This window comes from Taudactylus pleione, unplaced genomic scaffold (assembly GCF_031769625.1).
Source record: "Taudactylus pleione unplaced genomic scaffold, aTauple2 ptg001956l, whole genome shotgun sequence".
In the NCBI taxonomy this organism is placed as follows: Eukaryota; Metazoa; Chordata; class Amphibia; order Anura; family Myobatrachidae; genus Taudactylus; species Taudactylus pleione.
Genome location: NW_028286352.1, coordinates 1,550,935 through 1,611,882, shown reverse-complemented (window position 1 = coordinate 1,611,882; position 60,948 = coordinate 1,550,935). Strand labels below are relative to the sequence as shown.

Sequence of the window (60,948 nt, the reverse complement as noted above, 5' to 3'; positions counted from 1 at the left end):
CCCCCCCCCCCCGCATAATATATTAACATTTCCTATTTCTAATAATGAGATGCTGTATGTATTTTCTAGAAATATAATGTGTTTTCTGAGGATGTATTTTGTAGAAATATAATGTGTTTTAACTTTTCCTCCCTCCAGACAGTTGGTATAATCATGCTAGGGATAAATACCAAACCCCACATGCAGAACTTTGTACAATTGTTGGGATCCAATCTGGCATTTGGGAATTGCTCCATCTTCTTGCCTCTCTCTGCAAACATGTTCATGTAAGTGAGACTGCTCACTTACATGACAAATGTTGCTATGGGGCCCAAAAATGACTAGTTATATCATTGCTAATATATTGCATATTTGCCCACTCTCCAGTAATGTTTGGGAGACTCTTCATTTTGACCCCTGACCCCGCCCACTTCACTACATTGTTGCAAATTGCATCATCATGGCCCCACCCCCACAGCATGGTGTCTTCTCATCATTACTCTAATGGGGTGGGACTATGATAATGAATCACATTGCCACGCCCCCTGCTCTTACCAAAAGTCAGCAAGTATAATGTGTCACTTTTCCATAAATAAACAGATGACTCTTAGATGGGTTTTTATTGTTTTTTTATTTGAAATGTAATTAGTGAACCACTGCTTGAGCAATCCAGGCTGCTATGGGGGCCATTGTCTGTGGGGCCGCTCATTGCTGATCCATCCACATGTGAAGGTCCCTGTTCTGCTCTTCATGTATATGCCCAGCTCTGGGAAGAGCAGGGGGATTCTCCGGAGTGGGTGACAAATTTGTTGGGTCCTCCCAAATTTTTCTACATGGAAAAGCAGTTTCGTGCTACGTCCCTGATCTGTGACATCAGTCATTTTTTGCTATGGGACGCAGGAGACACGGTACTCAGCCTAAGGGACATTGCAGACATTTCTGATGTTAGAAGATAATTCCATCCAAAATATAGAAAATGTAGAATGAATTAAAATAGAATAAATGATACATGAACAATAACATTGTAATTACCTGCGCCCCTGCAATCCCCCAAAGTAGCTTTTAGTCCAATGGCCTTAATAGTCCACAATAGCCTACAGTATAGAAGGAGATATATATGGATAAACAGGCTATAGAGGAGGCCGGTGATCTCTGGGTGCCCTGAGTCCTCCTTCTCCAGGGTGTGGAAATTATTATATATTATCATAGTAACAAACGCTGACACTGATACTCACACTAATCACCATATGATGGACAGATGTCCTCTCCCTCTAGAAGTGGAACGCTGTGAGACGCGGGGATCAGTATCAGCCTGCGACCGCCATGACTACTTTCCTAGGGATCCTCAGCTATTAGTGCCGGGATCCTTGGCTATTAGTGCCGGGATCATTTGGGTCATCTGTCCATCTGTAACACGTAATGATACAACCCGCTCAGCTATTATTCCTGTTACCACTCACCCACAGGCTGCTATGTATCATCTCAGACTTACTTTTATAGCAAATATCATATAACACATAAAGCTAAATGTATAACACATCAGTGGCTATCTATCTGCGCTCTCTCTCTTTTCACATATATATACATATAATATATGCAGAAAAGAAAGAGTACATAGATGCAGACAAGTGTCACAGAGATTATATTCAAATGTAGAACATTCCTTTAGCACCTAGACAAATTACCTGAATAGCCGACCAATCTCTTTCCTGCGCTCTGGTGATCTCGCTGTTGCCTGTAAATGCAGCTCCCTCCTTCCAACTCTCTTAAACCAGGCGTTCCTGTGGCCTGGTGATACTGCCGATGGCCTGCGATGTTACTGCGGCTCTCTTCATCCACCAATTTCACACCAGCCGTTCCAGCGGTCTGTTGGTCTCATTATGGCCTGTGATGTAATGCAGGCGCTCTCCTCCCTCCACTCTCACACCAACCGTTCCTGCGGTCTGGGGGTCTTACTAATGGCCTCAGATGTTATGGCGGCCCCCTCCTTCCTCCACTCACACAAGCCGTTCCTGCGGTCTGGGGGTCTTACTAATGGCCTGTGATGTTATGGCGGCTCCCTCCTTCCTCCACTCACATCAGCCGTTCCTGCAGTCTATGGTCTCATTATGGCCTGTGATGTAATGCAGGCGCTCTCCTCCCTCCACTCTCACACCAGCCGTTCCTGCGGTCTGGGGGTATTACTAATGGCCTGTGATGTTATGGCGGCTCCCTCCTTCCTCTACTCACACCAACCGTTCCTGCGGTCTGGGGGTATTACTAATGGCCTGTGATGTTATGGCGGCTCCCTCCTTCCTCTACTCACACCAACCGTTCCTGCGGTTTGGGGGTCTTACTAATGGCCTGTGATGTTATGGCGGCTCCCTCCTTCCTCCACTCACACCAGCCGTTCCTGCGGTCTGGGGGTCTTACTAATGGTCTGTGATGTTATGGCGGCTCCCTCCTTCCTCTACTCACACCAGCCGTTCCTGCGGTCTGGGGGTCTTACTAATGGCCTCAGATGTTATGGCGGCTCCTTCCTCCTTCCACTCTCACACCAGCCGTTCCTGCAGTCTGGGGGTCTTACTAATGGCCTCAGATGTTATGGTGGCTCCCTCCACTCACACCAGCCGTTCTGGGGGTCTCACCGATAGTCTGTGAGATCCCTGGGGCTCCCTCCTTACACCTGGCATACTCACGCTGCTGCACTTTGATGTTACAGGCAACTGCCAGGCTCACCATTTCTCAGATAGACACTGGAGCACTCTCCATGCACCTTGGTGTATGTCAGAGCTGGGATGTCTCAGTGCCTTTTCCAGATGTTCGGCCACATTGTTTAGGCGTCTCGATGACATGAGATCATGTGGAATAAATTCCTTTATGATTCTTATGAGTCTCACCAGGTCCCTCGTCTCCATGCATATGGGCAGTTTCTTCACTGCCTCCAATAGCAGCTTCTTCATCAGATGTTTCCTTGCCAGGAGTTTATACAGGGACTCTCTAAACTGGGGATCCCCCCAGCTGCTGCCGTCTAGCTGTCTGGTGTTACAGCCCAGGTGGGGTAAGCAGGTCTGGAGACAGGCAGCTGCAGCTGATGCCAGGTGTATGTTGGTGCTCTGCATCTTGGTGAGAAGGGTTATAAGCTGCTCCCTTACTATGGCGCTGATATCTCTGCCGGGGTAGCGCCTGTACCTCTTTATCAGCTCCCTGATTAGCTGCAGAGTGATCAGCTGGACGTCCTCGCTGGGAAAGTTGATGTATCTCAGTATACGGAAGAGGACTTTGTCATTTCCGTGGCAGCTTTTTCTGTCATCCATCTGCACTACTGCCATTAGTGCCCGTATCACTGCGGGCAGAACTATCGCCGTCTCTGCTTTCAATGTGCGCAGGAGCGCCTCCATGATGGTATTAGAGTGCTTCCTGGCCTCTGGCGATGATCTTACGCCATTTATCACGCACTGTAAGGCTGTTAAGTGGATGTGATGATCACGGTTGGTCAGCGCTGCTAGTATGTCATTAATGATGATGGTATATAGTCCTCCAGACATACAAGCGGTGTATTTGACGAGTTCCGCTGTGACTGTGAGACTAAGGAGCCTGTTAGGGAGGTTGCGGGACTTAAATACAGGCCGGAGCATCCTCAGCATGTCCTCCGCGCCTCCCATCGCTTTAACTTTGCTCACTGAGCTTTCCACTGTCACCTCTGCACTATAGGGCCCGTCCGGTGTTATGGGACTAAGAGGCTCGCTGGTGGTAGGTGACATTATGCATGACAGCGTGTGCTGCAGTGACTGTGGAGGGCAGGAGTCCGTCTTCATGGAGGTTTGGATCTCACATACTGTGTAATCCATGTAATGACGGGATAATAGCACTAACACTCTGCTAGCTGCCTGCCAGTCCCTCTCTGCCTGTTCTGCCTGTACCATCAGTCTCACCACTAGGGGCAGGATGTTCTCTGTGAGTAAGGCGGCAGCGTCCTTCCTCACCTCTAGTACATGGACATAGAATGCGCAGATCATGTCTGCACCTGCTGCGTTCTTACTGAGCAGTGCTTGTGTCTCATCCACTAAAGTCATCAGCTTCCCAGATGCCATATTACTGATGATTTCTGGCACACAGGATTTAATAACTGGTGCAAAAATAAGGTCAAGTAGATGGTTCGTCGTAAGCCAAGTCGTAATCCAAAAGGTTATCAGTCATATCCAAGGGTTCAGTTGCCGGGTCAGTCAAATTCAATATCTCAGGAACAAAGTACTGGAGAGCAAATTGCTACCAATATATGGCTCCTCCTGGCTGCCTCCTATATATAGGGCTGAGAGGATTCAATTCATCTCTGTTCATAATAGCCAGCTCCGTCTATGACATAATCTAGCCACACCCACATTACATCACACATGGCTGCCATGAGTAAGGATCTGGTTATAACCGGTTTATGTAACATGGCTTTAGCCAAAGACCTTATAACCTAATATTAATATCTACATTAAGACCAGCAGGGACAAGTGTAGCCAATGTCACACAATATGTGTTATTGGTGCATCACCCAGACTTAGCTCTCACCTGTGTTATGCTGACGCCAGGTCCGCAGGGAGAAATGCCAAGCTTTATATAGAATGGGGGAATGTGCGTGTTACTCTGTGTGTATAATCCCCTCCCATCCTATTCATCACTCCCCTTCCCCATACTACAGAGTGGGAGCTGCCGGTTGGAGCATTAGGGTCACATGATGACCAACACCTGGTCAGGGAACTGTCACTCACACGATAACTGGCTTTTTGGAGTTTTTAGTCTCGTATCTGACTTGAGACTCGCAGCAACTGGGTACGGACTCTCAGAAAGTGGCCGTCAATGCGACTACAGTGAGAGTGTTGTCGCAATGAAAGCACAATAGTATAGTGTACTGGGCATGTTATACACATATATACACACAGTGGTGGCCAAAATTGCAGAAACATTTTGATATTTGAATGTTTATCAACTTTGATTGCTTATAAAAACTGTTTCACGTCACACGGTGCAATGATTCATATATCAAATGAAAGGAAATTTAATGCTGAATTCAACACAATAATCAGAGGTGAAATATTTGCATTACAAGGGAAGTTATGCTACTTTCAGTCAGACAAAGAAGCACAGATGCGTGACGTTCAAGAAGCGGATTGTAATAACAGCTACTACCAGCCAATCGGAATCGTCGCTCTGAGGACCAATCAGCTGTGGTGTATGAGCAGGTACAAGGTCATGTACAAAGGTGGGAAAGGTCAGTTTGGCTGTTTCATGTTGCAGAATAAAGTTGGTTACAGAAGTGCAATTACTGTTGGATGTTTGTGTGTATTGTTTAGTGCTAACGACGGTGTAACAAATAAATACAACAATGTCATCCAGGCAAAGTGGTGACTGGTCACCCAGGAAGAGATCCGGGATTGTGGTGTTACGTGAAAATGTCCCACCAAATGACAGCCTGGCGCTAATAAACTATAATTGAATAATAGACCACAGCTGCAAATACCTATGGGTATGTGTAACCCCAATAAAAGATCACTTGCTGATGATCCCAAACACAGATAATACACTGATGGTGTTGCGCTAATTGGATTTGTAATTACAAATAAATATTTAACGTGGCAGAAATGAATTCAAGACACCAAATCTACCATGAATTTAATAAATACACAATAAGCATATCAGTAATGGTATACAAATGACATATAACAATCACATTAATATTGTAAAAGTTTGTACAGACTATCATATATTACCATGGACCCTCTTGATTCCTAATAGAAACCTGCATAACTGACAGGTTTACTAAAGAAAACATAAAAATTAAAAAAAAAACCTGTATATTTCATGTAAACTGTGACCAATCTTAATCTGACAGTTCTCACCCGATCAAAGTCCACATATGAGAGTCCTAATAACCCCTTTGATTTTACCTCCGGGTTTTGACGAGGGGTAGCGCTGGAATGTTTTCCAAAGGTTTAAACAATACAATGTTATTTAGGAAACACGGACTCCATGCTAATTCGAAGCGCACATATAATCCACCTGTATATCCTGAAGAGGTGTAGCGGTTATTGGTATCTCCTACCGCCTGGCCAATGGACAAGGTTATCCTCTGACGGGGAAATCCTGAGGCTGTAATATGGTCAACACATGACACATGGGTATCTCTCGCCGTCTTGAATCCAGCCAGTGGGCACCGTCACCGCAATGTGTAGCGCTTATGGCTCTCCGTGGAAATAAACGGGTATCCAAAGTCAGCAAAACGATTGTGTCACTTGATGAAAATGGTCTTTCGTATGCAGCAATTGAGAAGTTGGTGGGAATGTGACAACATCAGGAGTATGAAAGTTTTGTTTACGCTATCAGGAAACACAATCTATACAAAACAAAGAAGGCAAAGGCCGGAAAAAGTGCACAACAGCTGTTGATAGGAGAATAAAACAAATTTGCGTCAGGGACAGATGGATGTCATCTGCGGCCATTAGCAGTGACCTGAGTGCAACTAGTGTTTTTGTCAGTGCAAAAACGGTACGGAGAAGACTAACGGAGGTTGGCCTAAAAGGTAGAATTCCCCGAAAAAAGCCATTGCTGAATAAAAAGCAGCGGCAGAAATGAATACAGTAGGCAAAAGAACACATTGCATGGACAGAAGGTCAGTGGAAACGAGTGATATGGAGTGACGAAAATAAGATATCGATATTAGGCAGTGATGGGAGAAAATATCGGGGAAGAGGTACATCCAGATTGCATTCAAGCAACAACAAAGAATCCTCCACGTGTTATGATCTGGGCATGTATGAAGCAGATGCTGTAGGTCGCCTTTATGTCCTAAATGGCACACTGAACAGCAGAAAGTACATTGACACCATCCTACAACCAAAACTTCTACCTTCTATCAGGGATCTTTTTCCAGATAATGCCTCATTATTTTCCCATCAGGATTCAGGGCCTGATTCAGAGCTGCTCGTAAGCGGCTGCTCGTTCGCTCCGAGCGATGTTCGCACATCTGCGCATGCGTATGGGTTTTAGTACGCATGCGCGCCCAAGTCATTGTGGTCGAAAATCGTGTGTTCGCAAAATAGCGAATGCCTGCTAATTTGAGTGACAGAATGAGGCGTTTGTGGGTGGTAACAGGGGAAGGTGCTTGAAAACGGGGAGTGGAGATCCGAATGCAGGCGTTCCAAACTGTCTAAACGGGTGTTTTAAGGGTGTGCATAATTAACAAAGCTGCGTCATTGACCACGTCACTTGGTTGTCTTTTAGCCTGAACTGTTCGCATGATTGCGGTAGGAAAATCCAACCACAAGCACTGCGAGCAGTTCAGACGCCTTTCGATGTACTCGATTAATCAAATAAATAGCGGAGATGACGTATGATGCGAGCGGCCAGGGGGCGTTTTTTCCAAAATAGTGAGCGCATGTTTCGTTTGCTCGCTCAGACATAGAGGCGTCAACAGACCGCAAAGAGCGAGCGCTTAATTTAAATAGCCAGCCCCTTTTTCAGAATGAGCGGCCGCAAATAGCGTCCTGCTCTGAATCAGGCCCTCAGCTCCCTGCCACATTGCATGGATATGAAAACAGTGGTTCACGGAGAATGACATACAGGTGCTGGGATGGCCAGGAAACAGCCCAGACCTGAACCCCATAGAACATTTGTGGTTCCGTTTGAAAAAACTGGTACATCTGAGGCGTCCATCCAATAAAAGACAATTAATTGAGGCTATGATTGTCTCATGGCACCACATAATATAGAAGGAAGAGCTCCAAACACTGGTTGGCTCAATGCCACGTCACTGTGCTGCTGTCTTGTAAAATAAAGGATACCCAACGAAATACTGATAGGACAGTAACATCATAAGTACACAGGGATTTTCACCCTAAGTGTTGTTTTCACTGCACAACTTGCAAATATTTGACCTCTGTGTATTGTGTTGAATTCAGCATTAAATTTCCTTTAATTTGATATATAAATCATTGCACTGCATGAAGTGTAACAGTTTATATAAGCATTCGAAGTTGAAAAACATTAAAATTTTATAAAGTGTCCGCAATTTTGGCCACCACTGTTTGTGTGTGTGTATGTATGTGTATATATGTATATGTGTAAGTGTGCCGCTGTTAGTGATGACTGCATCCCATTGGTCACAACTGTAGCAAGGTTCTACTGTGCTTTTCAAAACCACCGCTTGATAAATCCGGGGTTTCCAGTCTATTCTTTCCATGGCCCTTATACATTGATGGCGCGTTGATGTTTAATTATATTCTATTGTAAAAGAGAAACGCACGAAGCACTCTAAATTGAGGGTGAAATGCGTCATGGACTACTTCCATACTTACCTTCCATTATTCGAGGACTTACTGCAGAAGGTGTTGGACACCGGCTGTCTCCAATGGTGAACCTGACACACACACACACAATGGTGAGCCTGACACACACACACACACACACAAAATGGTGAGCCTGACACACACACAAAATGGTGAGCCTGACACACACACACACAAAATGGTGAGCCTGACACACACAGAATGGTGAGACTGACACACACACACTGGTGAGCCTGACACGCACACACACACACACACACTAAGCGAAACTGAAGGATAAGTCGGAATGAGAGAGCAGCTTGCGCATTGCTGTCTGCGGCCTGTGTTCAGGATCAGAACACCAGCTGGAAGGTGTGCGGGACACTGGCTGCCTCCACTAAGCTCATCTGAGGGAGGGGAGCCACTTCTCACTCACCAAACAGGGCCAAGGGACGGGTCCATACAGGACACTGGTCTCAAACCGGGAAAAAACAGCCGCACTACAGCGGTAAGTCACCGGGGGCAGACACGTGTGTGATTATTGATGTAACGGCTATTGTATATACATCCTGTCATTAAACAATGAAAGGACAGGATTGGAAGTTTCAACTATGGTGCACTAATAGTTAAAATACAACTTTTATTAACAACATTTTAATATGTATATGTAAATAAAAAAGTGAGAGAAGGAAATATTAGATAAATTAAAATACGCAGTGTGTGATGCCTTTACTCAATTTCTAAATATATTAATAAACGATCTTCTGAAAAAGTATATATACGTTATCTCGTGTCTTTCAATATTAACCCTTGTTCAATCTAAATCGCATACATTCCTATATATAGAGAGAGAGAGAGAGATATGAATGCAGATATAATGGTGGAAATATTCCTTAGTACTGTATTTAAATAATTGTAGTTTAATCCCTCATGTAAGATGCCTGTTTTGCTGGGCATACACGGCCAGATAAAATGTCTGTCAGACCGACAGATATTTTATCTGGCCGGCTGCCAGCCGCAAATGTCGCCGGCATACACTTTGAGATTTCTCTCACAGTGTATTCGGCAGACATCTGCGCTCCGCCCCCGGGATAGGAGACATTTCCCTGTTCCTTCCATAGGAAGAAACACAGGAAATGTCTGTCTGTCGGCCGCGGCTGGGCATACACTGCCCGATGCGGCCGACAGTTTACCGGGGAAATATCGCATCAGACGGGCATGCTGGACAAGCCGGCATGCTCGACCGAGCAATATTTAACCCTCTGTCGCCCCCCCACACGCTACAATTATCGGGGCGATCCGCTGATATCAGGCAGATCGCCCCGATAATTGTAGCGTGTATGGCCAGCATTACTTAATAATGATAAAATGTTACAATAAGAATATGTTGCAGTGAACCGTGCAGACCAGCAAATCGATAACCAGATATATCATAGAGGAGTGAGAGTGTGACAGTGTGACTGTCTGTATGTGGCACTGCCTGACTATCAGATTCTGTATATCTCACACTATCATTTGCATATTCAATATACCCAGAAGCAGGGTGTAACCATCTCACTTTAGTGCCCTGTTGTATATCAATAAATGTTATTGAATTGTGGGGATAATCAGGGCTGGCCCTCTGGTTTTGTAGGGCGGCCTCCTGGCCGCTCGCATAGCTGTGGGTGACCGTCCACAGCTATAGCGAGCGGCCAGGGATCGCGACCATCGGGCTTGCGACGAGACCCTTGTGGTATGGTCTCGTTGCCGCAAGCCCTCGAGAGATTTTGGCTCTGACAGAGCCGAAATCTCTCCCACTGACATCACTCGTGATGTCAGTGGGGCCGCCCCCAAACGGAGGCGTTCACATGGGAACGCCTCAGTTTGGGCAGCCACTTCCCCAGCCCTCCCACCAAAGGGGGCGTGCTGTCACTCAACATCGACAGCACGCCCCCTTTGGTGCGAGACCCAGAGCGACGGCTTGCCCGATGCTATCCGTGTCTCGCGCATGCACACTGGCCCACCATCGACCCGGTTGCAAGCACACAGCGCTTGCGACCGGGTCTGAATCAGGCCCTCTCTCCTCAGGACCCCAAACTCTGCATGTTTTTCAAGTCTCCTCACAGAATCAAGTGAAATAATTGTCTCCACCTGTGGATCTCTTAAAATGTGTCAATGGGTAATGAATACACCTGTGCACCTGCTGGGTGACCTGCAAAACGTGACCTGTGTGGGGTCCTGATGACCGAGTTTGAGAACCACTGTACTAATGTATGGGGAGTGTGGAAATTAACGCAGGCGGACTTAACTAGGAGATATCAGTGATATCTCCTGTGCTAAGTGTGTTAATACTAAAATAACAGTAATTAAGGAAAATTTCTACTTCAGTGTCCATAGCGGGTCCACAGGGTTGACCTTGGGGTATAGCTGGATCTGGATCAACGGGCACCACGCAGTTAAAGCTTTCACTGCTCCCAGGATGCACTTGGGTCTGTCCTCCTCTTTACCCCGCCCCCGAGCCACAGGCACCTCAGTTTAAGTTTGTGCCCGGCCGGAGTTGGGTCACCCTGCGGGTGGCGCTGCAGGAGCAGCCCCTAGAAAGCTATTTATTTTTATTTATTTTTTTTAGGAGTCATTTAATTTTTAACTATTTGGCTCTTCAGAGCGGCAGCAATGGACTGTCTATATAGACGTCCATGCTGCCGCTTCTACTCCCCGCTGGCGCCGCAACTGGGGATCGCGGCGGGAGGCCAGAGTCTGTACTAGCCGGACTCTGGGGAACTCCCTGGACTGCTACTGGGGAGAAGGTAAGCCGCGAGTCACTGATTAGTGGCGGATAAGAGACCTTGGGCCTGATTCAGACCCACTCGCGAGCGGCTGTCCGCTCGCAAGTGGGTCGATGTTATGGACTGAGCATGCGCACGACGGAGGGAGCTCCGTCGTGCGCATGCGCCAGACGCGACGAGCGAAGGAAAGTCCTTCGCTCGTTGTGTCCGATCAAAGGGGGCGTGCTGTCAATGTTGATTGACAGCACGCCCCCTTTGGTGGGCGTGCCGGGGGCGTGCCTCCCTGATGGGGGCGTTCCCACGGGAAAGCCTCCCGTCAGAAGCCGGCCCACTGACATCACTAGTGATGTCAGTGGGAGTGATTTTGGCTCTGATAGAGCCAAAATCACTCCGGAGCTTGCGGTTGAAAACCTCAACCGCAGGCTCCGGCTCGCAAATTCGATGGTCGCGATGGTCTCGACCATCGCGACCATCACAATGCACGCTCGTATAGCCTGTGGGTGGTGACCCACAGCTATACGAGCGTCCAGGAGGACGCTCCATGAAAATGGAGCCCGGCCCTCATTCAGAGCGTGCGCTCTGCTCAGAGCGTACGGCTCTGAATGAGGGCCCTTATTTCTTGTTGTTCTTAATGGTGCATACACAAGGTCAGATAAAAAGAACGATATAGACGATAACAATATAGTTTGATCGTTTATATCGTTCTTTTTTTAACCCCTCAAACGATGGTCGATGCGCGGGCACGGATGGTCGATTATCGACCATCGCCCTTGCATGCAGGCCAACCTGGTCGATATAGACTAGGTTAGCCTGGTTACTATAGGGACCTGCGATCGTCACGTTGTTTGGGGGTTGGTGCATGTTGCTGGATGTCCGATATCGAACATCCAGCACATACAGGACAATCAGATAATGATCGTTATCTGATCGTCTTTAAGTCTGACCATGTGTACCCTCCATACAACCGTTATTTTAGTGTTGATGAATAGGCCCCTAAATCTTTGGGGATAAATATTAACCCTATAATATATTTACCCCATTTACATCCATATATTAGTAACATATAATAGCCTAATAAAGTAAAATAATTATTAGTCTATGTCTATCTTCATGAAGGCAAACAGTGTGTGTATAATATATATATATATATATATACACACACACACACATACAGTCAGGTGCATAAATATTGGGACATTGACAGAATTTTCATATTTTGGCCTCTTCACCACCACAATGGCTTTGAAATGAAACGAACAAGATGTGATTTTACTGCAGACTCTCAGATTTAATTTGAGGGTAATTACATCCAAATCAGGTGAACAGTGTAGGAATTACAACGGTTTCTATATGTGCCTCCCAATTTTTACTGGGGGAATTGCATATGGGAGTGGCAGCTGGGGCTGGCATATGTGCTGGGGGGTGGTACATTTTAATTTGGGGGGGGGCACCAACATTTATCTTGCCTCTGGGCACCTGGGATGAGGTTACGCCACTGAATTGATGTTATACCTTTACATTTATTTGTGCAGCCATTAGACTTGTCCTGTTATTTCTTTCATTTGCTCAGTGAGGCTATACTAGGGAAAGTCCACTGCAGAGTGGTAGCGCAGTGGTGAGCAGTTTCTCATATAAGCCCGTTTGGCTCACTGAAGTCTGTCGTTCCTTCCATGAGGACTTGTGCGTAGCACTGCGTTGACTGCATGACTCCGCCATCTCTATCATGTACAGGGAGAGACGTGAAGTAAAAATAAATCTTGAAGATAAAAGCAGCAGGAAACAGACGGGACCCTTGGGTGCCTCCTATGCGGGCGCATGTACCGTTTAGCCGGTTATCCAGCTCTGGAACCTGCTGTACAGTATTACCCTGGCAGCTGCATCGGATTGTTGCTGGAAGACGGACAAGTGCATCTCACCCCGGGATGTAGTTTGGAAGCCGACTGTCTAAATCCTGACCGCCGGCTTCCACATGTTCTATTTCCAATGTGGTACTAATGACAGGCGTCTAAATCTAGATGCTTGTCATTAACCAGACGCCGGGAGTCTGGCGCCCGGCATCGCGATCGAAGTTATGCCGGGTGCCGAGTGCGACAGCCGGGGGGGGGGGGGAGAGGTTAGGTTTAGGGCTCCCGAGGGGGGACTTAGGGTTAGGCTAGGGGAAGGGGGAGTTAAGGTTAGGCACCCTTGGGGGGAGGTTAGGGTTAGGCACCCCCTGGTGTTCTTCTTAGGTTTAGGCGGCTGGGAAAGGGGGATTAGGGTTAGGCCCTTGGGGGGGAGATTAGGGTTAGGTACCCCTAGTTAGGGTTAGGGGGGGGAATTAAGTTAGCGATACTTACCTTAGGGACGATCGGGATTTTCACCCTTACGGGGCTGCCGCTGTCGGGATTTGAACCGATGGACATGCGTCCGACGGTAAGACCTACTACACCCTTCAGCCCAGATATTGATACATCTTGGGAATGCTAATTGTTACCAAATCGAGGCTGTACCAGACCTGGGCTGATCATGGACTGTAGATATTGGCAGTACAATGCTGACAGTTTTATTTGTTTGCTACATAATAATCCCCCAGTAAGCATCTGGTAAAGACCATTGTGCACTCTTGTGTACCGAGCAGGAGAAGCTGACCTGTGTTTTTCCTCCTAATGGTAAAACACGTTCATTTACAGGATTTGTGTATATTTACATTCGGGGGCGTGGGCTGTGGTAACTCCCATGAGGGGCTTAATATCAGTACTGGGGTATGTAGTGTTCACTGTAGCTCCAGTGGCAGACAGGACGCCGGAGCTAGAAAGGGCACTTACGCACTAGAAAAAGGGGCGTGGCCATGGAAAAGGGGGCATGTCTATAAGATGTCACCTTTTCGTCACTCTTGGGGGCGTGTCCCGGCACTTACGGACACGCCGGGCAGCCCCCAAGCACTGCTGACAGGTAGAATAGATGTTGAGTGCATGCGCTCAGCGTCTATTCACCGGCGGTGACCAGGACACAGCACATTTCCCCACCCGCGGGACACTGCGACCTGCGGGTGAAGACGGCACCTGCAGGCTGTATTAGCGTTGCGCTGTGCGGTGAGGGCAGGGTACTTTTAGGCCTCCAGAAGGAGGGCAGGGCAGAGCACCCCGCTAAAACAGCCTAGCGGGACCGCTAGGTATGCAAGACAACCACCCATGCCAGGGCACAGATGCTACTAAAGGTTGGGAAACTGAGAAGCTGAGTCCCCATGTGTAATAACCCCCAGCAGACAATTGAAGAGTGAAATGCAAGTGTTGGGGGTAAATTTACTAAAGTGAGAGTTTTTAGAAGTGAAGATGTTGCCCATAGCAACCAAACAGAATCTAGCTATTATCTTCTAGAAGGTGCTAGTTAAATGTTAAGTAGAATCTGATTGGTTGCTATGGGCAACATCTCCACTTCTAAAAACTTTCACTTTATTAAATATACCCCTTGGTCTGTATGTAATATTTATTGCAGTCATAATGTTGACATCCATAACCTCAAAATCACAATGTCGTTATTATGTCGACACTGTTGAAATGTCGACATTGAACATATTTTCTCTCATTGTAGACATCTGAAATGTCAGCATTCTGCATGGACCATCATCGGAGGGTTAGGAAATGGGAGGCTAGGGGTTAGACACTAGTGGGAGTGTTAGGTGTAGGAAACAGGAAGAGAGGGGGAGAGTTAGGGTTAGGCAGTGGGAGGGAAGGAAGAGGGTTTGGCAGCGGGAGGGGAGGTTTAGGTACTAGAAGGAGGGTTAGGTTTAGGCAGTGGGAGGAGAGGGGGAGGGTTAGGCAGCGGGAAGGGAGGGAGGGAGAGAGTTAGGCACTAGGTGAGGGATAGGGTTAGGCAGCAGGAGGGGAGGGTTAGGCACTAGGTGAACGATAGGGTTAGGCAGTGGGAGGGGAGGGAGAGGCTTAGGCACTAGGTGAAGGATAGGCTTAGGCACTAGGTGAGGGATAGCGTTAGGCACTAGGTGAGGGATAGGGTTAGGCAGCGGGAGGGGAGGGAGAGGCTTAGGCACTAGGGAGAAGGTTAGGTTTAGGCAATGGGAGTGGGAGGGTTAGGTTTAGGCAAAGGGAGGGGAGGGTTATAGGAGGTGTTGTAATTATGTTATAGATAATAGGCAATATGTATTTATTTAGTGTATTTCTTTTATTTACCTTCATGGTGACCTGTGATAGACCCTGGTGTAATATCCAGCTGCAGGTTTAATTATTTGTTTGAGAAGATGCCATGTGAGGGGAGGCTTGCATAGTTATGTATAGCCCATTAGGACTACTAGCAAATGATCCAACAGACAGATGTAGGGAGATGCTCAGATCAGGGAACATATAATAGTTTATGGGAAGGTGATAAAGTTTTGTATGGTAACTCTTTTTACTAATATGTCAATGTTCGCATGACAAGTTAATGTACTGCTCTCCTCACATTCCATGAAGATCTGTGATAAATCACAGACCCTGATCCTATACCAATAACCCCTCCGGCCATGATAAAACTCCATTTAAAAAGAAGTAGTAAATGAGGTACTATTATATATTATAAACACCCCCCCCCCCCGCATAATATATCAACATTTCCTATTTCTAATAATGAGATGCTGTATTATTTGAGGATGTATGTTGTAGAAATATAATGTGTTTTAACTTTTCCTCCCTCCAGACAGTTGGTATAAGCATGCTAGGGATAAATACCAAACCCCACATGCAGAACTTTGTACAATTGTTGGGAGCCAATCTGGCATTTGGGAATTGCTCCATCTTCTTGCCTCTCTCTGCAAATGTTCATGTAAGTGAGACTGCTCATTCATTTTTCCTTTTTTGTTTAGAGAAAATTGTTTGCATAAGATTATCTTTGTATGTCATTCTTGGTAATTGTTTTGGTATATACTTTATTGCGAGTAACTTTATCATTTTAAACTTAATTTAATAAGATTGGTCTCTATGGTCAAGGGTGTAACTACCATTGGTGCAGCTGCTATGGGGCCCTAGGCTGAGAGGGCCTGTCTGCCTTGTCTGTACCATGTTTCTATATGAGCTTTTTTTGTCATTGGGCAGTACACGGGGCCCTAACAAATGTTGCTATGGGGCCCAAAAATAACTAGTTATATCATTGCTAATATATTGCATATTTGCACACTCTCCATTAATGTTTGGGAGACTCTTCATTTTGACCCCTGACCCCGCCCACTTCACTACATTGTTGCAAATTGCATCATCATGGCCCCACCCTCACAGCATGGTGTATTAATTCTCATCATTACTCTAATGGGGTGGGACTATGATAATGAGATACAGTGCCACGCCCCCTGCTCTTATCAAAAGTCAGCAAGTATAATGTGTCACTTTTGTATAAATAAACAGATGACTCTTAGATAGGTTTTTATTGTTTTTTATTTGAAATGTAATTAATGAACCACTGCTTGAGCAATCCAGGCTGCTATGGGGGCCGTTGTCTGTGGGACCGCTCATTGCTAATCCATCCGCATGTGAAGCTCCCTGTTCTGCTCTTCATGAATATGCTAAGCTCTGGGAAGTGCAGGAGGATCCTCCGAAGTGGGTGACAAATTTGTTGGGTCCTCCAAAATTTTGCTACATAGAACGAAATTGCATGCTACACCCCTGGTCTATGACATCAGTCATTTCTGCTATGGGACGCAGGAGACACGGTACTCAGCCTAAGGGACATTGCAGACATTTCTGATGTTAGAAGATAATTCCATCCAAAATATAAAATGTAGAATGAAGTAAAATAGATTAAATTATACATGAACAATAACATTGTAGTTACCTGCACCCCTGCAATCCCCCAAAGTAGCTTTTTGTCCAATGGCCTTAATAGTCCAAAATAGCCTACAGTACAGAAGGAGATATATACGGATAAACAGGCTATAGAGGAGGCCGGTGATCTCTGGGTGCCCTGAGTCCTTCTCCAGTGTGTGGAAATTATTATATATTATAGTAACAAACGCTGACACTGATACTCACACTAATCACCATATGATGGACAGATGTCCTCTCCCTCTAGATGCGGAACCCTGTGATCAGTATCAGCCTGCGAACGCCGTGACTACTGTCCTTGGATCCTCAGCTATTAGTGCCTGGATCCTCAGCTATTAGTGCCGGGATCCTCAGCTATTATCGCCTGGATCATGTGGGTTATCTGTCCATCTGTAACACGTAATAATACAACCAGCTCTTACTACTACAGCTGTTCTTGTTACCACTCACCCACAGGCTGCTATGTATCATCTGAGACCTACTGTTATAGCAAATATCATATAAGATATAAAGCTAAATGTATAACATATCAGTGGCTATCTATCTGCGCTCTCTCTATTTATACAGTATATAAATAAATGGAGCACATTGATTGTAGCTCTTACACTAGGAGGCGCCCTTGTTGCTCTTTCTATAAATAATATATATATATATTATGCACCTCACCCTCCTCCCCTCCTTACATATCCATCCCATCTCCGGACACACTCACTCTGCCCTCTTCATTCTTCCGGTGACTGTTGCCCCTCCTCCTGCGCCTGACTATGGCGTTTCTCTTGTACTGCTCTAATCCTCTGGGACGTCCTCCAAGGTTCTTTGAGACTCTAATTCAGCCTTCACCCTCATCGGTCATCTATTCCGCCAAGCCTACCTGCTCTCCAGGGGTATGGGGGCCCCATAGCAACATTTCCCCGAAGCCCCCACAGGTCTACCTATACAGTGCCCCTGTAGTTGTGCTCATTATGCAGTGCCCATTATACAATGCCCCCTGTAGTTGTGCCCATTATGCAGTTCCCCCTGTAGTTGTGCCCATTATGCAATGCCCCCTGAAGTTGTGCCCATTATGGAATGCCCCCTGTATTAGAGCCCCTTATGCAATGCCCCGGTATTAAAGCCCATTATGTAGTGCCCCCAGTAATGCCCCTAAGTAGTGCCCCTTATGCTGTGGCCCCCCTTCCCTGTGCAGTACTTACCTCTTTTCACGCTGCTCACTGGACAAGCCTCCAGTCCACGACGACACCCGCGCACTGCATCACTGGGAACGCTGGCCTCTGAAGTGATCAGAGGTGTCTTTAGTCTCTGATCGCTTCAGAGACCAGCGTTCCCAGTTGCACCAGCAAGTCTGGCCCGGCCACATATCATGCGCACCCCCTCCACCCTCTATAGTTACGCCACCGCTGCCCTCCTCCTAATGCTCCAGCCTCTGTACTACCCAATTCTCCCTTTAGGCCTATTTATCACAATACATATTTCATATGCGGATGTGATTAGACAAATTCGCCAGGATTTGCAATGCGATATCTGGATACAATGCAAGGACGTACAGTATCACACATTTCATGTAGGGACAGAGTTTACGAGAAAGCTTTGTCCCTGCGAATCCTCTCCCCGCACTCCCCGCCACCAGTGACTGTGAGTTCTCAATAAGCCCTTTCATACATTTAGGTGATACATAAATAATGGGTGTGCAAAGACACTATTTACAATATTTTAGTAAAAATAATATTGATATATATGCCCATTTGCAACAAAACAAATTACCTGAATAGCCGATCAATCTCCTTCCCGCGCTCTGGTGGTCTCGCTGCTGCCTCTGTGTAAATGCAGCTCCCTCCTTCCAACTCTCTCTCACCAAGCGTTCCTGCAGTCTATGGTCTCATTATGGCCTGTGATGTAATGCAGGCGCTCTCCTCCCTCCACTCTCACACCAACTGTTCCTGTGGTCTGGGGGTCCTACTAATGGTCTCAGATGTTATGGTGGCTACCTCCTTCCTCCACTCACACCAGCCGTTCCTGCGGTCTGGGGGTCTTACTAATGGTCTCAGATGTTATGGCGGCTCCCTCCTTCCTCCACTCACACCAGCCGTTCTTGCGGTCTGGGGGTCTTACTAATGGCCTCAGATGTTATGGCGGCTCCCTCCTTCCTCCACTCACACCAGCCGTTCTTGCAGTCTGGGGGTCTTACTAATGGCCTCAGATGTTATGGCGGCTCCCTCCTCCATCCACTCTCACACCAGATGTTCCTGCGGTCTGGGGGTCTTACTAATGGCCTCAGATGTTATGGCGGCTCCCTCCTCCTTCCACTCTCACACCAGCCGTTCCTGCGGTCTGGGGGTCTTACTAATGGCCTCAGATGTTATGGTGGCTCCCTCCACTCACACCAGCCGTTCCTGCGGTCTGGGGGTCTTACTGATGGCCTATGATGTTATGTCGGCTTCCTCCACTCACACCAGCCGTTCCTGCGGTCTGGGGGTCTTACAATTGGCCTGTGATGTTATGGCGGCTCCCTCCTTCCTCCACTAACACCAGCTGTTACTGTGGTCTAGGGGTCTCATTGATGGCCCATGATGTAAAGCAGGCCACCTCCTCCCACCATTCTTACACCAGCCGCTGCCGCGGTCTGGGGGTCTCACCGATAGTCTGTGAGATCCCTGGGGCTCCCTCCTTACACCTGGCATACTCACGCTGCTGCACTTTGATGTTACAGGCAACTGCCAGGCTCACCATTTCTCAGATAGACACTGGAGCACTCTCCATGCACCTCGGTGTATGTCAGGGCTGGGATGTCTCAGTGCCTTTTCCAGATGTTCGGCCACGTTGTTTAGGCGTCTCGATGACATGAGATCATGTGGAATAAATTCCTTTATGATTCTTATGAGTCTCACCAGGTCCCTCGTCTCCATGCATATGGGCAGTTTCTTCACTGCCTCCAATAGCAGCTTCTTCATCAGATGTTTCCTTGCCAGGAGTTTATACAGGGACTCTCTATACTGGGGATCCCCCCAGCTGCTGCCGTCTAGCTGTCTGGTGTTACAGCCCAGGTGGGGTAAGCAGGTCTGGGGACAGGCAGCTGCAGCTGATGCTCTGCATCTTGGTGAGAAGGGTTATAAGCTGCTCCCTTACTATGGCGCTGATATCGCTGCCGGGGTAGCGCCTGTACCTCTTTATCAGCTCCCTGATTAGCTGCAGAGTGATCAGCTGGACGTCCTCGCTGGGAAAGTTGATGTATCTCAGTATACGGAGGATAACTTTGTCATTTCCGTGGCAGCTTTTTCTGTCATCCATCTGCACTACGGCCATTAGTGCCCGTATCACTGCAGGCAGAACTATCGCCGTCTCTGCTTTCAATGTGCGCAGGAGCGCCTCCATGATGGTATTAGAGTGCTCCCTGGCCTCTTTTGGCGATGATCTTACGCCATTTATCACGCACTGTAAGGCTGCTAAGCGGATGTGATAATCACGGTTGGTCAGCGCTACTAGTATGTCATTAATGATGATGGTATATAGTCCTCCAGACATACAGGTGGTGTATTTGAGGAGTTCCGCTGTGACTGTGAGACTAAGGAGCTTGTTAGGGAGGTTGCGGGACTTAAATACAGGCCGGAGCATCCTCAGCATGTCCTCAGCGCCTCCCATCGCTATAACGTTGCTCACTGAGCTTTCCACTGTCACCTCTGCACTACAGGGCCCGTCCAGTGTTATGGGACTAAGGGGCTCGCTGGTGGTAGGTGACATTATGCGTAACAGCGTGTGCTGCAGTGACTGTGGAGGGCAGGAGTCCGTCTTCATGGAGGTTTGGATCTCACATACTGTGTAATCCATGTAATGACGGGATAATAGCACTAACACTCTGCTAGCTGCCTGCCAGTCCCTCTCTGCCTGTTCTGCCTGTACCATCAGTCTCACCACTAGGGGCAGGATGTTCTCTGTGAGTAAGGCGGCAGCGTCCTTCCTCACCTCTAGTACATGGGCATAGAATGCGCAGATCATGTCTGCATCTGCACCTGCTGCGTTCTTACTGAGCAGTGCTTGTGTCTCATCCACTAAAGTCATCAGCTTCCCAGATGTCATATTACTGATGATTTCTGGCACACAGAATTTAATAACTGGTGCAAATAGAAGGTCAAGTAGATGGAGCATTGTTACCGGTTCGTCGTAAGCCAAGTCGTAATCCGAAAGGTTGTCAGTCGTATCCAAGGGTTCAGTTGCCGGGTCAGTCAAATTCAATATCTCAGGAACAAAGTACTGGAGAGCAAGTTGCTACCAATATATGGCTCCTCCTGGCTGCCTCCTATATATAGGGCTGAGAGGATTCAATTCATCTCTGTGCTCATAATAGCCAGCTCCGTCTATGACATCATCTAGCCACACCCACATTACATCACACATGGCTGCCATGAGTAAGGATCTGGTTATAACCAGTTTATGTAACATGGCTTTAGCCAAAGACCTTATAACCTAATATTAATATCTACATTAAGACCAGTAGGGACAAGTGTAGCCAATGTGACACGATATGTATTATTGGTGCATCACCCAGACTTAGCTCTCACCTGTGTTATGCTGACGCCAGGTCCGTAGGGAGAAATGCCAAGCTTTATATAGAATGGGGGAATGTGCGTGTTACTCTGTGTGTATAATCCCCTCCCATCCTATTCATCACTCCCCTTCCCCATACTACAGAGTGGGAGCTGCCGGTTGGAGCATTGGGGTCACATGATGACCAGGACTTGGTCAGGGAACTGTCACTTACACGATAACTGGCTTTTTGGAGTTTTTAGTCTCGTATCTGACTTGTGACGCGCAGCAACTGGGCACGGACTCTCAGAAAGTGGCCGTCAATGCGACTACAGTGAGCGTGTTGTCGCAATGAAAGCACAATAGTATAGTGTACTGGGCATGTTATACACATATATACACACAGTGGTGGCCATAATTGCAGTCACATTTTGAAATTTGAATGTTTATCAACTTTGAATGCTTATAACAACTGTTACACTTCACGCAGTGCAATGATTCATATATCAAATGAAAGGAAATTTAATGCTGAATTCAACACAGTAATCAGAGGTGACACACACACACACACCACCCACAGTTTTGCGAGCAGCCAGGTGATGGTCGCGACCATCGGGCTTGCGACGAGACCCTTGTGGTAGGGTCTCATCCATCACAAGCTTCCAGTTCTAATAGAGCCTGCCCGCCTCCAAAACGGGAAAAGCTGTCAATCACAATTGACAGCTGCCCCGTTTTGGTGCGAGACACGTAGCGACGGAGCGCCCGCCGCTGGCCGGGTCTCGCGCATGCGCAGTGGTGGGCCATCGACCCGCTTGCGAGCGCACAGCGCTCGCGGGTCTGAATCAGGCCCTAAGTCCCATTCACTAACTTACTGGGCTGATATTTGGAGTAGGGATGGCCATCGGTGGAATGGCCATCGATGGTTACCATCAATGGGTCCATCGGTGATTACAATCGATGGCATAAACACCCATCTATGGTGAACCATCCATGGTTTGCACCCCTCGATGGTCACCACTGCTGGGGGCACAGTGGGCCATGGACCAATCAAAACCGGGGGCAGGGCTCAGCAGCCGCCAGGGTGGGGCTAAACTCTGCCCGTCAAGAAGAAAAAAAAAATTCTCCAACTCGTCCATTGATGGCGGAGGACCATTGGCTCTCTGCCATCAATAGCAAAACCATTGGCGATCTTTAGTTAACCATTGATGATTACTATCGATGGTCGATGGCCATTCCTAATTTGGAGTACTCACTAGTACTAGAAATTGTTGCAACAGTAGATCTGACAAATGAGCATTGAGAATTGTGAATTATTTGGATTTTATCAATACATAAACTCTTTATACTATCAAACCTACCCTGCTTGTTAGACAGCTCTCCATTTGTCTTGTAATGTATATGACTATATTGCCCTGTGCTGTGCCAAAACAGGCAAGATACGCTTGGCAAGTGGGTTTGAATTCAACTCTACAATGGGCCGATAGTCTCTATATACATCTAATTATTATCAGTTACATATATAGCGCCAGCATATTAAATTGCATTTTACAATTGGGAACAAACAGTAATAGAACAAATAACAGACAGATAAATAAATAATAAACACATCCTGCTTTGGAATATTACATATATTTTATAAATAAATCACACCCTTTCTAATCGGCTGGCATGAGTAAATTATATCTGGGAATTTAATTATGTTCCATTAAGATGGGTCACACTGCAAAGATATATCTGTAGATGATGGTCGATCATATACATATGAACGACCATTATCTTCCAGTCAGCCGCGGGTCCCACTGACCAGGGGGCGGCTTGAGGGCGGATCCGCCCCCTCCCGGCGGCTGCTTCTGCATGTATACGGGCGATCGGCTGATCACCCATACTCACTTGCCGATAGACAGATATATCTGTCCATCCACTGTGCAGCACAGCCGACGCGACATGTCTGAACAACGTCGTTCACAGACATATCGCTAGTACACACTGGTTGATGGGCAGGGCCGTAGCTAGGGTAGTGCGGCCGGTGCCATCGCACAGGGCACCACATGTCAGGGGGCGCTGTTTGGGCCTGTCAAATTTCAGTTAATTATCATTCTCACTTGTAGCTTCCTCTTATTTCATCCCCAGCATCTCCTGGACTCTCCTATCTCTTCCCTCGCCCTTCCCCCATAAGGCCATTCCCCTTTTTTGGGTGCATTATGTCCCTATGAAAAATGAGGGGGGCGCCAAAGCTTTTTCTGGCACAGGGCACCAAAAAGTCTAGTTACGGCTCTGTTGATGGGTACCCCATATATTGGCCGATCAATTGTCAATATATCTGTCAGTGTGTACCCAGCTTAAGAAAGGAGCTAATACATTATAAGAGTGGGCGGCCCAGAGGGAGAAACAGCAGATTCTCCTTACAGTGCCATAGACAGGCGCGTCGGACCCAGGCAAAAGTGGCGTGGCCTAATTGCACGGCGTGGCCATGCCTCCTTAGGGAAAAAAATAGTGAGCCCCCTCATCCTGGCGCATAGCCAGTGGGGGGCGCGATCAGTGTGATCACTCCCCCCACAGGCATAGGAGACTGCTGCGGCTGCGGTTTAGCAGCTGCGAGCAGTCTTCCAGTGTAGCCCAGCACACAGCAGCATGTACTGGGCTGCTGTGTTGTAAGAGGGAGGGCGCCCCTGGCCATAGATAGAGTTTCAGTACATTACCTAGTTTGCAGGATGGTTGGTTTAAACTAGGGATGAGCGGGTTCGGATTTCTGAAATCCGAACCCTCCCGATCCGAGCCGGGAACCGAGTCAGGCTCGGGTTTTCCCGCCTGGCTCGGATCTGAAATCGAGGCAAAACGTCATTATCCTGCTGTCGGATTCTCGCAGGTTTTGGATTCTATAAAGATCCCATGATTGCTGCCAATTTTCATTCCGGCTGTGGAATGTGCAGAGTTAGGGAGCTGGGAGCTCAGTGTGTTAGACTGTTATAAAAATAAAAAATAATAAAGTATTGCTGGCTGGCTACTGTGAAGAGGGAGCTTGGAGCTGTTGCTGACGCTGACCATAGGGGCTGGCTGTCTACTATTGTCCATATACAATACATAGGGGCTGGCTGGCTATTGTTGTCCATATACAATACATAGGGGCTGGCTGGCTACTGTTGTCCATATACAATACATAGGGGCTGGCTGGCTACTGCTGTCCTTGTCCATATAGGGGCTGGCTGTTGTCCTGTCCATAAGGGGTTGGCTGGCTGTAGTGCTGTGTTGTCCAGGGGGTGTTCTGTCCTTCAGGAGTGCTTTCTTCACCCAACCCCAGTGTGAAAAGCTGGGCTGGCTGGCTACTGTTGTCCATATATACATAGGGGCTGGCTACTGTTGTCCATATATACATAGGGGCTGGCTACTGTTGTCCTTGTCCATATATTGGCTAGCTGTTGTCCTGTCCATAGGGGCTGGCTGGCTGTAGTGCTGTGTTGTCCAGGGAGTGTTCTGTCCTTCAAGAGTGCTCTCTTCACCCACCCCCAGTATGAAAAGCTGGGCTGGCTGGCTGGCTGGCTACTGTTGTCCATATATACATAGGGGCTGGCTACTGTTGTCCTTGTCCATATATTGGCTAGCTGTTGTCCTGTCCATAGGGGCTGGCTGTAGTGCTGTGTTGTCCAGGTGCTACCCTGTCTGCTGTAGGGGTACGCTCTTACAAATAATTTTTACAGGGGGTGTACTGTGTGGTGTACGTTGCCCTTCATCAAAATTATTTTTACAGGGGCTGCCCTGTGTGGTGTAGGGGTACGCTGCCCACTTGTGTCGCTTAGCATAGTCATCCAGCTACCTCGGTGCAACCTTTTGGCCTAAAAACAATATTGTGAGGTGTTCAGAATTGACTGGAAATTAGTGGAAATTATGTTATTGAGGTTAATAATAGCATAGGAACGAAAAAAAAAAAATTCTGTGATTTTAGCTGTTTTTATGCTTTTTTCCAAAAAAATACAGATCCAAAACACAAAACACGGAAGAGTGGTTTTGGCAAAACCAATCCAGATCCAAAACCAAAACACAAAAAGTGTCTGGTGCACACCCCTAGTTTAAACCTGTAGATGTTTTTCTTTAATGCACATGGGAATGCTTATTACACATATAACGTAATGCAAACATTAGGTCTGAAATGGGAAAAATAAATATAGGTTTTCCTTCATTTAGTACATATGACTGGGATGAAAGGTTATGCTGATGTATAAAATGGAACGTGTTGCAGGGCTTTTATATATGACCCTTATAATAAGAGATTGTGAAGCTTTGAATCACTTATGACCTTTACCCATGCAGAAACGTGAGTGATATTGTGCTCATTCCTATTTCTCACACTGTATACAGCTCGCTATCTGCACTGATTGGAGGAAAGGGCCTGATAATTCTTCTTATCTAACTGATAAAATGTATAGGAATCGCTTTTTAGATTTACTCTAGGAAATGAAATATATGGTTGTAAGAGAAGCCATTCAAATGTTTTTCCCTGTGCTTTTTTTAAATATATATATATTGCAGAAAGAGGTATTTATCAAACGAACCAATCCTTTTCTCTCGGACAGCGCTCACATTTTTCATCTCTGGTTTCCATTTGTGATGCTTTATGCTCATTTCAGTGGCATTTTCCAGCTTTCCAATACAGCCGACAGCAAAGCTGAGTTCATACATTTCCTGAGCTTGGGGTGGGTAATACATTAAACACATACTTCCAGACCTTCATCTTGCTATATGAGAGTAACACGATTTATAGTTTATGGCTTAAATGCATTATATTGTGTTTAATTAAATATTTTGATTGCAACAAAACCACTTTGCGTATTGAAAATATTCCAGCAGTCACTACACACAATTATTTGCTGCATACATTTATAGAGCAACATAAGTCAAACCGTATATTTGACCAAAGAATAAGAATGTAAACTCAGACTAATAAAGGAGGAATTGCATATGTCCAACTTACCTACTCTCGTGGAACGTCCAGGAGACGCCTGAATCTCTGGTGGCAAGTCTCATGAAGGCCCCTTGCGGTGTGGTTCAGGTGACTTGATGATGCCAATCAGTGTGAATCACGTCATGAAGCCACCTGGAAAGCCCTCTTTTGTGGCCGTACCACCCACTTTACAGTTCCGGAAACCACTGCTTTAAAGAGCATGCATCAGGGCCACTATGGTGTGATTGTGGCTCCACGCCCTTGCACCACCAATCTTGCTGCCCCCTGGTCCTCTCACATGGCCATCCCCACCCAGAGGGGACAGCCAGAATGCCAGCAAGCATGATCCAGGAGCACCACACCAAAGAAGCTGCGGAAGTGTGCGGTTCCTGTTGAAGGCCCCCTAATACTATTGATGGACATTGGCTGGGTCTCTGTCGACCATTTGGAATGATCTGTTATTGATAAAAGCGTATCAATGCATACCGATAATTGACAGAAGAGATCGATATATTTGGAATAGCTATAGCAGCTACACCTGTTCCCGGAAGGGGGCTGCTGTGGCTCTGTGTTCTGCATGCACAGTGAGTGCATACAGTGCAGAACGGCCCCCGAGTCCACTCATCAAGCGTCATGTGACACATCAAGTCCATGACACCGATGAAGGGAATCACACGGGAGCCGCTCTGCAAGTATAAATGTGTTATTTAATCCCTGTGAAGCACTGCAGACAACTTGTGGCTTTTGGCAAAACCCATGACGTTAATAGGTGTCATCCAGGGCTGGACTGACCATCTGGCAGTTCTGGCAAATGCCAGAAAGACCGATGGTTAGATGGGCCGGTCCGGCCAGTGCCGCCAATGTGGTGCTCAGACTGCAGCAGTATTCCCGGCCACAGCACTCTGTACAATGCAGGGTTGCTGCTATTTCCTATGTGGCTAAAGGACCTCTGTGATGTATCCACCACGTGACCGCTGCAGGAGGCTGGACCGCTCCTGCGTTACCATCCACTAGGGTATAGAGGGGAAATAAATATTTGTGGCGAGCGCAGCGAGCCACCGTGCCCGAAGCTTGCAGAACGCAGTGAGCCCGCGAGGGGACACTTTGGTCCCCCGTTAGCATCCCCGCCCCTCCCCTTTTCAGGCCGGGTCATGTGCGTGTGACGTCACAGGTCCATCAGCCTTGTATGGTCTAGACCTAACCGTACATGCAGTGCTGTGGCTGCCTGACAGATAGAGACCTTCTGCCCCACTGTGCCTGCCATCCGCTGCCGTGCCTACAGTTCAATATCAAATAGAATAGATGTGGCTGGCTGGCGGGCGGCACTAGGCAGTGACTGAGCCAGCCTCCCTCAAGACCCCTCTCATTGTGCCGGGACTGAGAATGAGACGACTCGGTGACGTCATTGCGCGTCTGTCTCTCCTGCCAGCTGCTGCGCAAAGAGGACAACGGAGAGGAGTTAGAGGACAGACCTACGCGGACGCCGGTATCAGTGACAGGCAGCAGGGAGTGGTGAAGGAACAGTTCAGAAGACGGCATGAGGAGCGCAACAGAGGTAAGTTGAGCTGCATGAGTGGGGGATAAACTGTGTGAGGAGTGCCCTGGGGAGAGTTGTGCCAGGGGGAGATGGTGTGCCAGGTGGAGAGCAGTGCCAGGGGAGAGCTGTAGAGGGTGGGCGATGGTGTGTCAGGGTGAGAGCTGTATCAGGGTGAAAGCTGTGTCAGGGGGAGATGGTGTGCCCGGGTGAGAGCTGTGCCAGGAGGAGATGGTGTGCCAGGGGGAGATGGTGTGTCGGGGTGAAACTGTGCCAGGGGAGATGAAGTGCCAGGGAGAGATAGTGTCTCAGGATGAGAGCTGTGTCAGGGGGAATGGTGTGGTGCAAGGGTAAGAGCTGTGCCAGGGGGAGATGGTGTGCCAGAGGGAGATGGTGTGTCAGGGGGAGATGGTGTGTCAGGGGGAGATGGTGTGTCAGGGGGAGATTAAGTGCCAGGAGGAGATTAAGTGCCAGGAGGAGATAGTGTCTCAGGATGAGAGCTGTGTCAGGGGGAATGGTGTGACAGGGAAAGATCGTGTGTCAGGGGGAATGGTGTGCAAGGGTAAGAGCTGTACCAGGGGGAGATGGTGTGCCAGGAGGAGAGCTTTGTGAGGGAGATAGTGTGTCAGGGGGAGAGATGTGTGAGGGAGATGGTGTGTCAGGGGGAGAGATGTGTACGGGAGATAGTGTGTCAGGGGGAGAGATGTGTGAGGGAGATGGTGTGTCAGGGGGAGAGATGTGTGAGGGAGATATTGTGTGAGGGAGATGGTGTGTCAGGGGGAGAGATGTGTGAGAGAGAATGGTGTGTCAGGGGGAGAGATGTGTGAGGGAGATGGTGTGTCAGGGGCAGAGATGTGTGAGGGAGATGGTGTGTCAGGGGCAGAGATGTGTGAGGGAGATGCTGTGTCAGGGGGAGAGTTGTGGGAGAAATAGGCTTCAGGCCCGGTAGCTGGCTTCACTCATCACAGGTTTATATTCCCCCTCTATTACCACGTGGAAAGTAACGAATGATGTTCGACAGTAACTGATGACATCAGGGCACATCTACGGAAGGGGATCTATCCACTACCGCAAGGGTTATGGTGTCGGGGAGAGAGCTGTGTGGGTAAGTATTGGTAAATACCAGTAAATTTTTTTCATTTGTATCACATTCATACTAAACAAAAAATTGTGCTGGTGCTTACCATCGTTGATAAATGGGGACCTAAGTGTTTATACGTGGTGAAAGGTGCGATAAAAAGCATTGTGTGTGTGTATGTATATATATATATATATATATATACACACACGTCATGTGCGGCACTCCTCAGATTTCAAGTAATGTGTGTATATATATATATACATTAGGGGTGAGCGGATTCGGTTCTACTCTGTTCCGTTCGGTTTTAAAAACCGAATCTTATTGGCTATCCACAACTCGTGACAGCTGATACCCAATAAGATTCGGTTTTTAAATCCGAACGGAACCGAGTAGAACCGAATCCGCTCACCCCTAATATACATACATTTAGACATACATCTATCTAATGTGTGTATATATATATATATATATATATAATATCTATAGATATATATACACATGACACAGCTCCTATAAGTTAAATGCAGTTGCGGCACCCCTTTCTGCCCACAGTGCCTACCTGCCTGAGCAGCGAATGCTGCTGTTGACGGCTGGTCCGCTGGGGGCTGAGCGCTGGGCAGAGGCGGGCCGGCGGCTAATCTGGAAGCAGAGCAGCAACTGACCTCAGTCACGGCTCGGCTCCGCAAAGGTCCACGGGAGGTGTGGCCACGGCTGGGCATGCTCAGCATGCCCTCCTGTGGCCATCTTGACTCCTACTGTAGTCAGAATGAGCTTCCGTGCAGAAGCTCATTCTAACTTAGCTCACAGTCAGTCAGTGACCACCTGACTGCTGCGCTGCCCGATCGGAGCTGAGCTCCGATCACGGCAGTAACTAGAGAGGGGGAAAGTAGTGTCGCGGAGGGGGGGCAGTGTCACGGAGAGGGGGGGCAGCATCGCAGAGTGTGTGGTGGGGCAGCTTCAGAGCTCCGGAATGCCCCTAGGCATTCCAGTTGCCCTAGGCATTTGCTTAGAATGCCTATGCCTAGGGCCGGCTCTGACTGTGTGGCATTTCTGTATTCTAAGGGACATTGTTGAATGGCATAATTTTTTATAAGGGGCACTACTGTGAATGGTATGTGTTTATAAGGAGTACTATTGTACTGTGTGGCATAACATGAATGGGATCTGTGTGGCATTAACTGGGATCTACTGTGTGGAGTAACGTGAAAAAGGGGTTCCACTGTGTAACGTAACATGACTAAGGTGCATTACTGTGTGGTGAAATGAGACTAAGGGACACTACTGTGCGGTGCAATGTGACTAATGGGCACTACTGTGTGGCATAATTTGAATTTGGGATACAATTTTGCGGTCACAACCCAGCAAAACCACACCGTTTTTTGTTTTTCGGCGCACACTCTCCCTGCTATGGTTGTGAATGGTGTCACCAATGCTCTATGTACATAGGCCCTCATTCAGAGCCACTCGCAAACAGCAGTACGCTCGTTGCGTTCCGATGTTGACTAACCGCGCATGCGTCGGTGTAACACTGCGCATGTGCGTACGGCAGATTGCGAGTTTTTTTGGTCTCGTTCGTCAAATAGCGTACAGGAAGTGACATGTCAAATGTGATTGACAGAACGGGGCGTTTTTGGGTGTTGACGGGGGTGGAGATGGAAAAACGCAGGCGTGGCAAGGCGTTTTTGGGGCGTACATACATTAGCAGATGCGAGCGTAAAATGTGTTCGGACCGACTCATACGTCACTGGATGATCCTCTTTCCCTTCAAAATGCTCGCACAGCTTAGGGTCTGGATTACTCGACCACATTGGCGATGGCCTTCTCCTCCGTCCCGGGACTCCACGATGTTGTTGCGATTAATCGCGGGTGGTCAGAAAAGCAATTAGTGTTGGATTGAAAACCGGCTTGGTATGTGTTTTGAAATCAGTTTTTGGGGATAGCAGGTGGAAATCATAGCTGCTAATGTCAGGATGACACAATCAATTTGCGTACATTTGTGGGGGTTTATTTTGGCCTCAATTTGGTGGTTAGGGCCTATTGTAACAATAATGTCATCATGTTTTAATTTTCTCACCTTTTTATTTTTGCCTGTTGAATTTGCCTCGTTATGTGATTTTTTAAACGTTCCTTAAAGAGCCCTTTTTGTTTAAAAAATTTTTAATTTTTTTTTGCAAGTTTTTGCCTTTTGGGCCAGGATTAAATGTAACCCATTTGTACAATAATGTCACAATACAATGTCAGATTTTTGGCGTAAATTTATTGGTCAAACCAAAACTAAAATAATAAAAAATTTGGGGACATCTTTTTTTGGCAAAGATCATTTCCAAAATCAAACAAATTGGCCCAACATAACTGTAGACATAAACGTACAACAAAAAATTAAAAACATTTCACAAGAAAGGAGAGGGAAGTTTTGACCAGAAAGGAATATGAGCCAAGCACAGAAGGAGTGTGGGAAAAGTCGCCATTGCTGTCACCGTTTTTTCACCCGTTTGGATGGGGGAGGGAGGGCGCCAGACCGGGTCCGGGATGTCATCGGGCTGGCCTGTCCAGAGGCAGATGTTGTGGCCTCTGGACTAGGCACAGGGCTAGGCACATTTGGAGGATTGGCTGATGTTGTGCCAGAGGTGGAGGATCCTGATGTTCCGGCAGGAAGGGAGGTCGGCTCCACCATGTGCTGGCGAACGAACTGCTCCAGGGCATTGGCGATGCGGATGTTGGCCCTGGTATTTTCCGCCAGGGCCTGACCAATGGTCACGTTGGCCGCAGCATTTTGCTCCAGGGCCTCAGCCACCCGTTGCAGACTGGCGTCCATCCTCTGCAGAATCTCCGTATGGGAATCCGATTTGAAATTGAGTTCTGTGAGGAGGGCCACTGCCTGCGAGGGGGATTGCCCTGGACTGGCTTCTGCAGGGTCCTCAGCCGGATGTACTGGTTCCTCCCCTGCAGAGCCAGCAGAAATTCGGCGGCCAAGGCTCCCCTCTGGAGCAGACTCATCCGCCTGTGTCTCTGTTAGGAAAAATGAGAAAAGACTCACATTAGAATCTACATATTGGCCCACTAACATTTCAGAGTTGGTGACATCAAAAGATTTACCTGGGACAACATGAGGAGCCGCAAAGTCTGGCATGTCCGTATCCATGTTGGACACGCCAAACACCTCCACAGGCTGCACACACCCCTGTGCCAGCTCTTCTAAATCCGTCAACTCCAATGACACAGGGGTGGGACCCCCACCTGTCCCCCTTGCATGCCTAGCCCTGTCTGCAAGTTTTTGCTTTAGGCGATATTTGAAGTCGGCCCATCTGTGGGAAAAAATGGAAGCCATTATCCTTTTGTTTAAAATGGTGTTTGTTTTTAGGGGGGGCAAGTGTTTACTTACCGCCGTTTGACATCCCGGGCTAGACGGACATAATCACCCACCCTATTGACAGCAACGGCTACCTCTTCCCACATTCTCCACTTCTGGCTTATACTCATATTCCTGTCTGCCTGTGGCAGGATGTCCACACACTTCTGAATCAAAACCTCCATCTCCTTTCTTGTGAAATGTGGCTGCCTTTTTTTTTTGGCAGCTTTGGCCGGATTACTGGGCCCAGCAGCCTGTTCCATGTCAGCCTCCTCACCTATTTGTGTAAATATTCAGATTTCTCAAATTCACAACTTGCCCAATCTTATGTTTCAAATTAATCATTGATACAAAATGCATGAAAGACTTACCGCCTGACTCTTGGCCATTGTTTCCCTGGTCTGTAGCCATGTCTGAGGTCCAAACAAGAAATACACCAGAATTTAAATGTGTTTTGGTGACGTATTTATACATGCGTCCTTATTTTGCGGCCGCATCATTGATTGTGCGTTCCTATGATCCCTCCTTAATTTGTGCGGGAAACGAAACACTATTTATGGCTTGGTGTGTCTCGAGTCGAGGTGGCGTTTTTGGATTGTTGGAGGTTACCTTGGTTGGAGTTTCTTGTTTGCGGATAAAGGAGTTGGCGTTTGGAGTTTATTTTGTTTGCTAGATTTGCGTTTTTATTTTCCGTTCTCTTTGTTGGTATATTTTTTTTTGGCCTCGTTTCTTGATTTGGTAAGTTTTGTGAAGTCTAACTTTGGTTCAATTGGTGTCTCATTGTGTTTCTTCTTGTTTTTAATTTTTGGATCCATAATTTCATATCTTTTAGCATTTTTTTAATTTCGGACCCAAAGACCTTTTGATTTGGAATCTTATATATTTGCTCTTGGTAAGTCAATTTTTTATCTTGCATTTGCGAACTAATTAGCGCATTTTTCTCAGTTTGTTTATTAACTTGTATTTGCGAACTAATTAGCGCATTTTTCTCTGTTTGTATAGTGACTTGTATTTGCGAACTAATTAGCGCACTTTTCTCTGTTTGTTTATTAACTTGTATTTGCGAACTAATTAGCGCATTTTTCTCTGTTTGTATAGTGACTTGTATTTGCGAACTAATTAGCGCACTTTTCTCTGTTTGTTTATTAACTTGTATTTGCGAACTAATTAGCGCATTTTTCTCTGTTTGTATAGTGACTTGTATTTGCGAACTAATTAGCGCACTTTTCTCTGTTTGTTTATTAACTTGTATTTGCGAACTAATTACCGCATTTTTAAATGCTTATTAATCCTGTTAAATTTTTGGTGGTTGCCCATTGGCTTTTTTGGCTTACATTTCAACCCATTTTGATGTACTGTGTGCAATGTCGTTTTGCTCTTTGGCCAAATGTGTGTTTCGCATATTTTAAGTTTTGTCTATCACAAAATTTAGAAACATAAATGCACACACTAAAATGCTTCAATTAATTTTTGGGATTAATTTCAGTTTGGCCGTATCATGACAATACCCCGGCATGTAAGCAGCAATGGATGGTATCATCAAGCTAAGTTGTTCTTAATTTTCTTTTGGGGTGGGTCCAAAGCCTTACATTCCAATCTTGCCATTTCAGGTTGATCTTGGGCGGATTGTTCTGGCCATGCTCCCGGAAGCCGACCAACCACAATCTCGTCCCAGGCGTAGGCATCGTAGGCGTGCAAGGCCCCAGATATTTCGAACACGTGTCACCCTTTTTGGATTGCCCGATGATGAGGTTTTAAGACGCTACCGTCTTCCTCCCAAAATCATCATAGACACTCTCTCATTAATAGAGAGTGATCTTGAGCAGCAAATTGACAGTCCAACAGCAATACCACCACTTACGCAATTTATGGCGGTGTTACATTTCTGTGCCTCAGGATCGTTTCAAACAATGGTGGGAATAGTGGCGGGCATCTCACAATCCTCCTTTTCCAGGATCCTGAGGGCAGTGATGGAGGCACTTTTCAAGCACCTCCATCATTTTATTAAAATGCCTTTGGATATGGGTGCCCTTAGTGTGGCCAAGGCCAATTTTTACCAAATAGCTGGCTTCCCACACATCATAGGGGTTGTGGATGGTACTCACATACCACTTCAGCCTCCAGCACGGCTGGAGGCAATATTTCGCAACCGAAAACACTATCACTCCCTGAATGTAATGGTGGTATGTGATGCCTCCCTCCAGATCCTGTCCCTGAATGCAAAATTACCAGGAAGTGCACATGACTCCTTCGTCATCCGGCAATCAAGGATATGGCACAAATTAACCAACCTACAAGCTGGTGATGCGTGGCTTCTGGGTAAGTGTAGACCTTTAGTACATAACAATGTTAAGCTTGATACACAGTGATCCTGATGTTGTCTATTCTTTTTCACAGGAGACAGTGGATACCCTTGCATGCCCTGGCTGCTCACTCCTTATTTGGCTCCCACACCAGGTCCACAAAGTGAGTTTAATACCGCACTTACAGCCACCAGGCAAGTGGTGGAGCGCTGTATCGGCCTTTTAAAAGGCCGATTCAGATGCCTCCACCGCTCTGGTGGCGAGCTCATGTATTTGCCGGATATGGTTTCGAAAATTGTGGTCCTGTGTGGGATCTTTCACAACATCGCCATAAGGAGTGGTGTTCCAATGCAGCCAGAGGATGCCTTACCTGAGGATGGCCCCCCCGAGGTTGGTCGGAGGTCAGTATGTGGGGGGGCCATACGCGATGATGTGGTGGCCCGATATTTTAGGTAATTATTGACCAAACAACAGTGTGTATACCCAATGTGTTACGGTTTTTTAGCGTTCATCTTTTTTGATATTAATTCTTGCACCATCTTCTGTTTGTTTGCATAATCTTTGGCACTCCCACGATGACTACTTCCTGCTACCCTTCAAAAACCTTTATGTGGAAACTTCGGGAATATATTCTGACACCAATATTGCAACGCCATATTTTTGAAATCATGTGGGCATGGACCTTCGTCAACCAGTTCTTGATTTGTTGTGTGTTTGTTTCGTGTTTTTGGTATGTGGTGTATTTCTGATTATCACTGTGTGTTTTGTTTGTGAGTGACCACTTTGTATTTTGATTTCTGTTGTGAATAAATATTTACCTAAGGGGTAACCCAGTAATGAAGCAAGTGGAGCTAAAATGTAATATGTTTTCGGGGTACTAACCAATACCACAAGGAATCCTGTACAATCAGTTGCCTTCGTAAGATTGTCCTAAGCAGTTTGGCCACCAAATAGGAATCTGAAAAATGGTGTAAACTATCATGTTGACCACCACAAAAAAGGAAAATGACATTGGTACTGGGAGGTGTTTCTTGTGCCTGTTTGCATTCAAAATACAACACACAATCTGTAGTGAGATTCTGTGGCAATCCTTGCTTGAAGAGTCTACTTATGTCAGTGTAAAGAATCTTGGATTTACTCCAAACGCATGAGACAGAGCTTGATTTAAAACTGATTTATTATGAAACAATTAGAAAATAAAAAAAAATAAAAACTAATTCCTAAGGAGGACCAACAGATGGTCAAGGCCCTGCATAAGCCCGGTGACCTGCTCCCGCATACGGCCCACACAATTAAATATTTGTTCCCGATGCCTCTGTTCCTCTGTGGGTGACAAAAGTTTGGGGATTAATAAATCGATAATGAAGCAACATTCTAAAAAAACACAAAACAAGCAAACCAAAACTTACAAGCTTGTGGGCCAAAAAAACATTACACGGATAAAACCCAGCACCCCAAAATGTCGTAGGCCAAAAATACAAGGGCCCTAAAAAAAGGCACACAGGTGTGATATGTGTATGGTGACATCAGCAGGAACAGGTAAAGACAACCCCCAAAAATACCCTAAGGCGACAGAAAGCCAAAAAAAATGGGGACGACACATGATTACATACAAACAGTTTGTGGTGTCCAAAATAAAATTTCAAAACATACCATTCTCCAAAACGCCAGAGTCAGAAGCCACTCCCTGGACCACCTCGGAGGTGGCTACTTTCCCCAAACCTAGGGGCAAGGTGTTTGAGGAATCCTGGGAGGGGGTATTTGGAGGAGGGACGGATGGAGGAGAGGGGGAATTGGGCTGGAGGGGAAGTAGGCCTGAAATTTCGGCCACAGGGTCTGGGGAGGAGGGGGTAATTGACGAATTGGGGGTTGGAGAGAGGGGCCGGGACCGGCGTCTTGTCTGGCGATGCCGCCGTAGTGTTTGCTGTGCCCCTAAAAAATGAAAAAAATATTGTGGTTAGTTTCAACAGGAATCCAAAAAAAAAAAAAAATGACTCAATAGGACAGACATGAAAACATGCACATGCAGATATGACTACAATGACTCAATAGGACAGACATGAAAACATGCACATGCAGATATGACTACAATGACTCAATAGGACAGACATGAAAACATGCACATGCAGATATGACTACAATGACTCAATAGGACAGACATGAAAACATGCACATGCAGATATGACTACAATGACTCAATAGGACAGACATGAAAACATGCACACGCAGTTAGGGCCCACAAGATAAACTTGAAAACCACAGTCCAGAACACTTACTTTCGGCAATCTGCATGCGAAAGCATGCCAGCAAGCGGGGCGTCCGCCGGTGCAGGTCCGACCACCTGCGCTCCAGCTGGCCAATATGTCGGCGTGAGCCGAAGGAGCGCAGGCGTCGACGTACCTCCGCATATGCGGAACGCTTTCGCCTATTGGAGATGGGTGGAGGCTGACTGGTGATCCGCCTGTCCATCACCTCCGTCAGCACCAGCAGTTCGCGCCTGGTGAATGCGGCGGATCTCATGATGGCAATGGTGTTTTTTTGGCAAAATATTTTTAATAAAGCACCCCAAAAAAATTTGATTGGCTAATGTATTTGGGAAATTAACAGGACAAATTCTATTGGTTAGTGTATGAGTCATGTGTTCGACAGGGCCACAAATCTCTTGAGAGTTATGATAGGCTTGATGCAGTGACATGCGTAAGCAAATTTAAATAAAGAAATGAACCACAGAAAAATTGTGGGGAGACAAACAAATAGAACAATTGTTTAATTGGGGCTAACATGTCTTTTGAACAATAAAAGCGAAGGTTTCAGCCGTACGTATTCTGCGAGCAAATACAAACACGGACAAGATTAAAGTTTATTGCATTGTGTGTAAAAAAAAAAAACAATTAAGCTAATTGATACATTGATTGACATGATACGATTGAGGGAGGTAGGCAGAAAAAACGAGCAGGTCATCGGAATCTGACAGTCCCACTTCCGGTTTGTACTTGTGCGTGCGTTCCCTTCAAGCCATTTCGGGGATGTACGCTCGCTATTTGGCACGCTCGTTAGTTAGAGGAGGGGTCACCTGAGTTTGGGGCGGATTTTTAGCTGCGTACGAAAATACGAGCGAGTGCTTGAATTTAAATATTTTTTTACGTACGTACGTACGCCCACTTGCGAGTGGCTCTGAATCAGGGCCATAGTGCATAAAATGTGTAGTTATGGCTCTGCTTTGGTGTGCACAGAAGTATCAGCCTCTGTGTTCAGCACTCCTGCCCTAAACAAATCCTACAGTGAACACTGGCCCTTATTCAGCGCCGGACGCTCTGACCAGAGCGATCGCTCTGAATCAGGGCCGTCCTAGTTAAATGTGGAGCGGCCTTTTGGACGCTCGCATAGCTGTGGGTTACCACCCACAGCTTATGCGAGCGTCCATGATGATGGTCAAGACCGGCGCGACCATCGGGCTTGCGACGAGACCCTGCGGTAGGATCTCGCTGACGCAAGCCCTGGAGTGCTTTTGGCTCTATCAGAGCCAAAATCACTCCCACTGACATCACTATTGATGTCAGTGGGGCCGGACCCAGACGGTAGGCGTTCCCATGGGAACGCCTCCTTCTGGCAGCCACGCCCCCGGCACGCCCACCAAAGGGGGCGTGCTGTCATTCACCATCGACAGCATGCCCCCTTTGGTGCGAGACCTGGAGTGACAGCTTGGCTGTCGCTATCCGGGTCTCGCGCATGCGCACGACAGAGCTCCCTCCGTCGTGCGTATGCGCATTTGGGTACCATCGACCTGCTTGCGGAGGTCCTGCGCTCGCGAGCGGGTCTGAATGAGACCCACAATCTAATCCTCTACAACTGCTAGGCTAGGGCTTAGCCAAATGGGAAAATGCCTTCTCTGCCAGCTTTACCTAACAGAACCAACCCAATACCAAATATCTGACTGACACATGTTTGAATCCCCTGCATGATTTGCTCTAGCAATCCGCGATCAACAATCACAGATCTCTATAGTAACTTGGCTGATATCGACCAGGTTGACCTGCATGCACGGGCGAAGGTCGATATTGACCATACGTGCCTGCGCATCGCAGGTCGTTGGCCACCGAAAAATGCACGATATGATCGATATCATTATTGTTCAGATCGTCCATTTTAATCGTACCGTGTGTACGCACCTTTACTGTACTTTCATTATTGACTGAAATATAAAGTGTTTGTACAGAGAACTAGCTGGAGAAATGCTTCATAAAGTATATATCACACTCTGATAAATAATCCAGCTTCTGCTGTAATAATCATTCTGACATTTTGGCATACTGTACTAATCTGTGCCCACCTGCAACCAAATTCCAATGTTTTATAAACTTCTACTACAGTGGGGGTGGGGGGGGGGGGGTCTAAGTAGAGATGGGTAAATCTCCTGTGGTTTATATTTACAATTCATTTCAAGATAATGAGTCTATAGACTCCTCTCTTTGGTAGATTGTGGTGCACATATCTTATTTATTATTGATAAGAAACCATTTATTAAATTGTCTTTGAGCACTGGGCACGTGATCGTTATTGTTCTCAGTTGGTTTAAGTTTCTCGTGAACAGCAATGATCATGAACATCCGTATCTTTTCACAAGACGTTGTGGTTATGTCAGCCTGAGTGGGAATTGGAGACTTAGAAAATAAATAATGGTTTTCCTATGGTCAAGGCAAAATGTGGGTTTTAAAATAGTTGTAATTATATTCATTTGTGTGGAATATAGTAATACAGTTATATAAACCAAAAGCACCATCATATTTGACACAGGAATCTTGAAACTATTAATAACTAAAGGATATCTTGCCAGCGGCATTACAATGAACTGATGCTGTCAAATAATGAAGTGTACAGGCTACATTACAGGGGAAATGACAAGAAAATAATTTTCCAAAGACTCAGCTGCACAGTCTGTGGACCTGATACACGCCATGCGTGTGTGAGTCAATGATAATTCCGAGCCAAGAGTAGAAGTGCCACTGATGATTACAGCATGATACAAAATAGGAACACATACAGCTTTGCTAACCACTGGATGGTAATGAGAACCTGCTAACTACAAAAACGTTTACCTTGAAAGTCCATTGAGAAATTGGATGAAGATTTAAGAACTACAGTATGGAAATCTAACTTTAGGGTGCAGGGGGATCGGTTTGTATTACCGCCGGCCGACAGCGCATGCCCGGCAGGGGTGAAGATCCCGACTGCTGCTAAAGGTAAGTAACCCTAATCTCCCCCCCCCAGCTAACCCTCCCTTAGGGGTGCCTAACCCTAGCCTCCCCCCCAGTGCCTAACCCTAATCCCCCCTCTAAGTGCCTAAACCTAACCCCCTCTTCCCCGCTGCGTAAACCTAAGTCTCCCGGGGATTGCCTAACCCTAACTTCCCTCCGGGGGTGCCTAACCCCCCCTTTCCCTAGCCTAAACCTAACCCTCCCATGGGGGGGCCTAGCCCTAAGTCCTCCCTGGGAGCCCTAACCCTCCCCCCCAGCGGCTGTCCACGCCCGGCTTACCTTCGATCGGGATGCTGGGCGCCGGGCTCCCGGCGTAGGTAAATCACCTCATCGAGTTACTGATTCCTGGAACATTAACATTATTTACTATTTTTTAAATACATTTTAACTCCATGCAGTTTTTGGTGTCCCTATTTGTTTGAGCACCAAGTGACTCAGTCAAGTGCTAGCACTTATCACCAGGGTTATTCCCTTTTCATCAGGTTCCATATGTGCATTTCCATTTTTATTAATTTACTGTCATTCATTACATTCTGTTTTTATGTCATTTTATATGTATTCTTTATTTGCAACCAATGAATAGATTATTTTTTGTTTTCCATTGCATATATGTTTATTTGAGAAATTATAACTATTTATTCCTTTTCTATTTGTTTTACATATGTTCCATCAACAAATTTTGAGAACTCCCACATTTGTCTTTTTTTCCTTTTTTATCTAGTATTTTGAGGAGTCTGCCTATCCCCTTGGTGGTGAGCTGCAATTTAATTTGTATTCCTCAATTTCATTTTTCTGGAGCGCCCGATTTTTGTGAGTCTTTATAAACATCTTGGTCAACATTCTGGTCCTTGGCATTCTGGTTGGGTAGCAGCAGGTATGGTTTACAAGGTTCTCAGTTGCCAGTGGGGAGTTGGTGGAGATGCCCCAGGAACGTCATGTTGTTGCACAGGGTCTCATAAGTGCTCTGATGGTGGTAAGTATATATACTCAGGAGTCACGTCATTACAGCCTCTATATTAAGCTGGCAAACTGGCTGCAGCCTTTCCAGATTATAGTGTCCATCTACCAGTGTCTAGTATTAACGTGTGTGCTCTGTACTGATCACAAGTGTACCGAACGTTTGCATTCTCTGACCATTCCTACTGGCAATTCATTAGTCCCCAAATGTACCAAACCTTTCATCACATTACTCTGACTGCACTTGTTGACAAGATTCTGACTCCCCTGCATCCTTCTCACTAATGCTGACCATGTTTATTTATGCAACTTGGACATTAACTCACTCAATCATTGAGGCTTATTTCACATCCAGCAATTGTGACCCATTACTGAAAGCAAGAACACTTTAAGTAAATTGCTAACACCATTACTGGTAGCTAGCAGAGGCGCATCACATCTGGCAAAGCCACTTAGTTCTAAGGGCGGTGGGGGTGGGGAGGTGGAACAAAGTTAAAGTTGAGCTCGATGAACAGGCAAACTAGACAAGACTTCTATCTGGAGATTGCTGTGAGAGAGATCCAATTGGATCCCTCCCAGCACCCTCTGCGGCACGAGTGTCCTTCTGCACATTCGCAGAAGTATGCCTGAGGGGCTTCTGGGTCACAGACCTGGAAGTCTCTCCATAGCAGAGGACCACTCTTATCGAGAGAGCCTTCCTTTCCGGTGTTCATCATGCATACCAGCATTACCAACGCTGCCATGCATGCAAAGATCGAAGGGATGTTTCGCATCCCGTATATGATGCCTCATGCATCCTGTCCTTTGAAACACCAAGGGGGAGATGTACTAATCTTTGGAGAGAGATAAAGTGGAGAGAGATAATGTACCAACCAATCAGCTCCTAACTGTCACTTTACATGCTGTGCTTGAAAAATGACAGGAGCTGATTGGTTGGTACTTTATCTCTCTCCACTCCATCACTCTCCGCGGCTTAGTACATCTGCCTCCAGTCAAGAAATGCAAAGCAAACATTGCACGTGCAAAGCTTTGTAGGATGAGGTAGGGCCGAAACTAGGAAATCTGTCACCGGGTGCAAGGCAGCAATTTTGTGCCCTCTCCCTTTCCGTACCTGGATTTTGTCCTTGTTCCTCAATAAGGCAGTGCACTAGTCAAATTTCCCTGGTATAGTGACTTACATTATTCCACACACCATAATGCCCATTGCACATTATGCCACACACTGTAATGCCTATTACCAAAGTGCCACTTACATACTTGCCCGACACCATTTTATGCTCCACAGTAAGGCTTCTAATTACTTTAAAATTGCCTGCTCATTGTCAGGGGTGTTATGCTCGTTGCCAGGGGTTCCATGCTCGTTGCCAGGGGTTACATGCTGGTTGCCAGGGGGTTTCATGCTCGTTGCTATGGGGTTTATGCTCATTGCCAGGGGTTACATGCTCATTGCCATGGGGTTTATGCTCATTGCCAAGCAGGGGTTACATGCTTGTTGCCAGTGGGTTTCATGCTCATAGCCTGGGCTTTTGTGCTTCTTGTCAGGGGGTTTCATGCTCGCTGCTATGGGGTTTAGGCTCATTGCTAGGGGTCACATGCTCGTTGCCAGGGGGTTTCATGCTTGTTGCCAGGGGGTTTCATGCTTGTTGCCAGGGGGTTTCATGCTCGTTGCTATGGGGTTTATGCTCGTTGCCAAGGGGTTTCACGGGAGAAGATGCAGCTTTCAGCATCTTCTCCCGGCACTTCCAGGAATGCTGTATGCATTGCGGTGGCCTAAGAGACACTGCATTGCGGTGGCCTAAGAGACACTAGAGGTCCTTACTGGACCTCTAGTGTCTGTCTCCTCCTTGGAGGCGGCCATTTCTACTTCAGGGTCCATAGGGTATCCACAGGATACCTTGGGGTATAGGTGATGACGTCAGGCATCGGGCACCATAGAGTTAAGTTTTCAGCCTCCCAGGATGCACTAGGGTCCCCCTCCTATACCCCGCCCCCGCGCCAAGGCATCTCAGTTTCGTTTGGTGCCCGGCCAGAGTCGGATGCACCTGTTAGAGGGGGGCTAAGAAGAGCCCCTGAAGTTTTTCTACAATGCAGCTGTGGCTGCACAATCTGGATGTACAGCATGGACAGTCAGTACTGACGTCCAAGCTGTCTTCCCTACACCCCCGTCGGTACCAGAACGCCGGTACTGATCCGGGGATGCTGGTAAGCATCTGGGGTCACAGCTAGCGGTGACCCCAGATGTTTGGGACCATGGCCGGATCCAAGGGGGACTATAAGGTAAGCAGCAGGGTCCCGCGGTGGGACCCTGCTGAACATGATCCTAAGTCCCCAGGCAGGGGGCTCCCTGGGGACTGGCTGCAGCGTGGAGCCAGGTACTAACCTGCGCTTCCACTACCCCCCTGGGACAGCGTACCGCGGCAGAGCGGTAGCGCTGCGGCGTCCCAGGGGTTAAAGGCATTCCAGGCGAGCCGCGCCTTCCCTGTCTCACAGCCGAGCGCCTCCCCCGCTGCACACATCCTCTCTGCTCTGGCTTGACTGGTCCTGTGTCAGCGCTCCTCCCCCAGGCCGGCCTCCTCTCTACTCCTCGGTGCCATCTTTGCTGGAAGCATGGTGAGCGCTGCTGGATGCTGAAGATCGGTGGCATCGCGGTCTGGGTCCCCCTGTCATACCTCTCCTCCGTTGGATAAGGTCTGTGTATGCAGCGCTGTGTCCTACCAGCTCTGGCTCTGCGTAGTTTGAGGATCAGCACTGATAGTGCAGGAATTGATTTCTTTGCATTGTATGTGACCTTTGCTAGCGTCTGCTGCCTGTACTTTCATTTTCTTCTGTCAGCATTTCACTGTCCCTGATCTTTCTGCTAAAGCCCTTGCGGTGCGGTGCTTGCAGGGTGGTCTCACACTATATTAACGAGTATCAGTGTGAGGGGGTCACATACTTACCATCATGTCTGAAAGTGACTTTCCTCTCCAGCTTTTATGTACTACATGCAAAGTACCTATAGCGGAGGGGCAATGTCGGATGTGTTATTTATTGACGCGGCCGATTACTGTCCCACGGCTCCGGTACAGGAACCCGCCCTCGGCTTTGTTTCGCCAAAGCGCTTACAACCCACGTGGGCCAGTTAGCTCCGCAGCCTGCGTTCACACAGATGGGATTTGTCCCAGCAGTCAGTGGTGTCGTCACCCATGCAGGGTTTCCCGAGACAATTGATGGTACCACCACAGTCTCCCTGTTTCCCCCTCCTCAGGTCTCCCATGAGCCTGCATGCGTTAATTCGTTAACAAGCTCTGTACAGCATTTGTCAGACGTGTTGCAAGGGGAGTCTGGGTTGCGGCCTCACAAACGTCCGGTGGCGTCTCTGTCTGCTCCTTATGAGGATGATGATGGGACGTCCGATGATGGGGAGATTCTGGATCTTTCTGACCAGGAACCTCCCCGTACTAAAGAGTCGGACGCTAAGTCTAAGGTTTATATACCTGGCCTTATTCGTGCAGTCCGTACTGCATTAGTTATTGAGGATGAGGAGCCTCCGGTATCAAAATCCAAATACGCCTTTTTCAAGGATGTTAAGGGAGATGCCACAGTGTTTCCTCTTTCGGGGCAATTAGTGGACCACCTAGAGGAAGCGTGGAAACATCCAGGCAAATGGTTTCAGCCTCAGAGGCGTTTAGCAGTGGCGTATCCGTTTGCGGACAATTATTTTGCCAAGTGGGAATCTCCTCCACAGGTGATTCCCATGTAACACGCCTGGTCCTTAGTGCCACGTTGCCCATGCCCTCCATGTCGTCCTTAAAAGGATGCCACGGACCGTAAGGTGGAAATCTGCCTAAAGTGCGTTTATTCCCTTGCGGAGGGGGGGGGGGGCAGCTAGGCTGGCTATGGCCATTTGTTGGGTAGCCAGAGCTATGGAGCGCTGGGCAGATACGTTAGAGGCGTACTTCGATTCCGACTGTTCGGCTGAACAATCTGAGTTGATCTCAGGGATTCGGCCACTTACATTAATGAAGCGGCTTTGGATATCAGTACCCTGACCTCACGGATTTCTTTGGCTGCTGTGGCGGCTCGTCGCACGTTATGGTTGCGATCTTGGAAGGCGGACGCTGATTCCAAAAAGGGCCTGGAAGCCTTGCCCTTTAACGGAGAAGTCCTCTTTGGTCCGGATCTGGACAAAATTGTGGCCACGCTGGCGGCGGCCAAATTCGGCATGTCTCCCGTCTGCTGCAGTTCCGTCCAGCTCAGGTACGTCGTCCTTTCGGCCTTACAGGGCCCAGGGTAGGCCAAAAGCACAATCTTTTCCCCGACAGGCTGGCCCCAAAAAATCGGCCAAGCCCCGGAAGCAGGCCTGGAGTACCAGGCGTCCAGCTCCTAAGCCAGATGACAAGCCTGCGGCCTGACGGTCCGGGCTTCCCTTTGGGGGATCCCAAAGTGGGAGGCCGCCTGCTGCAGTTCGCCCAGTGTTGGTCGGTTACCACGACAGACACTTGGGTTCATGAGGTGGTTTCTTACGGGTACGCCCTCTCCTTCCGGCACAGACCCCCGTCTCGATTCTTCACCACGGGTCTGCCATCAGACCGGAACAAAGCCTTGGAACTGCGGAAAGTTTTGCACACTATGCTCCAGGCTGGAGTTATAGTGCCTGTTCCATTCTCCCAGAAGGGCCAGGGTTTCTATTCCATTCTCTTTTTGGTGCAGAAACCCAATGGGTCGTATCGACTGATACTCAACCTCAAAGCTCTCAACAAGTCTTTGCGGGTGCCGAAGTTTCGGATGGAGACCCTGCGGTCCATCATTCTGGCGCTGGAACCTGGGGACTATATGGTGCTGTTGGACATACAGGACGCTTACCTGCATGTCCCTATTCTTTTGCGCCATCAACAGTTCCTCAGGTTTGCAATCCGCAACTACCACTTTCAGTTCCGGGCGTTGCCTTTTGGCCTGGCGACAGCACCACGTGTTTTCATCAAGGCGATGGCGGTCATGGCGGCTTCCCTGCGGCTGCAGGGAGTCCGCATGTTACCGTACTTGGACGACCTTCTCTTGGTGGCAGGATCTCCAGAGCTCCTTCTGCGCCACTTGGACCTGACCATTGCGTTACTGCAACGGCACGGCTGGTTGATAAACTGGCAGAAGTCCACACTGATCCCGTCTCAGCGGATTCTGCACCTCGGAGCCTTATTGGACTCCGGACAGCAGAGGATCTTTGTGACGGGGGAAAAGATCTCTGCCTTGCAGTCGAGGGTGCGCAGTTGTCTGCAGAGCCGCCGGGTGTCTCTGCAGAGCCGCCGGGTGTCTCTGCACTCGGCGATGAGGTTACTGGGCTCCATGGTGTCTGTATTCGACATGGTGGAATATGCCCAGTTTCACTCCAGACCTCTGCAGCACCTGATCCTGTCCAAATGGAATGGTCTGCCTCAGAGTCTCAAATCCCAGTCGATGGTGCTCACTCCGGTGGTTCGCCTGTCCCTAGCCTGGTGGTTGCAGACGACCCATCTCAACAAGGGTCGTCTGTTCTGGGTGGCGAATTGGGTCCTGTTGACAACGACGCCAGTCTTCGGGGCTGGGGAGCAGTTTCGGGTCCGCACTTGTTTCAGGGCAGGTGGACTCAGGCAGAAGCAGAGCTTCCCATAAACATTTTGGAGCTCCGCGGGATACCCTATGGACCCTGAAGTAGAAAATATGAGATATGGTAAGAACTTACCCTTGTTATCTCTATTTCTACGAAGTCCATAGGGTTCCACAGGACTCCCGCCCTGTCGCACCTGTGCTGCAGATGGGCTTTACTCTGGTCACCGGTTTTTCCGTCTCGTGAGAATGTGATTCTTGTGTGTGTCCAGATCTTTTTTCTCTCTCTTCCTTCTATTCCTCCGGCCTATGGCTTGGTACGTAACTGAGATGCCTTTGCTCGGGGTATAGGAGGGGGACCCTAGTGCATCCTGGGAGGTTGAAAACTTAACTCTATGGTGCCCGATGCCTGACGTCATCACCTATACCCCAAGGTATCCTGTGGAACCCTATGGACTTCGTAGAAATAGAGATAACAAGGGTAAGTTCTTACCATATCTCATATTTTTTGGATGCCCATTTCAGCAGAGTCCAAGCGGGCGTCTAGTCAGTGCTATATAAGAGTCAGTGCTATATAAGAGTCTTGTATCATACACGGTTGTCAGTGTTGATGGTCCCAGCTGTCCATAGTCGATTTAGCAACAAGTCCTCACAATTTACAGCGCATTCAAATATTTGAAGCAAAGGCTATGTACATGCTCCTAAAGAATAGCCTCTAATATGCGAGACTTGTGCAACGGAAGATATTCTTGTGGGTCACAATGGATTTCACAAGAGAATTCTGCATCGAAGCTCAGGGGTATATTTACTGAAGTGAGAGTTTTAGAAGTGGAGATGTTGCCCTTAGCAACCAACCAGATTCTACTTAACATTTAACTAGCACCTTCTAGAACATAATAGCTAGAATCTGATTGGTTGCTATGGGCAACACCTCCACTTCTAAAAACTCTCACTTTAGTAGATTTACCCCTTTGTGTTTTATTAGTGAAGATAAAATCTAATAAAAGTTAAGTGAGGTAATATGGTTGTCCAAACTAGGGACTTTTACCAGAGAGATGATGTAAATGGATGTGTGGTATAAAACTCTGGTGTTCTGGCCTCTCAGGTTATCGCCCAGGCATCACTCTATCAGGAAAATAGGCCCTGAGTTTTAGGGGTTCCCTGCAGTTTTATACCACACATCCATTTTTTCTTCAATATATATATATAATTTATTTCCTCTAATAAAAATTGTTTGCTCTTTTACTATTGTCTCAAAGTGCATGTATGGTTACACACTAAAGTAAACAAAGAGATCTATTTAGAGCAAGATAATTATAAATGTCAAACAGTGTTGCACAATGATATTTTATCTTTAAGTCTTCACATATTCCTGAATTTGGTCGGATACGTACAACATACTGAAGAGGGAAGTTTTATTAGTCTTTTATTCGTCTTCTTATTTGTATATTTACCTTTTGTCTATCTCATACCCCACCAGCGCCACTTTGAAATACAGTAAACCATCAGTGTACAGCAGATGTTAAGTCAAGACAATTCCTGCAAGATCTTGATGTGACTACCAAAGTGGATGTCATCTCCTTATTGTATATTACTCTTTGTTATGTGTGCTTCTAACCCTGTTTGGCTGTCCAAATGTTTATATGCTAATAAAGTATAAATATTATATACAATATAGAATATTGCAACATTAAAACATTATTTGGACTCATTACGTTGGATGAATGATAACCGATAGGTGGTTATATCCTGGTTTATGTGTGGATATGAACTGAAGTGTTTCTAATCATAGTAAATAAAAGAAAAGAAAACATTTGAAACATACTGTCTCTGAGCTGCCAATCAGAGCATCTTTCCTCGGATTGGTTGTTACAAAGGTGACCTGATTGGCATCCAGCACATAGAACCCTCGAGGGCTAGGAATGAACTTACAGTGGATCCTGATGTGGTCAACATCTTAAGGCTGTATTTTGAGCAGTATAAATGTTAAGATATGCTCAGGTAAGAACAGAATTGTGAGGCTGAATAATTGTGTTCTACTTTACACGAGACACAAGTGTGGTCACGAATAGCACAATGGCATCCATTTCTCTTTGGTGGACATTACTTACGTGTTAGGTACAGTACATACATGCCTGCTATGAGGCTTTGGTGTTTGATTAGCAGATAGTCTTTATGCCCAGGTGTTCTTAGATATCTGGGCTATTGTTTTTGCAATTAAAAATATTCACCTTAAATAAATAACAGTAGCACACAACGTGCAGACACTGCCATTTTCCAGCCAATAAATCTATGACCTTACCTGTAATTCCAAGTGCGTTCATACAAGAGTAGGCAGGTGAGATTGTGGGCGGGATGCAGCGAAGGGAAAATGTGGTCAGACCCCCGAAACACAGGTTTGACAGCATTTCTCATATGCACCAAGCCCCGGAATGCCATGCACTCCAGGGCTTGGTTGCAGTGGGTAAAGTCATCTTCCTGATGGCGTTACCCATAGAAGTCTATGGACTTCTTTTGGGAGAGTGCTGAGACAGGGATCCAATCAGATCCTTCCCAGCACCCCCCGCGGCACGTGCATTCTTCTGCGCATGTGCAGAAGGGCACCAGAGGGACTTCTGGGTCATAGACCTGGAAGTCCCTCATTTGCAAAGGGCCGCTCTTACCGAGAGAGTGGTTCTTTTTGAATTTCTTCATGCATGAGAAGGGTGGCGGGATGCATCGCATACCTAATGCCATGCCTCATGCATCTCACCCTATAAAGAGAATTTGTACAGGTTTGCACTTATGTAATTTAGATGGAGACTTATAAAAGCTTGGACAGAGATAAAGAGGAGAGAGATTAGGTACCAACCAATCAGCTCCTAACTGTCATTTTTCAAACACTGCCTTGTAAACTGAAAGTAATGGTGCATACACACCCAATGATCTTCAGCGATAACGATATCGCTGAACGAACGATCTTCCTGCACCTTCCCGGTGTGATGGATGATCGATATCAATCATCCTGCACACCACCAACCCACCAGCGACCCACGATCAACGATCGCGGGTCCCTATAGTACCTGGTCGATATCGATGCACGGTCGATGGAATGATATCTTTATCGTCCATACGTGCCCGCACATCGCAGGTCGTTGATGGCACCAAAAAATACACAATATGAACGATAACGATATGATCGTTCATATCGTCCATTTTTATTGTACCGTGTGTACGCAGCTTTAGAAGCTGATTGGTTGGAACCTTATCTCTCTCCAAGCTTTGATATGCTTGGGAGAACTAGTCAGTTTTTGAGTTACTGTTGTTGCAGTAATTGTGTAACACTTCTTATGCTGGCCATACACCTGCACGATTTTGGGCCGATTGCCCGATTTTCGACGTGTCATAAGATGGATGTTGTGAAAATCGTGTATTTATTTAGCAAGATACGATCCGTTGCGCGCACCCGCAGCTCCTATTTAGTCGGTTCTTATCTTCAGATGTGCAGCACATCTTGTCCATCGTATCGTGTGCAGATCGTGCCGTTTATTTTGTTCATGTTATCCATTGTGCGGAAATTCTGTTTCCCTTATGAGCCTGTGAGACACAGGATCGATCTTACGACAGATCCTGTGCTAAGAAAAACAACAAACATGCTGCCGGAACTGCCAGGGTGCTCCGGGGAGTCGTAGGGAAATCGTATGATAAATCGGATCTTATGCTGGTCGTGTAGATGTATGGCTAGCGACAGACAGACAGACAGACATTCTAGAATTTGATTAAATCTGAATAATAGTGTCTGAATAAATAAATGTATTCCTATAGAGAGTAAGTACATTCAAGACAATGATAAGTAAATGCTTAGCTTTCCTTTACAGCTCTATCACAATTTTAAAATTAATACGTATTAAGAAATGAAACATACAGTGCCTATTTGGTTTCACTATAGTTGAAACAATAGCTGATTACAACAATCGGGGTAAATTAATTTAATTGCACTAGCTGTGTAAAGATTCTAGCAAGGAAAATCCGATATTATGCACTCAGCAAGAAGCAGGCTCTATTAAACATAAATACAGTATGCAAACAACAGCCTTACCAATGACAATTCTGCCAATGTGTAAACCTTAGGTCAGTGAGATTGTTGGGAAAATATAATCCAATTTTAAAGTAGGAAATTGTCCTTTCATATCAATTACATTAGTGATAAAAAAAACTCTTTTAAAGTAAACATTACGACATGTACTGCTGTACATAGTAATTTAGCATGCTAGTATAGGAACAATTAAATGTACAGGGGCACATTTATCACAATCCTTATCCCAGATGCAGATGGATGTGATAAATTCAGCCAAATTCGCATTGCGGTATTTGAATACATCGCAAGGATTGCATGCAAATCCTCTCCCCGCACTTCTCAAGGTGAGCTCCTCGGTCCTTAACTGATCCTTGCAGTAAACTTCACAGCATCTCAGTTTACAGACCAAAAGACCAGGGCACAGCGATCAGATGACTGGGTCCCCAAGATGCTCACTGGATCGCCGATCACTGAGTGGTGGTAAGTGTTTTTTTTAATTATTATTTTTTTCACTGTGATCAGCCTATGGTATGTCAGACACACAAGGCTGATCACAGAAGCCTACTCCGGGTTCTGCTCTCCCTGTCAGCAGGCAGGAAAGGCTAAGCTGGAGTAGATGAAACAGGATAGGGGCTGCATAATGCCATATCCAAATAGCATAATAATCGCAGGGCTCTCTAACTGTATTTGTTCAAATTTTCTTAAATGTGAATAGATTATATTTCCCATTACAGGTATAAGAAATGTGATCTGCTTACTAAACAAAGGCTTCTAGGAGAATCTTGTGAATTATCCTCCAAATAATGTGAAAATGGTATGAAAACACCCATTTTTGCATCATTTTAGTAGGAAAAAGATTGATAAATATGCCCCATAGTCCGCTGGGTGAAAGATGATACACCTGGCATGCCTGCTTTGGTGAAACAAACATATTGCAGCATAAAAGAGCACATTGGAACAACAGTTTAGCAAAAACGAATATGTTCATATTTCATGTGCATAGAACAACAAAATATATTCTATTACTGTGTACTTCTGAACTATGGGGAAGGGCGGTCCGGTGAATATTATAAAGATGTGGGGGTTATGGAGAATAAGTACAAGAGAAGTACATTAAGGATGATGATGATAATTATGAAATGTTATGTATGAAGAATAATGATAATTAAAGGGCATGGAGATGATTGATGGATAAAAGCTCTTCTTTAAAAAAAAAATAATAATACTTGCGTGCACACCCTAAAGAATTGTGCTGTGCACACCCTAAGGAGATATGCTAAACACGCCTATGGCAATGACTTAGCATATCAGATCATCAAATACTTCCAAAGTGAGTCAGGAGGAGACAGGTACGTTTCTTAACTACAGACAGGTGTTTCTTGTGTCTAGCAAAACCATCTAATAAACGTTCTAGCCATCGTATTTGTATATTTACAAAGCTCTTCTCTAATTTCTAATATCCATATAATTTAAACTACATATAATTAATATTTAAATGACTATGCGTATATTGCATACTGTTAAAACCTGAAGAGCGCAACATGAGCAGTCTCTAAATTTGGTTCTGTCTGGGAGACTTCATTCCCTAACCAAGATGGCCGCCATTTAGTCTTCTGAGCATGCGCGGCACCATCTTGCCACAATGATGTTCCACTTAGCGCTGTAAGACCCTGACATTATTGCATTACATACCGATTGTCACCACTTATATCCTGCACCGCTACCCCAGTACAGACACTGGCTGGTGCCTGTACATTCCGCTCAAGTTCCTCTCCTTGCTGAGAGGCTGTTACATACTAAACTGTAAGCATGGCTGTACATCCAGATCACTGCTGAATAAACCAAGCCCTTATACTCAGTAATGCCCCTTACACATTATGGTGCACAGTAGTGCCCCTTACACATTATGTCACACAGTAGTGCCCCTTACACATTATGCTACACAGCAATGCCCCTTACACATTATACCACACAGTAGTGCCCCTTACACATTATGCCACATAGCAGTGCCCCTTTCAAATTATGCCACACAGTAGTTCCCCTTACACATGCCACACAGTAATGCCCCTTACTCATTATGCCACACAGTAGTGCTACTTACACATTTGCCACACAGTAGTGTCCCTTACACATTATGCCACACAATAGTGCCCCTTACACATTATGCTACACAGCAATGCCCCTTACACATTATACCACACAGTAGTGCCCCTTACACATTATGCCACATTGCAATGCCCCTTTCAAATTATGCCACACAGTAGTTCCCCTTACACATGCCACACAGTAATGCCCCTTACTCATTATGCCACACAGTAGTGTCCCTTACACATTATGCCACACAGTTATGCCCGTACACATTATGCCACATAGTAGTGCCCCTTTTACACATTATGCCACCAAGTAATGTTCCCTTCCATAGGATGAGTCACAGTAACATCACATTCCCGGCCGCCAATCTGTGAGTTCAGTCGGCCACACTGTCTGCACACTGACATAGTTACTGCGCAAGCCAAAGCCGCCCTGCTGCTACCGCCACCCAATGGCACCTCGATCGTCACTGTGGGAGTGACATCATGATATCTACATCCCTACACATCGTGCGGCAGTCAGAAAGGCGGTTCTACAGAGAGTGCAGTGAAAGAGCCAGATGCACCTTTAATAAAAAAATTGCAGCTTGCGTCTGCGCTCTGTGCGGTAGCACTGGCCTTGCCGGCCTAGTTATGGCCCTGTCCTACATCATGAAAACTAGCCAAACAGAGTATCAGCTCCTTGTGAATCTTCAAAAATTGTTATTGTCGGCTTGTTAGATTGTAAGCTCCAGGAGGCAAAGTTACTCCATCAACATCATGTTTAAAAAATCTAATAATGATTTAATACATTACAGAATGATTCTACATTTGCAACACACTGCTAGTCTAGGCGATGTAAATTATCCAATAATGTTTGCAATGCTGTCGTTTTCTTTCAAGCCTAAAAAGAAACCCTGGGGTTTTTAATGAGCATCACTATTGCTAGAAGCCCATAAAAGAAAATATTTCAAGCGTGGTCAACATTAAAATCCATACCTAGCAATAAAGTAAAGTATAGCTGTTCCCTGGATCTTAGCGGGGATAATTAGTTTTTTTTCCACCCATTAATATATAGCATACAGGTTCTGTAAAGGTTATTTTCAACAAAGCAAATTGTCTCTGGATTCCTGCCATTCGCTTAAATTATTTATCGGCCTCGCTGCCCCTGATATTTCCATTTGTCCGTGAAGCGGTTTGCCTAGACACAAACTTGCGCCTGTTGTCCGTAGCAGTCGTTTTACTGCTGTAATTAGAAATAGTTAAGTGGCCATGTTTTAAAGCTGATCTTGCCACAGCTGTAATAACCATAACTGATATAGCCAACAAGGATAAAAATATCGACTGTGATCGGTTTATAGCCTCTAAGCAAAATACAGCATAAACCTGTACTAAACTATAAAAAAAAAAATACTTAATACATTATCAGTTTATGTATCCTTTATCCAATATTTCTCTTTTTCATGTTTGTACGCTGTAAAAGCCTTGCGTTCCTGTTTTCTGGCATTTACAGTGATCAAGGTCTAGAATATAACTTTGTAGTTTGCTACAGGCATTACTGTCCCATAGCTCAATACCACTGTGCGGCTTTATAACCATGATGCACAAATAGAACTGTGAGCTGCAGTCAAGTAGGGATAGAACGTGCTTCCTCTAAACCTATTTAGAAAATCAATCATTTTAAAATGTGTATATATATTTCCATTCGATCTGGGCAATAGGAAGGAAAATATTTGAGAGAGTTTATATCTATCTCTTGTTTCCACCAACCCCTGGGATGTAACTGTACCTACATATATATATATATATATATATATATAATTAGTATGTGCATATATTAGGGGTGTGCACCGGCCACTTTTCGTGTTTTGGATCTGGATCTTTCTTCTTGTTTTGGATCTGGATTGGTTTTTCCAAAACCATCCTTCCGTGTTTTGGGTTTTGTGTTTTGGATCTGGATTATTTTTTAAAAAAAGAATAAAAACTGCTAAAATCACAGAATGTGTTGGTTTTTCTGCTCCTATGCTATTATTAACCTCAATAACCTTAATTTCCACTCATTTCCGGTCTATTCTGAACACCTCACAATAATGTTTTTATGTCCAAAAGGCTATGCTAAGCGACACGAGTGGGCGGCACAAACACGTGGCCCATCTAGGAGTGGCACTGCAGTGGCAGACAGGATGGCAGTTTGAAAAACTAGGCCCCAAACAGTACATAATGCAAAGAAAAAAAAGAGGTGCAAAATGGAATTGTCCTTGGGCCCTCCCACCCACCCTTATGTTGTATAAACAGGACATGCACACTTTAACAAATCAATCATTTCAGCGCCAGGGTCTGCCACACGACTGTGGCTGAAATGATTGGTTCGTTTGGGCCCCCCACAAAACAAGCTGGCAATTAATCTGTCCCTGCACAAACTGGCTCTACGGAGGCAAGATGTCGTCCTAATCCACCGATTCCTCACCCTCTTCAGTGTTGTGTACATCCTCACAGACTATTAACTCGTCCCCGCTGGAATCCACCACCACAGGTCCCTCTGTACGTTCTGGAGGCTGGTCTCCCTGGAAGAGTTGATAATTCATTTTTATGAACATTATCTTCACATTTTCTGGAAGCAACCTCCTACGCCTTTTGCTGACAAGGTTCCCGGCTGCACTAAACACTCTTTCGGAGTACACACTGGAGGGGGGGCAACTCAGGTAAAATAGAGCCAGTTTGTACAGGGGCCTCCAAATTGCCTCTTTTTCCTGCCAGTACATGTACGGACTGTCTGACATGCCTACTTGGATACTGTCACCGATGTAATCCTTTAACAGACAGACGCACGCTTGTCGCTGCTGCTTTGAGGATGAAGGTGCGGCTACTGCGCATACATTTCTCACACAAACACAGTAAAAAAGATTATTTTATTTTGGTTGGAGCGCACTTTGGGAGTTACACCACCCTTTAACAGACAGAAGCACGCTTGTCGCTGCTGCTTTGAGGATGCAGGTGCGGCTACAGCCCACACAATTCACAAAGACAGAAAAAAAAAGAAGAATTTTTTTATTGTTTGTGGAGCGCACTTTGAGGGTTACACTCCCCCTTTAACAGACAGATGCACGCTTGTCGCTGCTGCTTTGAGGATGCAGGTGTGGCTACTGCGCAAACATTTCACACACAAACGCAGAAAAAAAGAAGATGATTATTTTATTAGGAGCTGGTTGGCTGGTACTTTATCTCCGTTCACTTTATCTCCATCCAAGGCTTAAATAGACCATACTTGCCTACCCTCCCGATTCAGCCGGGAGCCTCCCGAAAATCGGGTGCCACTCCCAGCCCCCAGGAAAGCCAGGCAAGCCTCCCGGCCCCAGCGAGCCGGCTGTATAAACCTCAGCAGCAGGGGGGGGGGGTGATGCGATTTGCGCTGAATTGCATCATCATAGCCCAGCCCCCTGCCTCACAATGCCATTCATCTCTGCATTGTGAAGAATGTGCGAGGCCAATATGACGCGACTGCGCTGTCATGGCCTATGCCCCACCCCAATGACGCGGTATGCTCCAAGCCACACACCCTTTTCGCATCGTGTGGTTGCCCGACAGCTCCACTTTATCTCTCCAAGACTTGGTGCATCTACCCCAGAGAGGGAGAAAGAAAGAGCGGAAGGGGAGAGAGAAGCAATGGTGGTGATCTATCTTTTGAACTTGTGTGAGTATAGTTGAATACATTTCTGACTATCAACCCAAATGTTAATGTCTCTTTTGAACAATGAAAGATTCTCGGCAATGCGATGTGTAGTATATAATGCCATTAAGGTTAAAAAAAATAACAAAAACTTAATGGGCTTCATGGGCTCAGTTAAATGCAGGTCCAGAGAGTACACAAGTCATTGTTACCATTATTATTATAAATATGACACAGCTGGGGTTGCTGACTGTAGGACGCACCCCACCCCCACAATAAGGCCGCACCCCACTGACAATCCCCTGCACAACCATGATTTGGAACATTGGGTTGATGTCACGGCCAGGGTATTTCAGCATGGCGCTAGGCGAGAGTTACCTGTGAGGTCATTGTGGCGCGGGCTGTCTGGTGGCGGAGCTGGTGTCTGGCGGGGGGCTTTGGCTGCGCGCGTTGTTGTGCGGGCCTGTTGTCACTCTGCGCTGGTAAGGCCTGGAGGCGTCTCCATTCCATTTGGCATGGGCGCCGCCATCTTGCCTTCTGGCCATGTGATGCGGCTGGCCAATCCTGGTGAGTCACATGTTCCCTCCGGCCAGTAACAGCACGGCATGGGGTATTTAGGAAGGGTCAGTGCCTTCCTTCTTTGCCAGTGCAATGTGTATCTCAGCCTAGCTGAGAGGGAGTTCTCTGTGCTTACCTGTTCCTGTGAATTCGCTGTCTGCCAGTCTGCCTGTCAGCTCCTAGCTCCCACTGGACTACCCCGCTTCCTCCATCACCCTTGCCCATACCTGAGTGCCTGAGCCTGCTGACATCCTGCACTTCTGTTCACTACCTGCAAACCTGGCTTGATTATTTTTCAGTTCACTACCTGCAAACCTGGCTTGATTATTTTCAGTTTCACTACCTGCACACCTGGACAGCTCTAATTATTTCTACTTGGACATTAACCCTTCTACTCCCACCACTGAACTCTTGTGCACATTTATATATTCCTGGACTTTTATTTACTGCCATTATATGTCTACTCAAGCACTTATTAAAATCCTAGTTTTATTTTCAAATCTGCTTCTGTGTTCGCTCCTGCTACCACCCCGGGTCCACAAACAACCCAGAACACAACAGTTTGCACTGGCCCCATGGAGCCAGCCACGGATCAGGAGTCAGGAGTGGATTTGTTTCGGCGCATTTCTGGTCGTTTAGAAAATCTGGAAAACATGCAGCATCAGATGGCTCAATTTCTGCAAGAGATGTCCAAGCGACAGGATAGTTTGCAAACTTCCTTTTCTACCCCTGAAGTACCAGCATCTACATCCGCATCAGCGTCTGGGAATACAGGAGGCAGATCATCTTCCCGCTTACATCTTCCTTTACCAAATAAATTTGACGGCAATCCTAAACTCTGCCGAGGATTCCTAAATCAGTGTGACATACATTTTACCCTGCAGCCTGACAACTTTCCAACTGCAAGAACTAAAGTGGCTTATATAGTCTCTCTGTTATCCGGCCAGGCCTTGGAATGGGCTTCCCCACTCTGGGAGCGCTCAGATCCACTGCTGGATAATTACGCAGGCTTTGTGTCATCCTTCAGGAGGATTTTCGATGAACCTGGGGTTACTGTATCAGCATCATCAAACATCATGACACTGAGACAAGGGGTCCGTCCTGTCAGTCAATATGCCGTGCAATTTCAAATTTTAGCATCAGAGCTCAAATGGAATGAGGAAGCCCTCACCTCGGCCTTCTGGCATGGGTTGTCAGACCGACTAAAGGATGATCTAGTCACTCGAGAGCTTCCTACTAATCTGAATGACATGATTTCATTGTGTATCAAAGTTGACTTACGCTTCAGTAAACGTCAGGCTGAAAAAAACAGAACTGACCAGCAAAGGTCATTTACCCCCTCCATTTCTACCCGTCCCATTCTTTCTCCCACTGAAGAGGAGCCTATGCAGGTGAATCATACACACCTCTCCAAAGAAGAACGTCAGAGAAGAATGCAAAAGAACCTCTGTCTGTACTGCGGAGAGTCTGGTCACCTGCTGATCTCCTGCCCCCGTAAACCGGGAAATGCCAAATCCTAACTGACCCTGGATACATCAAGTTAGGAGTTATGAACCCGTCTCCAAAAATTAAAGATTTCACGATTACCCTAGCCTTGGATCTTAAACCCAAACCTGTCTTTGCTACTGCTCTAATCGACTCAGGAGCAGCCGGAAATTTCATAACGTCTAGTTTCATTGATAAATTTCAGATACCTTGTTTGTCTCTCAACCATGCTATCTCTCTGACCTCGATAGACGGACGCCCTCTGACTAACGGGATAGTCACCAAAGAGACTCAACCTGTATTGGTCCGAATTGGGGCACTTCATTCTGAGTCCTTAAAATTCCTGGTGATATCAGAGGCCTCTCAAGAAATAGTTCTTGGTCTACCCTGGTTACGTAAACATAATCCCAGGATTGATTGGAGTTCTATGCAGATTCTGTCATGGGGTATGGACTGTCAGAAATCCTGTCTTCCAAAAATTCGACCTGTGAGAAAGACAGTTTCATTAGTTTCTTCTGCCATTCCCAAGGAATATCAGATGTTTGCCATCGTTTTCTCTGAACAACAAGCAAATATCTTACCCCCTCATAGGGAATGGGACTGTCCAATTGAATTGATACCTGATAAGATGCCACCTCGTGGTCGTACCTATCCGCTGTCCTTGCCTGAGACTCAAGCCATGACCGAGTACATCCGGGACAACCTGGCAAAGGGGTTCATCCGCCCCTCTACTTCACCTGCCGGAGCTGGGTTTTTCCTCGTTGGCAAGAAGGACGGTGGTCTAAGACCATGTATCGATTATCGAGGCCTTAATGACATTACTGTAAAAAATCGATACCCTCTTCCCCTGATTACTGAGTTGTTTGATAGGGTCAAGGGCTCTGTCATTTTTTCTAAATTAGATCTAAGAGGGGCTTACAACCTCATTCGTATCCGAGCTGGCGATGAATGGAAGACCGCTTTTAATACCAGAGATGGACATTTCGAGTATTTAGTAATGCCTTTTGGATTGTGTAACGCCCCTGCTGTCTTTCAAAGTTTCGTTAATGAGATTTTCCGGGATCTCTTATATGTTTCGGTTGTTGTCTATCTGGATGACATACTGATTTTTTCACCCTCTGTGGCTAAACATCAAGAACATGTTAAGGAAGTCCTGACCCGTTTGAGAGAAAACCACCTTTACTGCAAACTGGAGAAGTGCGTCTTTGGAGTGCCCAGTGTACCTTTTCTCGGCTATGTAATATCTGGCTCCAGTTTAGAAATGGACCCCAAGAAGGTACAAGCAATTCTGGATTGGACCCGACCTCAGACACTGAAGGCCATCCAGAGATTGTTGGGCTTCACCAATTATTATAGACGCTTCATTAAGGGATTTTCTACACTGCTGCCTCCCATTACAGCCTTGACCCGCAAAGGTGCTAATCCTGCCCAATGGTCACCTGAGGCAGAGTCTGCCTTTCATCTTCTAAAACAGGCCTTCATCTCAGCACCAGTTCTTCGACAACCAGATCTGGACAGGTCTTTTTTGTTGGAAGTAGATGCATCATCTGAAGCTGTGGGAGCAGTCTTGTCTCAACGTTATGAGGACAACCGAGTCCATCCGTGTGGGTTCTTTTCTAAAAAATTCTCACCTGCCGAAAGGAACTACGCCATAGGTGAGCAAGAACTACTAGCTGTAAAGTTGGCGTTGAAAGAATGGAGATATTTGCTAGAAGGCGCCAAGTTTCCATTTACTGTATTTACGGACCATAGAAATCTCCTATTTCTCAAAAACCTCCAATGTGTGAGTCCTCGTTTGGCCCGCTGGGCAATATTCTTTGCCAGCTTTCAGTTCACCCTGACCTTTCGGTCTGGAGCACTTAATCAGAAGGCTGATGCCCTATCGAGATCTCTCCTCTGTGATGATCAATCTGAAAATCAAACCAAAACCCCTGTCTTGGAATCAAGAGTTTTCGCCGCATTACAACTTCAGCCTCCTACGGGAAAATCATTTGTGGCCCCGGAATTAAGGAAGCAGCTTCTCACTTGGGCACATTCCTCTCGCTTCGCAGGGCACTCAGGCACTCGGAAGACCTTGGAGTTCCTGAAAAGACACTATTGGTGGCCTTCTATGAAGGCAGACATAATGGAGTTTATCTCTTCCTGCTCCTCCTGTGCCCAGCATAAATCATCACGACAAGCTCCAGCTGGGGAATTGCTTCCATTACCTACTCCATCACGTCCATGGACGCATCTCTCCATGGATTTCGTCACAGACCTGCCAGTCTCTCAAGGTTTCAACACTATCTGGGTTGTAATAGACCGATTTTCTAAGATGGTCCACTATATACCGTTGAAGAAGTTACCTTCTGCCCCTGACCTGGCACAGTTGTTTGTCCAACACATATTTCGTCTACACGGCCTTCCTGCTGAAATTGTCTCTGACCGTGGTGTGCAGTTTACTGCAAAATTCTGGAGGGCTTTGTGTTCTGTTCTTCAAGTGAAGTTAAACTTTTCCACAGCCTACCATCCGCAAAGCAACGGCTCCACCGAGAGAGTTAATCAAGATCTAGAGACTTTCTTAAGAATTTTTATGTCATCTTCCCAGGACAATTGGGCTGCCTTGCTGCCGTGGGCTGAGTTTGCACATAATGCTTCCTACCACTCGTCAACTAACCAAACGCCATTTCAGGTTGTATATGGCCTTCATCCTCGTGTTCCCGAATTCCGAAGCCTGCCTGTTTTCGATGTTCCGGCCGTGGAGGACACAGTGCGGAATTTTGCTGCCATCTGGACTCAAGTACGGTCTGATTTGTT

General features: G+C 46.6%; 1 long non-coding RNA gene across 1 annotated transcript; it reads left to right on the top strand.

The window, feature by feature from the left end:
* The first annotated feature begins 220 nt into the window (after positions 1–220).
* LOC148436098 (uncharacterized) lies at positions 221–47,939 on the top strand. The gene is made up of 4 exons (XR_015876503.1): positions 221–266; positions 5,077–5,218; positions 15,704–15,829; positions 47,797–47,939. It is a non-coding gene; the product is annotated as an uncharacterized LOC148436098 (long non-coding RNA).
* The last annotated feature ends 13,009 nt before the right edge of the window (positions 47,940–60,948 follow it).